This window comes from Carex rostrata, chromosome 23 (genome assembly GCF_964058835.1).
Source record: "Carex rostrata chromosome 23, lpCarRost1.2, whole genome shotgun sequence".
Classification (NCBI taxonomy): domain Eukaryota; kingdom Viridiplantae; phylum Streptophyta; class Magnoliopsida; order Poales; family Cyperaceae; genus Carex; species Carex rostrata.
The window spans coordinates 7,304,472-7,376,560 of record NC_135940.1 but is presented as its reverse complement, the minus strand read 5'-3'; the positions used below and the strand labels follow the sequence as shown (position 1 = coordinate 7,376,560).

General features: G+C 34.6%; 4 protein-coding genes and 1 pseudogene across 6 annotated transcripts; 3 read left to right on the top strand and 2 right to left on the bottom strand.

Moving 5' to 3' along the window:
• The first annotated feature begins 4,639 nt into the window (after window positions 1–4,639).
• On the top strand, window positions 4,640–6,742 carry LOC144575149 (putative prolyl 4-hydroxylase 7; annotated as a pseudogene).
• Window positions 6,743–28,363: 21,621 nt separating this feature from the next.
• LOC144575084 (putative prolyl 4-hydroxylase 7) lies at window positions 28,364–32,640 on the top strand. The gene is made up of 7 exons (XM_078325205.1): window positions 28,364–28,725; window positions 30,309–30,366; window positions 30,458–30,562; window positions 30,661–30,718; window positions 31,056–31,231; window positions 31,938–31,998; window positions 32,121–32,640. Exons 1-7 carry the CDS (start codon window positions 28,583–28,585, stop codon window positions 32,402–32,404), a joined length of 885 nt encoding a protein of 294 aa, XP_078181331.1. The 5' UTR covers window positions 28,364–28,582; the 3' UTR covers window positions 32,405–32,640.
• Window positions 32,641–33,531: 891 nt separating this feature from the next.
• LOC144575122 (hydroxyproline O-galactosyltransferase GALT6-like) lies at window positions 33,532–38,657 on the bottom strand. Its single transcript, XM_078325241.1, has 8 exons — window positions 38,210–38,657; window positions 37,328–37,783; window positions 35,978–36,213; window positions 35,314–35,601; window positions 35,037–35,165; window positions 34,770–34,943; window positions 34,551–34,658; window positions 33,532–34,104 (listed from the first exon to the last, which is right to left on the bottom strand). Exons 1-8 carry the CDS (start codon window positions 38,541–38,543, stop codon window positions 33,898–33,900), a joined length of 1,932 nt encoding a protein of 643 aa, XP_078181367.1. The 5' UTR covers window positions 38,544–38,657; the 3' UTR covers window positions 33,532–33,897.
• Window positions 38,658–51,511: 12,854 nt separating this feature from the next.
• On the bottom strand, window positions 51,512–57,276 carry LOC144574672 (ras-related protein RAB1BV-like). Its single transcript, XM_078324684.1, has 8 exons — window positions 57,085–57,276; window positions 55,867–55,939; window positions 55,268–55,368; window positions 53,742–53,807; window positions 53,257–53,354; window positions 53,075–53,137; window positions 52,603–52,704; window positions 51,512–51,896 (listed from the first exon to the last, which is right to left on the bottom strand). Exons 1-8 carry the CDS (start codon window positions 57,155–57,157, stop codon window positions 51,819–51,821), a joined length of 654 nt encoding a protein of 217 aa, XP_078180810.1. The 5' UTR covers window positions 57,158–57,276; the 3' UTR covers window positions 51,512–51,818.
• A 7,914-nt stretch (window positions 57,277–65,190) lies between these two features.
• Window positions 65,191–69,475, top strand: LOC144574922 (uncharacterized). 3 transcript variants are annotated; one of them, XM_078325029.1, is made up of 6 exons: window positions 65,191–65,755; window positions 66,753–66,862; window positions 67,150–67,288; window positions 67,965–68,081; window positions 68,571–68,655; window positions 69,087–69,475. In XM_078325029.1, exons 2-6 carry the CDS (start codon window positions 66,789–66,791, stop codon window positions 69,239–69,241), a joined length of 570 nt encoding a protein of 189 aa, XP_078181155.1. In that variant the 5' UTR covers window positions 65,191–65,755; window positions 66,753–66,788; the 3' UTR covers window positions 69,242–69,475. The 3 variants fall into 3 exon arrangements, with proteins under 3 accessions (XP_078181155.1, XP_078181154.1, XP_078181156.1); XM_078325028.1 differs by having other exon boundaries at window positions 65,192–65,755; window positions 66,627–66,862; XM_078325030.1 differs by lacking the exon at window positions 65,191–65,755 and adding an exon at window positions 66,238–66,256.
• The last annotated feature ends 2,614 nt before the right edge of the window (window positions 69,476–72,089 follow it).

Here is a 72,089-nt window from a genome sequence, read left to right as displayed (position 1 = left end):
ATTAATTTCTTCTCTACCTTCTTCACATTTTGAACTTGCCTTGCAACAATGCAGCACCGTTTGCTGTTTCTCAGAAAAAAAATGAATAAACAATTGTGCATTTTAAGCTGTTAAAATGCATTTTGACTTGAGGAAAATCATATAAATGTTGTCTATATAATGTCTTAACTGAAATTGATAAGTGTGCATGTATTGGCACGATTGTTAAGTATGCATTTTAAGATGTGTAAAAAAAAAATCACGAAGGATGTTTATCGGCCCTGTAAATCTTGACATTAGCTAGCTAGTGTTAGGAACATTTCAATTTTAATTTCTAAAAAAGAGAATATGATATTTGACATGACAAATACATAATTTTTTATCATGTAGTTAGAATTAGTGTTGTAAATAATGCGGCCATTTTTATTAATATCCCTAAAAAAAATAGAAATTTTAAAAATAACCTTGTCCCTCATTTTTTTTAAAAAATGCCCTGACCGCCTGGGCTCAGGGCGGCCCAAAAACCATGTGAGGCGCCAGCCCCTGGGGCGGCCCATAAGCCAAGTGAGGCGCCACACAGCCGGGCGCCCCATATTTAATCTGATTTAAACCCTTCGTTTTCTGCCTCTGTCACTTCCCGATTTGAGAATTTCGCTCGAGGCGAGAAACTGAGTGAATAGGTATGTTTTTAATTATAATAATCAAGCTTCTAAATAGCGTTTATAGCGGTGTAGCGGGGAGACAAAAAAAAAAGCTTTAGCGAATAGCGGAGCTATAGCGAAAGCTATTATAAATAGCGTTTTTTTATTTCAAAAATTATATTTTATATTTCTACTAATAGTAAAAAGAGTGATGCTTCTATGGACATAAGGGCCTATTTGTAAAATGAATATATTTTTATTTTCAAAGTTCAAACAGCCGATCCGAACCGTTCATCTTGTTCTCCATATTAATATATCTTTGGAGACCAAATTTTACATTTTTCTGAATTTATTTACTATTTATTAAGATGGGTATAAAAATTATCAAATTCAGACCATTGAATTTTGTACCCATCTTAATAAATAGTAAAAAAAATCAAAAAAATGTAAAATTTGGTCTCCAAGCACATATTAATATGGAGAACAAGATGAACGGTTCGGATCGACTGTTTGAACTTTAAAAATAAAAATATGTTCATTTTACAAATAGGTCCTTATGTCCATAGAAGGCTTTGCCTAGTAAAAATGTCTCATCAAGAAAAAAAATATCAAATTAATTAAGAAGTTCTAATATTATTCATATTAAACCAATACAAAGTTCAAATTGTCATTCAAAATATCCCTAATTCAAAAACTATCGATATATTTTATATTCAAAATATACCACTACCATATATTAATGCATGATACAAAATTTAATTGATATAGCGGTATAGCCCGCACATGTTCCATTGTATTGATATAGCTTAATAAAGTAAAAAAAAAAACCAATCTAGATATTAAGGCCCATTAAAATTGCAAAATCATGTTTTCAGAATTTTTTTTTGCAAAATCATAACCCATGTAGCATAGCGGACCGCTATTACCGCTATTGCCGCTACGCGCTACGCGCTATAGCGGACCGCTATTACCGCTATAGCGGTCGTAGCTTGATTAGCGCAGTTTTTGCCCGTAGCTTAGCTTTCTGGGTCCAAAACCGCTATAGCTAGCTATTTAGAAGCTTGATAATAATTAGTCATTACTGTAGTTAATTTTGACTGTTGTAGTTACTGTAGCGTATTGTACATTTACTGTAGCGTACCGTACATTTACTGTAGCGCACTGTACATTTACTGTATATGACTGTTGTAATTACTGTATCGTACTGTAGCAAAATTGTAATTTTTTTAATTTTTTTTTAAATTATTTTTCAGTTAGTCATTTATTACTGTATCCATTATTATGTCATGTAATACTTGTAATTTTTTTTTTAAAATGTAGTTTGTTAAAGAAGAGATGTTAGTTGCACTGTATGTCGGCGGCAAGCTAGAAAGAGATGAAGATGGCGTGCATTACACGAAAGAAGTCGCATTTGGCTTCGAGATTAATGAAAATACTACATTTGAGGAACTGAAGCAGCTAATATACGAAAAGACATCTGTAAACCCCAACAGGTATGAAATAGAATTGGCTACACGGATTGACAACTCACGCGGGGGGGGGGGGGGGGTAGACCTTACTTTGTTAAGTTTCCAATAACAGATGCCAATTTGTGGAGAGTTGTGTATACTCAATTTGTAGCTTGTGGGGTCCCGGTAATGGACATATATTCGAAGAGGGTTCCCCGAACGAGGGCCGGACCTTCAGGTTATGACAATTCGGGTTATGACAACCAGGGGTACCACCAGCACTCCCCTTATGACAACCAAGGGTACCACCAGCACTCCCCTTATGACCACCAGGAGTACCACCAGCAATCCCCTTATGACAACCAGGGATATCACCAGCAGTCCCCTTATGACAGCCAGAGGTACCACAGCCCCGGTTATGACAACCAGGGGTACCACAACTCCCCAGAAAATACTGAAGAGTTGCAATTGTTCATAAAGAGGACGGCGAGAACTGGGGATTCTTTATGCAGTTTTTAAGAAGACGGGTGATTGGGGAAGGGAAGTTTTTCTGCGTGATATCAGACCAGCACAAAGGAATAAAATATGTTTTTGATCGTGAAGATTACGGTTGGTCAACCCGTACTGGCCAGTGTGTGCACAGGTTGTGCATGCAACACGTTGCGGAGAACCTTTCCAAGGCAACCGGGGGTGACAAGTGGGTTACTGATACATTTAGATGGAATTGCAGAAAGAAAAAACCGAGAAGGGTGGTAGAGATGACTAGCAGTTTTGCAAAGGTACATGTATTTCAATTGTTTACATATACTATTGTACTTTAAGAAAATGATTTTTTAGTACAATTGTTTACTTACATTATTCTATTTCCTTATTTTTTTTGTAGTACATGCCAAAGGCAAATCTCTACCTAATGAAGGTGGGCAAAAATAATCCCCGAGATGTCAACGAAGATCCAGCATACGAGAAAATATATCAATCCCGTGATGGAGGTTGGCGTTGGGGAATTATGACAACCAATGGGTCCGAGTCGCTGAATGCAGTATTCAAGCAGAGCCGGATGTTGCCTGTGGCTGCAATTGTAGAGGACACATTCTACAAGTTAAATGCCTGGTTTCAGGAACGGCGTGCTAAGGCTGCAGAATTAATAAGGATGAACCAGTCATTTTCAACAAGGGTGGAGGAGAAACTAAGACGACACAGGGACAAAGGTGCAACTATGACCGTTATCCCGATGGGTAATGATGGAACAGAATTCGAAGTGAAAAATCCAAATGAGTACGTTCCTACTAGCCATAAACCAGATGGGACTATGGCGTTTGTCAAGAGGGCTTGCAAGTACGTGGTTAAATTCGGAGATGCCAGGGCGGTAACCTGTACATGCCAGGGACCCCAACTAAGTCACATACCCTGCAGTCACGTGATGGCGGTATGCCGAGTGAGGAACTACTGCGAGGATCACTATGTTGCTGACATGTACCGTACCGATTACCTTGCTTCCACTTGGGGTGGATCTTTCCATTCTTATCCCGATCAGCACGAGTGGCCTGCATATGTCGGTGATAGAATACTCCCTTCAGAAGGATGGATAAGAAAGGGGAGGAGGAGACACAAGCGTATTGTAATGACCATGGACGAGATGGGTGGTAGGCGACCGTCGGGAAATCGGGCTCGCCGTTCTGTTTCTGACAGGCGCACGGCAGGTATGTAGCATTGTACGAAATTCATTTATGATTTTATTATATTACTAACTGAATTGTATTCTTATTTTCAGATGCCATAAATGCGCACAACGAAAGAGAAAATGCTAGAGTTGTTGCTGAAGCAACTGGTAGAACACAACCCCCCCTTCTCCGAGCCAATCATCTAGTTGCCAAGCCTCTACAAGTAATGCCGCACCTGCAGCTCATACCAGTACAACTAGTCGTTTGTTAGGTTTATTGAGACGTCGTGGTAGGGGCAGATAAACTTGCTATTTTGCTTGAGTGAACTTTTTTGTTTATTGTAATATATTTCTGACTGTAGTACTTTTACTATGGGACTGCTGTATTACATTGGCGCGCATTATGTTGAATATAAGCTTTAATGGTGCAGAATTTTAATAAAAACATCGATTTTCAAACCATCTTAATAAATAGTAAAAAAATTCCAAAAAATGTAAAATTTGGTCTCCAAGCATATTTTATAATAGATTGAACATCTAACGGTTTAGATTTGTTGTTTGATACACACTAAAATATAACCCCGGAAGCACCTCGGCCGAAATGCTTCCGGTAGCCATACACATAATATTTTATTTTTTGACATGCACATATAGATAAACCCTAAACTTTTTTCACAAAATTATTCAAATCAAAATACTAAGATTTCTCTAAAAAAAAAAAAAAACACACACACACACATGAGGCGCCCTGGGGGCTGGCGCCTCACTTGTGCTATGGGCCGCCCCAGGGGCTGGCGCCCCATGGGGAATTTTGGGCCGCCCTGGGCTCAGGCGGTCAGGCCATTTTAAAAAAAAAATGGGGAAGAGGGGCATTTTTAAAATTTTGATTTTTTTTAGGGATATTAATAAAAATGGCCGTAAATAATGGTATGCGGTCGTTGGACGGACAGAGTACCACCAAGTGATTAATCGAAAATAATCGACCAACTAGTTAAAAAAAATCTATGATAATTTAGTCACCACTAACAACTAATTGACCGATTATTCGGCCTAAACGGATGTTTTTTATAACACTGGTCAGAACTCTCTAAGACTCCTTTTTTTAACCAAAATATCGATCTGTCTGGTTCCTAGGTTTGTATAATTTTTTTTTATTGAAGTCTCGTGTCACAATTGTACCTCCCCCGGTTCACACTCATGCAAGGACCAATTAAGCATGAATTATGAATCAATTACTTTTGCAAATCCTGCCAAACACGATTTGTATATACTATTACACAGCATGAATTTGTGTTACACCTTATTTTACAAGTTTGCAATAATGTATCTTCTATGGTGCTTTTTTTTTTGAGACAGACAAAGAGTAAGCTTGAGAAATCAACTGTGGTTGATACAGATTCTGGAAATAGCGTGAAGAGTGCGGTGCGTACTAGCTCCGGTATGTTCTTGAATAAACACCAGGTAATATAATTTTGAGGTTTTGAACTTCTATTATGGTTCTATTCATATTACATTAATTTAATCTTGATAATTTTGGATTACATACAATTTCATCAGTGAATTCTTCTCACTTCTTTTTTTCCAAGGATCATATTATAGCTAGGATCGAGCAAAAGATAGCAGGTTTTTGCTCGCGGGTTGGACATTCCTTCCACAAGGTAACCGAGTTCCTTTTATTTATTATAATATTTTAAGAAGATTTCATGATTACTAATAATAATCTCCATTTTCTATTATTAAGCACGTTGGGTGTTCGATCCGCCAACAGCTACGATTGAACGATGAAACTTCAGATTTAATCTCAGTCCTCCAATTACATAATTTGTCTTCTTTTGATTAAATGCATATGTTTTATGTATAGTAGTCTAAATTTAGTTGAACACATACTCACCACATGTGTTGCCACACAATACGTTACAATTAAAATTGAATAGACTCAGAAATTTAACGATATATTTCTCCGTTTCCTTATTACTTTGTTTCTATATTTCTCCTCTTCAATTGAGTAGACTTCATCTTCCATTTTCTTATTTCTTTGTTTCCTTTCTATATGGATCACAATGGGATCAATTTTTTTTTTATTTCATTCTTTCTCTTTCTTTGTTTCTATACATATTATTGTAGAATATTAATCCAATATAGAATATATCAATGTGTGTGTGTGTATGTATTCTAGATTGGAAACAAAGAAGAAGAATAATATAAATTGGAACATGTGTGTATATATATATTTCTCTTATAATGTGTGTGTGTGTGTGTATATTCTATATATACACACGAATACACGATAACACTTTTTATTAATGTTTTTTGATATCATATTATATGTCAATATTGAATTGTTGTACGATATTTGATATTAGATTCGAATTGAGCTATTATTTGATATCATTGGTACTTAATAAAGAATAATCACATCATCAAATTATTATTAGAGATCATGATTCAAGTTAATTAAAAATACATAATCATATAAATTCTTTATTAACATGTTTCTTAATTTTTGGATGATTATTATTTTCATTGATATATTTTTTTATAATTTTTTTTCTTATAATATGTCACCGTTGCAACGGACGGGCTCGATACTAGTAACTAGTTAGTTGTTAATAATGAAAATTCCTCTAGTCATAATTTACCGGTAGTTTTAAAAATAATGAACTTTTTTGGTAGAAAATGGTGAAAACATTCAAGTACTACGGTATGAGGTCACTCAAAACTCAAAAGTACGAGCCACATTTAGATTATTTCTATGATGAGAAAGACCAGTTGCGTTGTGATCACCGGTACACAACTGTTCTCATGTACCTGTCTGATGTGGAGGACAACAGTGAAACTATATTCCCTAATGCAGAGGTGCAAATATAATTCATGAATTGTTCTCCTTGATAAAACATAATTTTATGTTTTATACAGAGGATTAGTTTTTTTTTTACTTATTTTAGGGATGGAAATCTCAGTCTAAAGACAAAACTTTTTCCGAATGTGCAAAGAATGACCTAGCAGCTACTTAATAGCAAAATAGTATACTTTGTTTTTTTTTCTTTGAACTGAGAATGAAAATCATGCTTTAATGATGAACAAAATCAGTTTGATAAGAACTTACTATCATACTGATAAGGTATATATTAAAAAAGAAGAAGAAGTTGATCTTAACTAAAAACACAAATGAAGTTTGGAAATAATAGTTTCTCTTTTTAGTTGGTCATATCTGATATTTCAATTTAATTTGGCAGAATAGTATAATTTTACTTTTGAGGATGAACAAAATCAGTCTGATAATAACTTACTGAGTTACTTTCATAGTGATCAGGTATATATTAAAATAAACTATTAATTGATCTTAACTAAAAACACAAATGAAGTTTGGAAACATAATTTCCCCTTTTAGTTGGTCTTATCTTATATTTCATTGTTACAGTGAAGCTAATCTTAAACCTGATGCCGTGCCGGATCCACTGAGCCTTCATGCGAGTTGTACGGTGATCAAAGGCAAGAAATGGATAGTGACAAAATGGATGCATCTCGGGTCCTTCGACACTATCCCTTCAGCTCCAAGTTCAGCAGAGATAGAACCAGAAAGCGTGGTTGCATCAGGTAATACCACACTCTAATTGAAGGTGTTTGGAGCACTCTAGTAATGTATCAGATGACAAGATAATAGGGCATTTACAACCTTAATACAACACTCCAATTGAAGGTGTTTGGAGCACTCTAGTAGTGTCTCTATATGGCAATATAATAGGGCATTTACAACCCTAATACAATACTCCAATTGAAAGTGTTTAGAGAACTCTAGTAGTGTCTCTAGATGACAAGATAATAGGGCATTTACAACCCTAATACAACACTCCAACCGAAGGTGTTTGGAGCACTCTAGTAGTGTCCCTATATGACAAGATAAAATGACATTTACAACCTTAAAACAACACTCCAATTGAAGGTGTTGGAGCACTCTAGTAGTGTTCTCTGTATGGCAAGATAATAATGCATTTACAACCCTAATACAACACTCCAATTTGAAGGTGTTTGGAGCACTCGAGTAGTGTCTCCAGATGGCAAGATCATAGGGCATTTATAACCCTAAAACAACACTCCAACTGAAGGTATTTGGAGCACTTGAGTAGTGTCTCCAGATGGCAAGATAATAGGGCATTTACAACCCTAATACAACACTTCAATTGAAGGTGTTTGGACCAGTATAGTAGTGTCTTTAGATGACAACATAATAGGGCAATTACAAGCCTAATACAACACTCCAATTGAAGGTGTTTGGAGCACTCTAGTAGTGTCTCCAGATGACAAGAAAATAAAGCATTTATAACCCTAATACAACACTCCAATTGAAGGTGTTTGGAGCAATCGAGTAGTGTCTCCAGATGGCAAGATAATAGGGCATTTACAACCCTAATACAACACTTAAATTGAAGGTGTTTGGAGCACTCTAATATCATTGTAACGGAATAAATAAATTCACAGAATTGCTGCGCCGGAATAAATCGATATCAATCGGCATAGAACGGTAGACAAGATAGAGACTTCCGTTATGGAGACCGTTATAATGGTCCTCTACCATTGCAATCCAAACTAGTTCAAATTACACCGTTGTAATGATCCCTGTACCGTTGCAACGGTCAACACCAAATACTTCATTTTTATCAGCTCTATATAAACACAAGCTATACCAAGGTTTGGATTGACACTCTAGCCGCCCTAAACTTTAATATTTCGTATTTTCAGATCTAGAGAAAGCCATTGTTGCTTGTGTGCTTAAACTTCAATACTCACAATCAATCTCAAGCTTATTCAATCAATTCAAGAACTCATAGAGTGATCCTGCGTGATCAAATCAATTACTACTTTGAGCCTTGTACTTACCTAGCAATCCTTGAGTCCTCGCGAATCAGATTGTCTTCTTTTGAGCCTTGAGTGCTCATGTTCGGGCCGTGTGACTTCCCAGATATTGTAAGGGCTCACCGATTCCACCTTGTAATCCTTTCTCATTGGGTAACGAAAGGTGCCCCATCTCGAAGGTCGCGAGCCCCGGAGACGTAGGTGTTAGTGCTGAACTCTGTAAATAACTCTCGTATCACGTGTCTCTAAATTCTACTATTTACTTTATTTATTTTATATTTTAGTTTAGAACAAAGTTATTCTAAGTTTCCGCCAAGAATAACTTTATGACACATTAGAACTTTATAGCTGATAGGGGAAATCAATGCTAATAATATTTATAACCCTAATGCCTACTCTACTGTCGATTCACAAGAGTATAAATCTATCGTATAGTATAGATTGGGGTGTCGATTGGCATGAATGGTGTATTAAGAGATCTAAGATGTAAATTAAGTTCTAGGTTATCGGTTCCTTTAGGTTGGTTGATTGTTGGGTGCTCGGTTGTAATGTTGTATTACAACAGAGAAGTAGTAGTAGATTAAGTGTTTAGAAGATATGCTTCTAGAGAATCAGACATTTTATCATTGAAACTCGTTTAATCTAGGTTCTAGTTGTCATAACAATTGCGCATGGTCTGTCACCAATCGCATGGTACTGCTAATACCTATCAATTGTAAAGTTACTCAGTAGCATGCGGCTCTGTCACCATCCACACACGACTGGGTAAACCGTACAAGGACTGGTTTCTACTCCAATCGGAATCACACACGGTTTGGCCTTAACCGCACACGTCCTGCACTGGTATCAGTTGCAATCTGAGAGCTGCTAATCATATTCTAGTGTTGATCTCCGTCAGTCTCACAACACCCTAACTGAGTAAGTACTTCTCAGGTACTTAGTGCAATTGCATTAAGATTAATGATAACTCCTAATTACTAATATTTCACAATACCAATAATCAAGATTACTCAACTATTAGTCATAGAATGCGACGTTCGTCTGCTAAACCATATCCTAATAGGTTCCTTACTATAGTTTGAATACAAGTGGTCAACCGGTCAGTCTATTCTACTTGTATCGAAGATACTTATATTCTTAGAATATTGGTTAACCTCCCAATTAAGGGTACGAATGGATTGTACACTCCATACATAAGGCATAAATCTAAGTAACAATTCAGATCATAAAGCAAAGATAATATAAATGAACAACTAGATTAAACTCATAAGAATTCAAGATTACATGTCTTCACCCTAGAAAATGGTTGCTTAGCCGCTCATGGCAGGTTCAACAACAAAAGAGACAAAGTACATAAAGAATTTGAGTCCTAGTGTCCATGTGCTTATATAGGCCTTGACTGGGAAGTTAGATCTGTAACTGCTGTTCTGGCAGTTTCTACGTGTGGATGCATGAGTCGGATGCGGTTTGGCTGTGAATCGCACGAACGGCATAAATGTATGCGGTAGCACTTTTGGGTCGCATGCGGATGAAGAGATCTGTGCAGCTGAGGTTGAATGTCATAATTGCATCGTTTTATGGTTGTTTTTGCTCCAATATCATTGAAAATATGTAGTTATCTAAAATCAAGTGAAATAACAAAAAGTAATATGTTTCTCTAAAAAACAAGCAATTGCAACTCGATAAATCGCAATAATTTAGGCTAAGTAATAAGAAAAAGAACGACTTATTTCACCACTGTCAATAGCTTAGATTAAAAATTTAAAAGACCTTATTCACCCCCCTCTAAGTGCCTTTGGGACCAACAAATACAACACTCCAATTGATGGTGTTTCGAACACTCTAGTAGTGTCTCTATATGGCAAGATAATAGGGCATTTACAACTCTAATACAACACTCCAATTGAAGGAGTTTGGAGCACTCGAGTAGTGTCTCCAGATGGCAAGATCATAATGCATTTACAAGTCTAATACAACACATCAATTGAAGGTGTTTGGAGCACTCTAGTAGTGTCTCTAGATGACAAGATAACAGGACATTTACAACCCTAATACGACACTCCAATTAAAGGTGTTTGGAGCACTCTAGTAGTGTCTCTATATGGCAAGATAATTGGGCATTTACAACCCTAATATGACACTCTAATTGAAGGTGTTTGGAGCACTCCAGTAGTGTCTCTAGATGGCATGATAATAAGGCATTTACAACCCTAAAACAACACTACAATTGATGGTGTTTCGAGCACTCTTGTAGTGTCTCTAAATGGTAAGATAATAGGGCATTTACTACCCAAATATGGTATTCTTCAGCATTGATAGTAGGTGCCGTATAACCAAGGTGGATTTGCTCAGCCTTAGGTGCTGTAAAGTCTTTCAAGGGGCGGTTGGCATCAGCCGCTTCATTGTTTTCTCTTTCAACAGCAGCTGCCTGTAAACGTCGAAGTTCAGCTGCCATCTGATCCCGTTCTCGCTGAATATTTTCAAAACGAATTTCTTCGGCTCCGGTCGACATGTCTAACCGGCGTGGACTTAAGTGCAAGAAAGGTCCCCTTGCTGGGTGTTTGTTCCTTCTCTCGTAGAAGAGACGGGTTGACCCTCACCTAGAAAACCACTCAACCAAATCTGTGACGTGCGGGGTTGGAGGTTCCTCTGCCAGATTTCAACCTAAAAATGAGAGAGAAAGAAAGCAAAAGGGAATTAAACAATTACTAACTAAATTACTTAGGTCTGAATTAATATTCACCGTTGTCCCCGGCAACGGCGCCAAAAAACTTGATGTGTTGTTTGCAATACAAGTAATAAATCCTAAATTGCGCTCAATCCGGTTGCAAGTATACAACCTTATCGAGTAGTACTTAGGGATCGTCTCCACAGGGACAAGTTGGAATATCAAATCTAACCTAACAATTTAATTTAGTAAAAGAAAATAAAAAAGTTTTTGTTTGTTCAAAAGGTTGGTTTGATTGCGATTAAACTGAATTAAACTAAAATCTTAAAGCGAAATATGGTTTTTAACAAGTATGAGAAATTAGGGTTCCTTAGGGTTCCTATCCACTAGTGTTATGATTAATTGGTTTGTTAAATTTGTTCTTATATTTATGAAGGCACAGTTGGATGTTGTAGGTACAAAGTGATATCTCTATATTAATACCATCTTTAAATTAGAATAAACGTCACCTCTCGGTACTTAGCTACGCTAATCTAAAGTCATTAAGTTCTTTACTGTCCCAATTGATCTAGAAAGCTATCTTTCACCTCTCGGTACTTGGCATAATTTTCTAAACTATTAGGTGAAGCCCGTATAAGACAAGCGTCACCTCTCGGTACTTAGCCTATCAAATACTCAATTCTTTATGGTCTGGACTTAATATTCAATTTCTCAATTGCTAATACCAAATCCTAAGATTTCATGCGATTTCGATTAAGTCTTCACACTCAAATAAAATAAAGAATTGGTCATAACAAAGAACAAGAAGATATGAGATAAAACCAACTAAATCATAACAAAAGTTTCAAGTACAACCCTAATTAACCCTAGAAAGACTTTTAGCCGTTCATGGCTAAAGCACAAATGGAATAAACAAGTAAAGGAGTTCCAAAGGAAAGAAAATAATAAAACCGATCGATGAAAATGATGTTCTCTTCTTCATTCTTCTCTCCTGCCTTTCTATTTGTAAAAACTAGAATTCTCTCTCTCAAAACCGTCCTTAATCTATTATACAGGTCTCCTTTTATATGGCCCAGCGAAGCCCAGAAATAAATCCCTAAAAATAGCAAATTCAGGCTCTGGAACCGCCTTATTGCGGGCCGCAAGATACCCATTGCGGGTCGCAATGAGTGCAGGCAGTTAACCCTTTGTCGTGCAGAAACTGTAAACTCATTGCGGGCCGCAATCAAACCTATTGCGGACCGCAAATGAGAGTCCAGGAAAACCATCTGAAAGCTGGAAATTTGCTGGGTTGATTTCGGGCCGCAATGAAATCATTTCGGACCGCAATGAAAGTGAAACTGCTCCAACTTCGTGCTGACTTGCTACAAATCACCCGTTTTGCTCTGTTAAGCTCCAAACATTTGATTACCTGCAAGATAAACATAACTAGGGCAGTAACTTGAACTTTTGGACATTTCTAACCTAATCAAACCTAATTGCAACAAAACTTGGCTTAATTTTCATAACAAACCATAAGTTTCAATAGATACAATTTCGGCTTATCAAAATACAACACTCTAATTGAAGATGTTTGGAGCACCCTAGTAGTGTCTCCATGTGACAAGATAATAGGGCATTTACAACCCTTATACAACACTCAAATTGTAGTTGTTTGGAGCACTCTAGCAGTGTCTCTATCTGACAAGATAATAGGGCATTTACAACCCTAATACAACACTCAAATTGAAGTTGTTTGGAGCACTCTAACAGTGTCTCCATCTGACAAGATAATAGGGCATTTACAACCCTAATACAACAGTCAAATTGAAGGTGTTTGGAGGACCCTAGTAGTGTCTCTATATGGTAAGATAAAACGGCATTTACGACTCTAATACAACACTCCTACGAAAGGACTTAGGAGCGGTATAGTATTGTCTCTATTTGGCAAGATAATATGGTATTTACATGCCTATTACAACACTCTAGTGGTAGGTGTTTGGAGAACTCTGGCAGTGTCTCCAAATGGCAAGATAACAGACCATTTAGAACCCTAATATAACACTCCAATTGAAGGTATTTGGAGCACTCTATTAGTGTCTCCATATGGCAGGATAATAGGGCATTTACAACCCTCATACCACACTCAAATTGAAGATGTTTGGAGCACTCTAGTAATGTCTCCATCTGACAAGATAATATGGCATTTACAACCGTAAAACAACACTCAAATTGAAGGTGTTTTCCGCACTCTATTATTGTCTTCTTATGGCTAGATAATAGGGCATTTACAACCCAAATACAACACTCAAATTGAAGGTGTTTGGAGCACTCTAGTAGTGTCTCCATATGGTAAGATAATAGGGCATTCACAACCCTAAAACAACAATCAAATTGAAGGTATTTTGAGCACTCTAGTAGTGTCTTCAAATAATAAGATAATAAGGTATTTACAAGCCTAATACAACACTCCAACTGAAGGTGTTTAGAGCACTCTAGTAGCGTCCCTATATAACAAAATAAAATGGCATTTACAACCCTAATAAAAGACTCCAATTGAAAGTGTTTCGAGTACTTTTGTAGTGTCTTCATATGGAAATATAATAGGACATTTACAACCCTAATACAACACTCCAACTGAAGGAGTTTGGAGCATTGTAATAGTGTCTCTATATGGCAAGATAATTGGGCATTTACAACCCTAATACAACAGTCCAATTGAAATTGTTTCGAGCACCCTTGTAGTGTCTCTAGATGGAATGATAATAGGGCATTTACAAGCCCAATACAACTCTCAAATTGAAGGTGTTTGGAGCACTCTGGCAGTGTCTCCAAATGGCAAGATAACAGGACATTTACAACCCCAATATAACACTCCAATTGAAGGTGTTTGGAGCACTCTATGAGTGTCTCCATATGACAAGATAACAGGGCATTTACCACCCTAATACAACAATCAAATTGAAGATGTTTGGAGCACTCTAGTAGTGTCTCCATCTGACAAAATAATAGGGCATTTACAACCGTAATACAACACTCAAATTGAAAGTCTTTTGCGCACTCTAGTATTGTCTTCTTATGGCAAGATAATAGGGCATTTACAATCCAAATACAACACTCCAATTGAAGGTGTTTGGAGCACTCTAGTAGTGTCTCCAAATGGTAAGATAATAAGGCATTTACAACCCTAAAACAACACTCAAATTGAAGATGTTTGGACCACTGTAGTAGTGTCTCCATCTGACAAGATAATAGGGCATTTACAACCATAATACAACACTCAAATTGAAGGTGTTTTGCGCACTCTAGTATTGTCTTCTTATGGCAAGATAATAGGGCATTTACAACCCAAATACAACACTCCAATGGAAGGTGTTTGGAGCACTCTAGTAGTGTCTTCAAATGGCAAGATAATAAGGTATTTACAAGTCTAATACACCACTCCAACCGAAGGTGTTTGGAGCACTCTAGTAGCGTCCCTATATGACAAAATAAAATGGCATTTGGAACCCTAATACAAGACTCCAATTGAAGGTTTTTCGGGTATCTTGTAGTGTCTTCATATGGCAAGAAAATATGGCATTTACAACCCTAATACAACACTCAAATTGAAGGTGTTTGGAGCACTCTAGTACTGTCTCCATATGACAAGATAATAGGGCATTTACAACCCTAATACAACTCTCAAATTGAAGGTGTTTGCAGCACGCTAGTAGTGTCTCCATATGGCCAGGTAATACGGCATTTACAACCATAATACAACACTGCAACTGAAGGAGTTTGGAGCACTGTAATAGTGTATCTATATGGCAAGATAATTGGGCATTTACAACCCTAATACGGCACTCTAATTGAAGGTGTTTGGAGCACTCCAGTAGTGTCTCTAGATGGCATGATAACAAGGCATTTACAACCCTAATACAACAGTCCAATTGAAGTTGTTTCGAGCACTCTTGTAGTGTCTCTATATGGCGAGATAATAGGGCATTTACAAGCCTAATGCAACACTCAAATTGAAAGTGTTTGGAGCACTCTGACAGTGTCTCCAAATGGAAAGATAACAGGACATTTACAACCCCAATATAACACTCCAATTGAAGGTGTTTGGAGCACTCTATGGGTGTCTCCAAATGGCAAGATAATAGGGTATTTACCACCCTCATACAACATTCAAATTGAAGATGTTTCGAGCACTCTAGTAGTGTCTCCATCTGACAAAATAATAGGGCATTTCCAACCGTAATAGAACACTCAAATTGAAGGTCTTTTGCGCACTCTAGTATTGTCTTCTTATGGCAAGATAATAAGGCACTTACAAGCGTAATACAACACTCAAATTGAAGGTGTTTGGAGCACTCTAGTAGTGTCTCCATATGGCACGATAATAGCGCATTTACAACACTAATACAGCACTCAATATGACAAGAAAATAGGGCATTTACAACCCTAATACGACACTCCAATTGAAGTTGTTTGGAGCACTCTAGTAGTGTATCTATATGGCAAGATCATTGGGCATTGACAACCCTAATACGACACTCCAACCGAAGGTGTTTGGAGCACTCTAGTAGCGTCCCTATATGACAAAATAAAATGGCATTTAGAACCCTAATACAAGACTCCAATTGAAGGTGTTTCGAGTATCTTGAGTGTCTTCATATGGCAAGAAAATAGGGCTTTTACAACCCTAATACAACACTCAAATTGAACGTGTTTGGAGCACTCTAGTAGTGTCTCCATATGGCAAGATAATAGGGCATTTACAACATTAATACAACACTCAAATTGAAGGTGTTTGGAGCACGCTAGTAGTGCCTCCGTATGGCAAGATAATACAGCATTTACAACCATAATACTACACTCCAACAGAAGGAGTTCCGAGCACTCTAGTAGTGTCTCTATATGGCAAGATAATTGGACATTTACAACCCTAATACGACAATCTAATTGAACGTGTTTGGAGCACTCCAGTAGTCTCTCTAGATGGCATGATAATAAGGCATTTACAACCCTAAAACAACACTGCAATTGAAGGTGTTTTGAGCGCCCTTGTAGTGTCTCTTGATGGCACGATAATAGGGTATTTACAAGCCTAATACAATACTCAAATTGAAGATGTTTGGAGCACTCTAGCAGTGTCTCAATCTGACAAGATAATAGGGCATTTACAACCATAATACAACACTCAAATTGAAGGTGTTTTGTGCACTCTAGTATTGTCTTCTTATGGCAAGATAATAGGGCATTTACAACCCAAATACAACACTCCAATTGAAGGTGTTTGGAGCACTCTAGTAGTGTCTTCAAATGGCTAGATAATAAGGTATTTGCAAGCCTAATACAAGACTCGAACTGAAGGTGTTTGGAGCACTCTAGTAGCGTCCCTATATGACAGAATAAAATGGCATTTGGAACCCTAATACAAGACTCCAATTGAAGGTGTTCGGGTGTCTTGTAGTGTCTTCATATGGCAAGAAAATTGGGCATTTACAACCCTTATACAACACTCAAATTGAAGGTGTTTTGAGCACTCTAGTAGTGTCTCCATATGGAAAGATAATAGGGCATTAACAATCCTAGTACAACACTTAAATTGAAGGTGTTTAGAGTACTCTAGTGGCGTCTCCATGTGGTTAGATAATAGGACATTTACAAACCTAATACAACACTCAAAATGAAGGTGATTGGAGCACTGTAATAGTGTCTCTATATGGCAAGATAATTGGGCATTTACAACCCTAATACGACACTCTAATTGAAGGTGTTTGGAGCACTCCAGTAATGTCTCTAGATGGCATGATAACAAGGCATTTACAACCCTAATACAACAGTCCAATTAAAGTTGTTTCGAACGCTCTTGTAGTGTCTCTATATGGCTAGATAATAGGGCATTTACAAGCCTAATGCAACACTCAAATTGAAAGTGTTTGGAGCACTCTGACAGTGTCTCCAAATGGAAAGATAACAGGACATTTACAACCCCAATATAACACTCCAATTGAAGGTGTTTGGAGCACTCTATGGGTGTCTCCATATGGAAAGATAATAGGGTATTTACCACCCTCATACAACATTCAAATTGAAGATGTTTCGAGCACTCTAGTAGTGTCTCCATCTGACAAAATAATAGGGCGTTTATAACCGTAATACAACACTCAAATTGAAGGTCTTTTGGGCACTCTAGTATTTTCTTCTTATGGCAAGATAATAGGGCATTTACAAGCGTAATACAACACTAAAATTAAAGGTGCTTGGAGCACTCTAGTAGTGTCTTTATATGGCAAGAATATAGGGCATTTACAACCCTAATACGACACTCCAATTGAAGGTGTTTGGAGCACTCTAGTAGTGTATCTATACGGCAAGATCAATGGGCATTTACAACCCTAATACAACACTCCAACCGAAGAAGGTGTTTGGATCACTCTAGTAGCGTCCTTATATGACAAAATAAAATGGCATTTAGAACCGTAATACAAGACTCCAATTGAAGGTGTTTCGAGTATCTTGTAGTTTCTTCACATGGCAAGAAAATAGGGCATTTACAACCCTAATACAACACTCAAATAGAATGTGTTTGGAGCACTCTAGTAGTGTCTCCATTTGGCAAGATAATAGGGCATTTACAACATTAATACAACACTCAAATTGAAGGTGTTTAGAGCACGCTAGTAGTGCCCCCATATGGCATGATAATACGGCATTTACAACCATAATACTACACTCCAACAGAAGGAGTTTCGAGCACTCTAGTAGTGTCTCTATATGACAAGATAATTGGACATTTACAACCCTAATACGACAATCTAATTGAACGTGTTTGGAGCACTCTAGTAGTCTTTCTAGATGACTTGTTAATAAGGCATTTACAACCCTAAAACAACACTGCAATTGAAGGTGTTTTGAGCGCTCTTGTAGTGTCTCTTGATGGCACGATAATAGGGCATTTACAAGCCTAATACAACACTCAAATTGAAGATGTTTGGAGCACTCTAGTAATGTTTCCAAATGGAAAGATAACAGGACCTTTAACCCGAATATAACACCCCAATTGAAGGTGTTTGGAGCATTCTGTTAGTGTCTCCATATGGCAAGATAATCGGGCATTTACAACCCTAATACGACACTCAAATTGTAGATGTTTGGAGCACTCTAGTAGTGTCTCCATCTGACAAGATAATTGGGCATTTACATCCGTAATACAACACTGAAATTGAAGGTGTTTTGATCACTCTAGTAGTGTCTTCATATGGCAAGATAATAGAGCATTTACAACCCTAATACAACACTCCAATTGATGGTGTTTGGAGCACTCTACAAATGTCTCTAGATGTCAAGATAATAGGGCATTTACAACCCTAATACAACACTCAAATCAATGGTGTTTCGTGCACTCCATATGGCAAGATAATGGTGGCATTTACAAGCCTAATAGAACACTCAAATTGAAGAGGTTTGGAGCACTCTAGTAGCATCCGTATGTAACAAAATAAAATGGCATTTACAACCCAAATACAAGAGTCCAATTGAAGGTGTTTCGAGCACTCTTGTAGTGTCTTCATATGGCAGGATAATAGAGCATTTACAAACAACACTCACATTGAAGGTGTTTAGAGCACTCTAGTAGTGTGTCCATATGGCAAGATAATAGGGCATTTACAACCCTAATACAATAATCAAATTGAAGGTGTTTGGAGCACGTTAGTAGTGTCACCATATGCCAAGATAATACGGCATTTACCACCGTAATACGACACTCTAATTGAAGGTGTTTGGGGCACTCGAGTAGTGTCTCCAGATGGCTTGATAATAGGGCATTTACAACCCTAACGCAAAACTGCAACTGAAGCTGTTTCGAGCACTCTTGCATTGTCTCTAGATGGCAATATAATAGGGCATTTACAAGCCAAATACAAAACTCAAATTGAAGATGTTTGGAGCACTCTTGATGTGTCTCCAAATGTCAAGATAACAGGACATTTACAACCCCAATATAACACTCCAATTTAAGGTGTTTGGATCACTCGATTAGTGTTCCCATACGGCAAGATAATAGGGCATTTACAACCCTAACACAAAACACAAATTGAAGATGTTTAGAGCACTCTAGTAGTGTCTCCATCTGACAAGATAATTGGGCACTTACAACCCTAATACCGCACTCAAATTGAAGGTATTTGAAGCACTCTAGTCTCCATATGGAAAGATAATCGGGCATTTACAAGCCTAATACAACACTCAAATTGAAGGGGTTTGGAGCACTCTAGTAGTGTCTCCATATGGCAAGATAATAGAGCATTTACAACCCTAATACAACACTGCAACCGATGGTGTTTGGAGAACTCTAGTAGCGTCCCTAAATAACAAAATAAAATGGCATTTACAATCCTAATACAAGACTTCCAATTGAAGGTGTTTCGGGCACTTTTGTAGTGTCTTCAAATGGCAAGAAAATATGGCATTTACAACCCTAATACAACACTCCAACGAAAGGAGTTAGGTGCGGTATAGTATTGTCTTTATATGGCAAGATAATAGGGTAATTAAAGGCCTAAAACAATACTACAGTTGTAGGTGTTTGGAGCACTCTGGCAGTGTCTTCAAATGGCAAGATAACAGGACATTTACAACCCTAATATAACACTCTAATTGAAGGTGTTTGGAGCACTCTATTAGTGTCTTCATATGGCAAGATAATAGGGCATTTACAACCCTAACACAACACTAAAATTGAAGATATTTGGTGCACTCGAGTAGTGTCTCAATCTGACAAGATAATAGGGCATTTACAACTGTAATACAACACTCAAATTAAAGGTGTTTTGCGCACTCTAGTATTGTCTTCTTATGGCAAGATAATAGGGCATTTACAACCCAAATACAACACTCCAACCGAAGGTGTTTGGAGCACTCTCCATATGGCAAGATAATACGACATTTACAACCCTAATACAACACTCCAACTCTAGGAGTTTGGAGTACTCTAGTAGTGTATCTATATGGCAAGATAATTGGGTATTTACAACCCTAATACGACCCTCCAATTGAAGGTGTTTGGAGCACTCCAGTAGTGTCTCTAGATGGCAAGATATTAGGGCATTTACAAGCCTAATACAACACTCAAAATAAAGATGTTTGGTGCACTGTAGTAGTGTCTCCATCTGATAAGATAATAGGGCATTTAAATTGATGGTGTTTCGAGCAGTCTAGTAGTTTCTCCATATGGCAAGATAATAGGGCATTTACAATCCTAATACAACACTCCAATTGAAGGTGCTTAGTACACTCCAGTAGTGTCTCCATATGGCAAGATAATAGAGCATTTACAAGCCTAATACAACACTAAAATTGAAGGTGTTTGGAACACTCTAGTAGTGTCTCCATATGGCAAGATAATAGGGCATTTACAAGACTAATACAACACTCAAATTGAAGGTGTTTGTAGCACGCTAACAGTGTCTCTATATGGCAAGAGAATAGGGCATTAACAACCGTAATACAACACATGAACTGAAGGTTTGTTTAGCACTCTAGTAGTGTCTCTATATGACAAGATAAAAGAGCATTTGAGTGTGTTTGGTGCACGCTAGCAAATTTGTATATTTACAAGACTAATACAACAATCAAATTGAAGGTGTTTGGAGCACTCTACTGGTGTCCATCTAACAAGATAATAGGGCATTTACAACCCTAATACAACACTCAAATTGAAGGTGTTTTGAGCACTCTAGTAGTGTCTTCATATGGCAAGAGAATAGTGTGTTCACAACCCTAATACAACACTCCAATAGAAGGAGTTTTGAGCACTCTCGAGTGTCTCTAGAAGGCAAGATATTAGGGCATTTACAAGCCTAATACAACACTCAAATTGAAGGTGTTTGGAGCACTCTAGCAGTGTCTCTATCTGAGAAGATAAGAGGGCTTTTACAACCGTAATACAACACTCAAATTGAAAGTGTTTTGAGCTCTCTTGTAGTGTCTTCATATGGCAAGGTAAATGTGCATTTACAACCCTAATTCAAATATCTAATTGAAGGTGTTTTGTGCACTCTAGTAGTGTCTCTAGATGACAAGATAATAGGGTATTTACAAGTCTAATACAACACTCAAATTGACGGTGTTTGGAGCACTCTAGTAGTGTCTCCATATGACAAGATAGTAGGGCATTTACAAGACTAATACAACACTCAAATTGAAGGTGTTTGGAGCACTCTAGTAGTGTCTCCATATGACAAGATAATATGGCGTTTACAACCCAAATACAACACTCAAATTGAAGATATTTGAAGCACACTAATAGTGTCTCCATATGGTAAGATAATAGGGTATTAACAACCCTAATACAACACTCCAACTGAATGTGTTTGGAGCACACTAGTAGTGTCCATATATGGCAAAATAATAGGGCATTTACAACCCTAATACAACACTCCAATTGAAGATGTTTGGAGGACTGTAGTAGTGTCCTTATATGGCAAGATAAAATGACATTTACGACCCTAATACAAGACTTCAATTGAAGGTGCTTGGAACACTCTAGTAATGCCTATATGGCAAGATAATAGGGCATTTACAAGCCTAATACAACACTTGACCTGAAGGTGTTTGAAGCACTTTAGTAGTGTATATGACAAGATAAAAGGGCATTTACAACCCTAATACAAGGCTCCAATTGAATGTATTTGGAGCACTATTGTAGTATCTCTATATGGCAAAATAATTGGGCATTTACAACCCTAATACAACACTCCGACACTCCAATTGAAGGTGTTGGGGGCACTCTAGTAGTGTCTCCAGATGTCATGATAATTGGACATTTACAACCCTAACACAACACTGTATGGCAAAATAATAGTGCATTTACAACCCTAATACAACACTCCAATTAAAGATGTTTGGAGCACTCTAGTAGTGTCTCCAAATAGCAAGTTAACTGGACATTTACAACCCTAATACAACACTCCAACTGAAGGAGTTTGGAGCGGTATAGTATTGTCTCTATATGGCAAGATAATAGGGCATTTACAAGCCTAATACAACACTCCAATTGAATGTGTTTGGAGGACTGTGGTAGTGTCCTTATATGACAAGACAAAAAGGCATTTACGACCCTAATACAAGACTTCAATTGAAGGTGTTTGGAACATTATAGTAGTGCCTCTATAAGGCAAGATAATAGGGCATTTACAAGCATAATACAACACTCGACCTGAAGGTGTTTGAAGCACTCTAGTAGTGTCTCTGTATGACAAGATAAAATGGCATTTACAACCATAATACAAGGCTCCAATTGAATGTGTTTGAAGCACTCTATTAGTGTCTCCATATGGCAAGATAATAGGGCATTTACAACCCTAATACAACACTCAAATTGAAGATGTTTGGAGCACTCTAGTAGTGTGTTCATCTAGCAAGATAATTGGGCATTTACAACCGTAATACAGCACTAAAATTGAAGGCGTTTTGAGCACTCTAGTAGTGTCTTCATATGGCAAGATAATAGGGCATTGACAACCCTAATACAACACTCCAATTAATGGTGTTTGCAGCATTCTAGTAGTGTTTCTAAATGGCAAGATAATAGGGCACTTACAACCCAAATACAACACTCAAATTGAAGGTGTTTGAAGCACTCTAGTAGTGTCTCCATATGGAAAGATAATAGGGCATTAACAATCCTAGTACAACACTTAAATTGAAGGTGTTTAGAGTACTCTAGTGGCGTCTCCATGTGGTTAGATAATAGGACATTTACAAGCCTAATACAACACTCAAAATGAAGGTGATTGGAGCACTATTGTAGTGTCTCCATATGGCAAGATAATAAGGCATTTACAACCCTAATACAACATTTCAACTGAAGGAGTTTGGAGTGGTATAGTATTCTCTATATGGCAAGATAATAGGGTATTTACAAGCCTAATACAACACTCCAGTTGTAGGTGGAGCACGCTGGTAGTCTCTCCAAATGGCAAGACAACATGACATTTACAACCCTAAGACAACACTCTAATTAAAGATGTTTGGAGCACCCTAGTAGTGTCTCCATGTGACAAGATAATAGGGCATTTACAACCCTTATACAACACTCAATTTGTAGTTGTTTGGAGCACTCTAGCAGTGTCTCTATCTGACAAGATAATAGGGCATTTACAACCCTAATACAACACTCAAATTGAAGGTGTTTGGAGCACTCTAGTTGTGTCTTCATATGGCAATATAATATTGCATTTACAACCCTAATATAACACTCAAATTGAAGGTGTTTGGAGCACGCTAGTAGTCTCCATATGAGAACATAAGAGGGTTGTTGTCACCCTAATAAAACACTCCAATTAAAGGTGTTTGGAGCACTCTAATAGTGTCTCCATATGGCAAGATAATGGGGCATTTATAACCCTATTATAACACTCCAATTGATGGTGTTTGGTGCACTCGAGTAGTGTCTCCAGATGGCAAGATAATAGGACATTTACATCGCTAATACAACACTCCAATTGAAGGTGTTTGGAGTACTCTAGTAGTGTCTCCATATGGCAAGACAATAGGGCATTTACAACCCTAATACAACACTCCAACTGAAGGTGTTTGGAGCACTCTAGTAATGTCTCCAGATTGCAAAATAATAAGGCATTTAGAACTCTAAAACAACACTCCAATTGAAGGTGTTTGGAGCACTCTTGCAGTGTCTCTAGATGGCATGATAATAGGGCATTTACAACCCTTATACAACTGTCAAATTGAAGTTCTTTGGAGCACTCTAGTAGTGTCTCCATATGGCAAGATAATAGGGCATTTACAACTCTAATACAACACTCCAATTGAAGATGTTTGGAGCACTCTAGTGGTGTCCCTATATGGCAAGATAAAAGGGCATTTACAACTCTAATACAACACTCCAATTGAAGATGTTTGGAGCACTCTAGTGGTGTCCCTATATGGCAAGATAAAAGGGCATTTACAACCCTAATACAAGACTCATATTGAAGGTGTTTGGAGCACTCTAGTAGTGTCTCTCTCTATGGAAAGATAATAGACATTTACAACCCTAATACAACACTCCAATTGAAGGTTTTTTGAGCACTCTAGTAGTGTCTCCAGATGGCAAGATAATAGGGCATTTATAACTCTAATACAACACTCCAATTGAAGGTGTTTGGAGCACTCTAGTAGTGTCTCCATATGGCACGATAATAGGACATTTACAACCCTAATTCAACACTCCAATTAAAGGTGTTTGGGGCACTCTAGTAGTGTCTTTAGATGGCAAGATAGTAGGGCATTTACATTTCTAATACAACACTCCTATAGAAGGTGTTTGGAGCACTCTAGTAGTGTCTCGATATGACTAGATAATATTGCATTTACAGCCCTAGTACAACACTCTAATTGGTGGTGTTTGGAGCACTCTAGTAGTGTCTCCAGATAGCAAGATATTCATATACACATTGGACATGTTTCAGATTTTGCTTATCATATGAAGGATCTTTTTGTGATGGCATTGATTAATTTTCTTTGTGAATTATAATTTGTGAAAATGTTATTGATCTTGCCACTAGAGGAGCCACATAAACTAATCTCCTTTTGAATTGCTTTTAAGAGTTCTTAGTATGCACATATTTTCACTGTAAAATTGTTTATGATTGTCAGTATATGAAATCAACAAAGCCTCTATTTTGACTTGGATATCTGTTTTATAGGACTCTGTCTATAGTTATACTTTGATCGTTCCATATGATGTTTTCATTTTCAAAAGTGGTTAAAGTTCGATTGTAATAAACGTTGCTTTTTTACCACCAATTTAAAAGAAATGATAAGACTAGGCCTAAACTTCTAATTGTATAAAGCCACAGTCCTGTACAATTTTGTGTGGTTAACTTATTTTAAGACAGTGACCGCTGTAATGATAAATTTGTGATTCGGTAAATAATTGGATAAATTTATAATTTATAATTTGAGTATAATACGAATATAATTCAGAACTAATTCATTATTTCAAAGAGTAAATATATATATCAAGATAGTTTGTCATATCTCATACTGTGGAAACAGAGATATGACAGACCCGAAATTCTATAGTGCCGCATTGTGCTTTAGATTTACTTTCAGTTGAGTCAAATTCAATCTGGTGTCTACTTAGATTATAGGATTCCTCTTTAATATCCGTGCCATATTAAAAAAGGGAGTACTATTTTCAGCCAACTTTTTATATTATTGAGCGGTGAGAGAAATTTTTCTCATCAAATACCTATTTTACTCTTTACTCTCCTTCTACATTAACTATCTCAATTAATACAAACTTAAGAAAGAAAACAATTGATAAAAGAAAGAACTTTCTGTAAAAGAAAAAATCTACTCCAATCTCGCATCTCTCTCCTTCTCCTATCTCCATATTTTTTTTTCTCCTTCATGTTCCCTTTGTCCCTTAGGCTGTACGCCACAACAACGAGTGGAACTATCATTAATGGAAAGAGAAGGGAAGAGAACGATGCTATTTCACCTTGTCTCCACCCCGATTTGGAAGTAAAAGATTTCGTCAAAATTTCACATAGCATTCCCCTCCGCACTGTAGCGTTCCCCTCCGCTCCCTCTCCATTTCACCTCTTCTGGAGCAAGGTGAACCCACGAGCCTCCGCCCGTGTTTCTCCCTTCCTCTCCCCTCGGTTCCACTCATCTGGAGCACACCCTTAATCATTCAACCAACATGTATAATAAAAATAAAAATGAATCAAATGTGCTAGAACGCCCTAGTAATGAATAGGTCTTGAGCATCCATTTTTTTTATCATCTTCAGAAAAAAAAATCAAAATCCATTTTTTTAGGTAATTGTATTTTTATCGGAATCAATTTGAAACTACTGGCCTATGTCATTTCAAAATGAATGTAGTAATACTTTATTATTTTTTGTTTTTTACATCCCACATACTTAGCTCCTGTTTCTTATTTACTCTTTTTTTTATGTTTTTTTTTAGTTTTTATTTTATGTAAGTAAAAAATTGAAACATATTTTTTTTTAGAAAATTCTTTATTTTATTAATTGTTTACTTTTGTTACCTTTGTATTAATTAAGATAGATAATAATAAGAGAGATCTTAATATTTTAATTTAAATAATTTTGTGAAGAAAAAGTTTTCTTGTTTAGAGTGTATGTCAAAAAATAAGACATTTGATATATTTGTGAAGTGATGTCGTGACTCTTTATAACTTTGATTTGGTTTGTTAGTTGGATATCACAAGTTTAAATATAACACTAATTAAGGACTTAGCCTCTGACAGCTTGTTGATCTTCTTATCTTTATTTCTGGTACTAAAACAGTAGTTTAGAGCTACTAAAATATATTAAAATCTCAAATTTGATTTATGTCCATGCACAATACACCCTAGACTAACATCTGGTATGGTACCAAGTCCAAACTCAGCAACCAAGCACTAAGAAAAGGCCACTGGTATAGTGCAATGCATTAAAAACATTAAATTTGACCTCTTCTGGTAAATCAACAAGTCTGGACTGATATAAAGACCAAAATGCAAAAGTGATGATATCAGCATGTAGAGCATTCAAAAATACACAAAATTGACACAAATTTAAATTTATTTGGATTTTTCTACAATTAGTTATGAATTTCTAAAATCTGGCTTCTGAAAAAAATTTAAACAGCCATAACTTTGGCTAGGAAAGTCGGATTTGCACGTATTACCACTTTTCGGAAAGGGGGGGACGAGACGGATCGAAATATTGCCCGGAGCCCACTATCGGGCATCTGAAGCATCAGAATTTCAAGAAAATGTCGTTTAGTACCTCAAAAATTCAGTTTAAGTTTTCGTTGAACAGTAGGCATATAACGATCGGTATTTTGTTTAGTCAATAGTCTAAGGGATTATTCAAGAATGATCCATATAATTATTTTAAAATGCATTTACTATTTATTGTGTTCGTTTGCCTATCTCCGAGCAAATGGTATATGTAATAATCAAATAATCCAATTATTCTCTAAAAAAATGGTATATGTTGATAATAAGCGAATGGTATATATTGACAAGAATCAAGGCCAAGTCCTTAGTGTTATCATTAGACTTGTGATATCCAACTAACAAATAAAATCAAACTTATAAAGAGTTACGACATCACTTAATAAATATATCAAATATCTTATTTTTTTTGGCATACACTCTACAGAAGAAAAATTTTTATTCACAAAATTATTTAAATCAAAATATTAAGATCTCTCTAAAAAAAAAAATAGAGGACCGCCCGGACCCCAGGCGGTTAGGTCCCTAGTGGACCGCCCCTGGCCCAGGCGGTCGGGGCATTTAAAAAAAAAAAAAAAACCAAACACGAGGGCATTTTTAAAAAAATATTTTTTTTTTAGTATTAATAAAAATGGCCAAAAATAGCGCTCTCCGTTAAAAGAAAACGGTATGAATCCACTCTCTAAGGAGAAGTATTAAGATTCAAGAGGATACGATTCGGAGATATGACTATACCAGCACCTTTTCATTTTTCTTCTTTTTTGCGAGAAAAATATGAACCGCTTGTACGGAAAAGAAAAGTCTATGACTAAGATGATTGGCCATTTTTATTAATATCCTAGAAAAAAAAGTTAATTTTAAAAATGCCCCTACTCCTGCAGGAGGCGGTCTGGTGGGTTTTTGGGCCTCCTGTGGGTCTGGCGGTTGGAGCAGTTTTGAAAAAAAACAAATGGCAGGGGTATTTTTAAAATTAACTTTTTTTTTGTAGGTATTAATAAAAATGGCCGTAAGATGATGTATTTGATAGAAAACATTTTTTTTTTCTTTTTCTGTGAGGAATACGGCAAGAGAGCGAATGAGCGATAAGGGATGTTAATTACTTATTCTGATTACCGCTGTTAATAAATTGCGTACAACGAATCCTACGGCCTACTGGCAAGTTCGGGGAAAAAGAAAATGCATACAACGGTACATCTCAAAATTGAAAAGTCAAAAACCACTCTTCCACCAAACAAACAGCGTAGATGATATATTACCAGTGCTGTTTTGCCTTCCAGCAGAGCATAAGTGATATATTTTTCCCTTTCGACTTTACTGTCTGTGCGCTGCATGAAACTACAATAAAGTTGTTAATATTTTTACCCAACAACGCGACTTGCTCTCACTCTGTGTCTCTGCCTGAAAAAACACCGGGCAAGAGAGGAAAGAAAAGGAAAAACAATTAGAGTCCATGGAAAATGATCCTATGGGCATGGCAATCTCTCTCTCTCTCTCTCTTCCTCTTCCCTTTTATACTCCTATTAAAACCCTTCGAATTCAACCATTTTAGAATGTCGATGTTATTACTTCTTCTTCCCATTTGCCTCCTTCGTTATCGCAAAAAATGGAGTTCCGCTGGGTCTTTCTTGTCTTCTCTCTCCTCTCCATCACTGCCATCCCTTCTTTTTGGTTCTTCCCTCGCCAAACGGTTCAGGCGCCGAGTTCTTTTAACCCTGGTCATATTGTCACTCTCTCATGGAAACCCAGGTAATTTTTTTTTTTTTTCTGATATATATATATATATAGAGAAGGATTCAAATGTCTCTATTTTTTGTGCCTCCACCGTGCCTCCATTTTTAAAAACTTTAATAACTCAAAATTTAAAACTTAAAAATTAAAATAAAAAAATTAGATTTGATCTATCTTATTTTCACTATGTGCTCATAAGAAATTATCACATTTCAATTTTGTTTTTATGTGAATCAATGAGTTCAAAAATCAACGTCTAGAAATCATCCAAATTAGTACGTTTTTTACAAACTCTTGATAACAATCAAAATAAAATTAAAATGTCATAATTTTTTACACGTTCATAGATAAAATGATGTAGATCATATCCAACGGTTTTATTTTGACTTTTAAGTTTTAAATTTTGAATTATTAAAGTTTTTAAAAATAGAGGCACAAAAAATGGAGGCATTTGAACCCTCCTCATATATATATAATTTTTTGAGTGAGACCATGGTACAGAAATAAATCTGCTGTGATTTCTAAAGGGATTGCAGGACCATGTTATTTCAAATCCATCCATTTATCTGTCTAGAGATTCGTGCTTAAAAAATAAGTGTTGTTGAAATTTGTGCATTCCAAAAAGTGAAATGTTAGATTTGGAATCACATGGTCCTGCAATCCCTTTAGAATCACAGCAGATTTATTTCTGGTACGGTGCTATGCATAGTACAGATTAGTCTGTACTACGGATCGAAATTAAGATTTCCATATGAAAATGTGCATACAGACTAAATTTTATATTGTTTAGAATTTGTTTACTATTTAGATATGTAAAAAAATCATTACTTTTGGAGTGAGTCTATGGTACTATGCATATTACGATTTGTTACCGTGTTACGGCTCTATATTCGAGTTTTCAAATCCTAACGGTCGATCTAAACCGTTCATCTTGTTCTCCATATTAATATGTGTTTGGAGACCAAATTTTACATTTTTTGAAATTTTTTTACTATTTTTTTAGATTTATTGAAAATCACTGTTTTTGGATGGTCCAGAATTTTCAGATCAAGTGATTTTCTAAATATCTAAAAAAATAGTAAAAAATTTTCAAAAAATATAAAATTTGGTCTCCAAACACATATTAATATGGAGAACAAGATGAATGGTTCGAATCGACCGTTAGAATTTGAAAAATCAAATATAGAGCCGTAGCACAGTAACAACCCGTGATATGCATAGTACCATAGACTCACTCTTACTTTTGAATGGTCTAGAAATTTTAGATCAACTCTACTCTTTTTTCCTCGCATATTATCGTTTCTAGTGTACTCGATGTAGTAGAGAAGCAACAAGCTGTGATTTTCTACCTATAAAATAAAATAGTAAAAAGTTTCTAAAAAAATATAAAACTTGATCTACAAGTACATTTTCTTATGAAGATCATGTTGAATGATTCAGATTAATTGTTTACTTAGAGGGTTTAATTTTTGAAGTATTGTCTGCTTATGGTTGAAGGAGTATGCTCATTAATTCCCAGTATCAGATTAACAATAACAAAATTGTCTACTACTGGGATAAGTTTTTTCTCTCTAAAATATATGGTTCTTTTGGTTATTCAGGATTTTCTTGTACAAGGGCTTCCTTTCTAATGAGGAGTGTGATCACATTATAAAATTGGTAAGTTCATTTGTTTTGGAATTTCTAATTGATAAAAGGGACGAAGATATGTTATTATTTGATTGATTTGTGGTTTCTCTTTTTGATACAGTCAAAAAATAAGCTTGGGAAATCGATGGTGGTAGATAGTGAGTCTGGAAACAGCGTGATGAGTGAAGTACGAACAAGCTCTGGCATGTTTTTGGATAAGCGTCAGGTACTTCTAAATTCTTGTTATTCTCTTTTTAGATCACAAATTAGCTTTTTGAATCCAACACCATTAAATATCTAAGTCCTAGTTTTGGACTTTTGAAGGATGAAGTTATTGCTAGAATTGAGAAGAGGATTGCAACTTGGACTTTGCTTCCAGAAGGTATAGTTATTATCTCCAAAAGCCAATAATACATTGATCTGTCACTTGTAACTATGTATGTATCACTCAGGTATTACACCTGGTTCTAAATGTTTCTTTCCAAATGAAATTAACTTTTATGTCAAGGACTTTTCAGTCTTGTGTTTCTGTTCCCGTAACAATAAGCACCTGTATCAGTTTGATACCATTTCTGCCCAATCTGTACCAGGTAAATACTATCAAAAGACAAGGGAGCATCAGTATCAGTAGTAGTTACCTAGGATGTACCGTTTGTCTATTAAACTTTTTTGGACTCATATAAGCCTTGTCTAACGTTTTGAAAAATTTTGTTGAACAGAGAATGCTGAGAACATCCAGGTTTTGCGCTATGAGATAACTGAGAAGTATGATGCACATTTTGACTATTTCAGTGACAAGCACAATCAAGCACGCGGTGGCCATCGGTATGCCACTCTTCTCATGTACCTATCAGATGTAGAGATGGGTGGCGAAACTGTGTTTCCTGATGCTGAGGTACGTGTTTTGTTTGGTTGCTATTTATTTCTACTTTAGTTTCAATGAATGTCACTTATACTGTGTATATTTAGGATTACAGTATTGCCCAGTTTTTTTATCAGTAGCATAATATAATAATAAAATTAAACCCATACCATCTTTTTCAGCAAATTTCATTTAATACGAAACTATCACGAAAACTGAATAATTCAGCGGTTGAAATCTATGTATCATTTTTGAAAAAAAAAACAGGTCTCTCATAACCCAGATTTCAACCGCTGAATAATTCAGCGGTCCTGGTACTAAACGAAACTTGCTGAGATTGATGGTATGAGTTTAATTTGTTTTTATTTTTTATGCTACCGATAATTAGTTGCATTGATTTATGTAGTAATTGTCTTAGCAAGAGCTAAAATGCTTCTCTTCTAAAATGATACCATCTCCACTGGGGTTGTTATAGGATGATTAATCGATAAGAACAAATGATCAAATTAGAAAACCAAAATATTCCAAATTTCGCCTTCATCAGTATTAGTATACAGTATGGTGATGGGGACATATAATTGTACCAGTAAGAGAGGCAATGCTGTTAGACACTTGCATCTTATGAAAAGCCTGATTAATGATGCCATAATTTATCCGTTTAATCACAAAGAAATCATTGCTATTGGAACTAGCATGACTGTAATATATTAAGATAACAGTGATATATTTCTTCTTTTAGGGATGGGAGTCTCAGCCTAAGGACAACACGTTCTCTGATTGTGCAAAAGGAGGTCTTGCAGGTACCTAATAAAATCACATCATATCTGTTGTAAATAAGACTCTTGACATTCACATTTATGCTCAATAGAATGTTCATAGATGTCTCCTTCTTTCCAAACATTAAGTATTAACTTCCATGCAGTGAAACCAGTTAAAGGTGATGCTGTGCTTTTCTATAGCCTCCATCCAAATGGCGTACCAGATCCCAAGAGTCTCCATGCCAGCTGTCCTGTGTTAAAAGGTGAAAAATGGTCGGCTCCAAAATGGATTCGCGTCGGGTCTTTTGATAGTTTGGGAAACAGTTCTCATGAGACACATGTAGAGACTAGTACTAAAACATACCCAGAAAGCATTGGTGCTACTAAGGTATGTACCAGTGAACGCGAGAATTGTGAAGAGCTGATTGCATCAGATAAAGAATCATAAATTGGCACAATTACATGGTACAGAAAGACGAGGTACAATAAAAGTGAACGACAACGCTAAATATTCCTTTATATATGATTATTGCCAGATATTATTTTCTTTATTATTTTTTCTTTTCTTTTTTCGGCTTTTTCTACATATGCTAGGGTTGTATAAATGATAGAGTTGATGAGATAGTTTGAGGTAGTGCAATTGTATACTGTGTTAATTGAAAGCATGTGCTAAATATTGACGCAGAATGTCTTAGTGTATTCCATAATATTGCGGCAATGATATATGCTTGAAGTAAATTTGTAGATAACTCAATTCTTTCAAGAGCATAATTAAGTATGAGGTTTGTATAATAGTTTCGTTAAACTGTAAATTGCGTACAAATTTGAATAGGGTTCACACTTATAATGAAAACAAACATAGAAGCAATAACAAGAAAACTTAAGTTTTTATTCTTGTTATGCAATAGTTCGAAATAAGAAACAAAAAAATGGTGCAAAACTACACAATTTTCTTATTCCAAAATGATGAATAAATAATGAAAGTTAGCCCTCCTAAATTACTGCTTAGGGAAAATATCTGTTGTCTTGGAGATAAAGAGTTTTCTCGGATCAAATTTCTTTTTCATTGACACAAACTTGCCCCATTTTTTGCCAAATCTGACTGATTTGCTTAATGACTATTGCTGAGAGTAAGCCGACTATTTCTATTCCCAAAGGTATTGGTATTGGCAACGGAAGCTGTATCCACAACGGTGCCGACATAATAAAAAACAACTATATATATATATACTATATATACTATCTCTGTCTAGTCTACCCCTCCCATTTTCTCTTTCATTTTTGTTTTGTTTTATTTTATTTATGTATTTGTCTTGAGTGAGGCTATGGTACTTTGCAATGAACAACATACCAGTCAGTGTTATGGATTTATATTACTATTTTCAAAGTCCAAATAATCTGAACCACTCAATGTGATCATCATATGAAATGTACTTTCCAATCAAATTTGAAATATTTTAGAATTTTTTACTACTTTTTAGATAGTTAGAAAATCATTCCAAAGTAAAAATATAAATCCATAGTACGGATCTATATGCCCATTGCAAAGTACCACAGACTCGTTTGTCTTTTGTGTTGTGGTTCCACTTCACTCCATTCTAACAAGAAAAATACTCCGCTTAGTTACAGTGTTAGTTTTATAATAACATATAATCAGCAGTTCAGCACAGATAAACTTTAGATTATATTTTCTATATACAACAATGAGTTCTATAGAAACCAAAAAACAAAATCATACTTTCTGATGTAAAGTGAATCTGCTGTGGAACGACCCTGTCCTACCACTATTTCTAAACTCTAACTAATGAATAACAAATGAATTATTAAGATGGCATCGACACATTGATATACTGTACCTAACATACAGCACACGGTCGTGTGCTCTTCGTCCCAAAATGTGAATACCAATGAACCAATCAATCGATCGATGGATTTTCCGTGTCATCTCATATTGCAGCACTGAGGATTTCCATCTTGTAACTTCTCCCACATGCAAATCATCTGACGTGGTGACTGGTAGTGTGCGGTATAGTATTCGTCTATGCAACCGAATTGACAAAATCTGAAGCTATGAATATATTGTACCGGTTTTGTAATACCAAATTTCTCCACCCACATGCCCATACTAACGTCTTCCATCTTGAATAACTGCACAACACATCACAAACATTAAATTTCCAATACCACATCACAATTTAGTAGTATAATGGAATTAAACTCAATTAATAAAATAGCATAATAATCGATTAGGCTGTTACCAGGGTGGATCTACATGGAATTAAACTCAATTGACCCGTCTATTTTCAAAAATTATGTGCTTATACATGATTTTATATATAGTTTAGAGTAAAATACTTTGGGTGCCGTAAAATTGACTCTCATACTCATCCTGAAAATTTTTATCTGATGGACTCCCAATATATGTTTGATTCTACTTCGCCCATCAAATACCAAACCCCAGCCGATAAAATAATAAGGAATTAAAGCATACGACTAGGTATTTGTGCAAACCAGGAAGATGAGATGAATATCTATCTGACACGTAGTACAATGACATGACAAAAATTATTACTCTGGAAATAGTAAATTCTTACCCTGAGCTTGTTAGTTTCAAACTCTGATATAACAAAACGTGCAATATCAGCCGATACGACATAACCCGGCCCATTAGCATAGGGTGGATAATCTTCCTCGGGCCATTCCTGAAACCAAAGTGGAAAAAAATAAGAAGTTATAACATAATTTTAATAAGAAATGATGTAGTACATAATCTTCATATTGCATTGGATGTAAATGAAAAAAATAATCATTACCTCATATGTCACAGCCCATTTTCCATTTCGTAGAGGCTTGTGGTAATAATTAATATTTCCCATATACAGACTTCTACCTTCTGGTATTTTTCTCACTTCACCCATCACTGACTCGATTCTGACAAAGTTGTCGTCGTCACATTTCATGACATACTTAGCAGAAACAACTCGAACCTACAAAAATGAATTAGATGAGTATAAACAAAAATACATAAATTTATTTTAAAAAATTTACCCTAATATGGAACACACAAGAGTTATATTTACCCCGTATTCACATATTGCAATGGTCTTTAAGACCACAAGGTCATAGCTGTCTAAAAATGGAACTATGACTATGTCACCGAAGAACTCGGCCTCCTTTTTAAGCTCCATGTTCACCTCATTTCTTCCGTTCTGCGCAAAATGAACTTAGCAAGTTAGAAATTTAAAGAATGTAATATTCTTAGTTTAGTATGATTATCTTTAAAGTAATGAGCAATTTACACCATAGAAAATGAACTAATCATAGAACTAATAGAATGAAATAGATATAAATTGTTACCAGTGCCACAAAGAAGCGCGCCACAGTGTTCTTTGATTTTCTTACAGAAGACATCCATGATTTCCTGATGGCCATGCGCTCTGCGAAATGGTTCCCGGCCGAGAGAATCCCGATGAAAAACTCAACTGGTTCATCAGGCAAATCCGGTGCCTTCCACTGAGGCGACATATCGAGGTTATTTTGTGGATCAAAACTCGGTTGTGAATTGGGAAGAGATGCAGCGTATATAGATTCAACATCTATGTCTCCGCCAAGTGAGAGCCCGGTTGCATCTTCAAGTGCAAACCCCTGAATATGAAAAGCACATTTGTAATTAAGCCTTGATTTAATCCGGATAAGTGCGAATTGACTAATTGCTGTGCAATTTTTCCCAAATTTTCTCAATAACCTTGGGAAATTTACTTTGCTTATATTTTATGTTAAATATGCAATGTTCCACTTCAACCCAATTGTATTTGTAAAACATAAGCTCCACAATTAAACCTTACTTCCTAGCCAGTTCCGAAACTTCTACACCAACTAAATGTCAGATCAATGATCAATTTGCCCTCAATTTTGCAAGGAAACACCAAACAAAACAAGGAAAAACAAACAGTAAAATAATGTTTAAATTACAGTCAGACTGGTGGCTACATATAAATTGATGCCAAGTAATGATACTTACAGTACGGTACGGGAAAGAAGTCACATGGCGGCCGTCTACATTGATATGATAGCCTTCGAGACCGGCTGTTAAAGTGAGAACAAATAATTTTTTCTCTACAAGTGGGTATGGCCACTCAACCTTAATTTTATCGGTTCTTCTCTTAATTATCCTTTTTAACCACCAAGCACTTTTCGGCTCGTTCGACAGGTAGTCTTCACCGCTAACCCATTTTTCACATTTTAATTGCCCGTCAACTGTAAAAGGTAAACAAAGTAACATGCATTAATTCAAGTTCGTAATAAGAAATGAAATTTGTTATTATTTTGTTCTTATTTATATTTTCTTAAGGATCTGTTTTTTTTTATTATTTTGAGATAATTCAACAATTCACGTTTAATCAAGAGAATATGAGAAATTATTGTGTACTTAATATTATACCAGCTATATCACAAGTCATAATCATGAAAGTGGGTTCATACTTCAGAGTGCAAACTGAAAAGGGCAAATAAAATAAGGGGCAAAATTGACCAGAGTTTGGTAAGGCATATTCTCTTTAGAAAGGCAAAAGAGGCCTTTTCTTTTGTGTTACTTTTTGCAAATGCAATCCAGAGAAGCAGGCAAGCAGCTTACTAAAGTGAAGTACAATAATATTCTTAAAATATTTGTGAATTGCCCCTATCAATAAAGCTTCTCAATAAGTTTAATTAAAAACTAATAATCCACTTAACAGACACATTACTGGTCACACCTCAGAGGATCCAATTCCAACTCAGAGAACCATTTGCAATACATTAAAAATGTTAAAAAAGAAGAACACATTACACTATGGTCCCAGGGGTGTCAACGGGTAAGGAACTGGTTGGGTGTAAGCATTTTTATATCCTTACCCGTTAATTTAACCAAAAAAAACTTTACCTTTACCCGTATCCGATAAGCTAACAATAAAAAATCTTAGTCATACCCATCTTATCGAATACGGTACGGGTTAAACGGATTAGGTGTCATTGAATTGATATATATATATATATATATGGACCATGAATAAAACTCCATCACATCATGCATCATCTCCATATAAATATTATACCTATATATATAATTTCATTTTTTTTTTTAATAGTTACCGTATAGGGTAACGGGTAGGAAATAATCTTTATCCATACCCTTACCCGTTATGTTAACGAAAAATAACTCTACCTTTACCCGTACCCAATAAGCTAACGAAAAAAACTTACCCAACCCTGTCTTATCATATACAATACGGGTTGGATAAATGGTAAAATATACAACCAAGCCAACATTTGAGTTCAATTTAACAGAAAAAGGAAATGTGAGAAAACAAAAACAAAAAAAAAAGTTGTAATTTACCAGTATCTTCACCAGCAGTTGATCCCCAGCCTTCGCAACGAAGAGGCACACCCCATTGCATTCTATAACAGGTGTTCTGTTCAATTACAGGCCTCCCCGTGAAATCTCCTTTTAACCGAGGGTTAAAGTGCAAAATCCTTGGGGGCTCTTCACCATCTACCATTTTCATCCCCAAAAGCTCCATTCTGAATTGTGAAACCAATGCTGCATTCTCCCCCTTCCTCAATTCTTTTATCTTTGGATCATGCTCTTCATGTGCAGCTCTTGGTCTTGCAATAAGTGTTATGTGGGATCCGAGCGTCATACCGCATGGGAGCTCCATGAGGTTCTTTTGCTCTCTTAACTGGACCCCGGTGCTGGATATTGAAGCGGGGCATTTTTCCAGAGGTTCGTTTGTCTGTGGCAATGGCGAGGCCGATGATGGAGATGATTTTAATTCATATAACAACTTGGAACCTGAGAAAAAATGCCCAAAAAAAAAAAGATATTAAATTAAAATATATAATGATGAGGGTTTAAAATTGTTCTTGGTACTTTTATTTAAAAATTATTTGTGAAATAAATAAATAAACCTTAAATCTGGAAATATGCTAATTCCGTGCACACAGGAGAAATTGTTTTTATAATCCTGGTAAACATTGAAATCCACCATGTGCATGCTCAATAAAGAATGAATAAAATTGCCAAACACCCTCCAAAATTAGAAGCAAACTATGATATGACCCACTTTTTTCTCTTATCATGCAAGGAAAAAAGGAAGAATACTAAGAAATAAAATACACGAAAATTCTTTGATTTTTTTGCATTACTACAATAATTTTGGGATTTTGCAGGGGTATAATGAAATTTTTCATAAAAAGCAAACAAAAAAAAAAGAAGTACCAAGTTGCCAGGCATCAAGTGCAGATTTTTCCAGACCAGAGGAGACATGTCCAGTTCGATTAAACTGGAGAGAAGAGACCGTGAGTGTGGTCTGGCTCTGATGTGGCAGGTGGAGGCGGCGTGGGAGCTTGTGAGGCCGAACAGGGGAGGCAACTGATTGTGTATCCTTTTGTGTAGCGAGTAGTAGTGGCCTTATAACTGTGTTTCCTGTTGTGGTGGTTCCGACCGATATAGGCTGGATCCGGTGAGAGAGAAAGGGGAACTCATAGAACAAGAGAAAGGCCAAGTAGAAGAAGCAGAGAAAGATAAGAATTTGAGTTGATCCTTTCTTCATTGTTTTCTAGAATCTTGTGTAATGGACAGAGAACTATATGGAATCTCTCTTCTATCGCCTACAGAGAAGAGAAAAAAAAAAGTGCGGCGAAGTAGAGAGGAAAAAGAGAGATGGAAGTTGAGAAAATGGAAGTGAGAAATATAGAAGGAAAAGAAAGAGCCGTTTGTGGCGGGACCGGTTCTTCTACAATCTACTCGGTAGAATTATTTATTGAAATGAAAGGAATAGATAAGCTCCAACAGGGGCATTTTTGTATCACACTGCAGCACATCTAGAAGAACTCTCTGGCTAATATTTATTTATTTATTTTGTTTTGTTTCCACTTTCCAGTCACGCGTGCAGCTCAAAAGCGAATCTGTATTGTAGAGGATCACCCTCACTTTACGGTTTGAGATTCGGGTCGCAATAGGGGGCAATATTTTTGAACTTTGAGATTTGTGCCAAGTTAAAAGAACGGTCCGGATCCACCAATTAGGAAATCATTGTAAAAGATTCCCTTGTGCGGTACCCTACTGGATCCGAATTCCTCAAAAGCAGGGTTTTATGGAAATGCCAACAAAGCAAGAATTCCATTCATATAAGAACTCAAAAACTAGTGCTGTAATTCTAATGTCTTCCCATTTTATTTCTGAGAATCTTGAGATTGTTGGTATGTTTGTGAGATTTTTAGAGCATGCATATTCCAATTATAGTATAATTGATGATTATTCGAATATAAATAACTTTAACAATTGTTTTTAAAATTATATCTATTTTTTAACTTGTAAGATCCATTTCGGCGATTTTTATTAATATCCCTAAAACAAATCAAAATTTTAAAAATGCCTCTGCTCCCAATTTTTTTTTAAAAATGCCCTGACCGCCTGGGCTTCGGGCGGCCCAAAAAAGCCTCTGAGGCGCCGGCCCAAATGGCGGCCCACAACACCAGTGAGGCGCCCCCCTATCTGGCGCCCCACTGCCCAACTATAACCCCACCATCTGAGCCGCCCCTCCTCTCTCTCCCCCATTGTTTCTGCCGAAAAAAAGAGGAAAAAAAGAGAAAAAAAGAGAAGAAAGAAGAAGAAAGAAGCCGTTCCGAGCCGACCCCTCTCTGCCTCGCGCCTCGATTCGCTTCTCTCTCGATCGAACAAGTGAGTTTTCTTTTTTTCGATTTGATTAGGGTTTAGGGTTTCGGTTAAATGTGATTAAATGATGTAATGTGATTCGGTTTTGTTTGATTCGATGTTTAGGGTGAAATGTTAGTAATTAGTTGAATTGATTGAATTGGTCGAATTGGTTCGATTGGATGCTTGAATTAGATGATTGATTGCTCGATTGCTTGAATTAGATGGTTGAATTGCTTGATTGCTTGAATTAGATGGTTGAATTGCTTGATTGCTTGAATTGGATGCTTGAATTGCTTGAATTGGTGCAATTGCTCGAATTTAGGATTATGATTTATGGTAAAATTGCTTGAATGACATATGGTTGAATTTAGGGTTTGTAGTTGTGAATTGTGATTTTTTTTTTTAAATTTAGGGTTTATAGTTAAATTTAGGGTTTATGGTTGTCAATTGTGAATTACTTACAAATTTAGGGTTTACACTTCAATTTAGGGTTTATGATTTAAAAATATGCATATTTATTTTTTGAAAATTATTTTTGTGATAGTTTATAAAAAACATGTATATATGAATATAAAAGATTTGAAGTAAAACTAATTATTTTGAAGTATATCAATATTTGTTTAAAAATGATATATATATATTTTTTATTGTAAGTAAATTGCATCTATATCTCATTTTTTTTATAGTAAGTAAATTGCATGCATTTGTTTACCAAAAAAAAATGCATGTACATGCAAAATTAATTTTGTAAACAAATTGCATATACACCCAAAAAATAAACCCAGAATTGTATATGCATTTTTTTTTGTAAAGTTTATTTATTTTCAACAAAATTAATTTTTGTAAAAAAAAAATGCGTATGCATGCAATTTACTTACATGCAAAGTGTAAATTAATTGTATATACATGCAAATGCATATGCATGCAATAAAATTAATTGTATATTTTTGAACATCATATAAATGCAATTTATTTACATACAATTATTTTTGGATTATATACATGCAATTCTTATTAAAAAAGTAAACCCAGAATTGTATATGCTTCTTATTAAAAAAAATTTATATAAATTGTATGTTTTGATTAATATTTTTTGGCAAATGTAGTATGCCTAGAGTTAGACGGTGGGGAGTACGAGCTGATGGTATCAGCGCAGATGGTATCAGCTGATGGAATATCGATTGGTTTCCGTATCGTGCATGGTATCAGCGCAGATGGCTGAGCCCGCGACATTAGAGCAGACACATCTATGGTATTATCGGGGACCGGTCGTCTGTTTCTGGATCGTGGAGTACCATTACCCCGATCGGGTATCCCGGCAGTTTGGCTTGGATGCTTTCATCCCGGAGCACCCGTTGATGGGCAAGGATGCTACCGACAAGTTCCACAAGTAAGTACCATCTACTTAATTAATTTTTAACTTTAATATATCCACTGTTTCTCTACTTTCTAATTAATTGCACTTGCAGAACGGCGCACACTAAGGCTAAAGTCGACTGGAGCCAGCATTTCGTCATGCAGTACAACTGGGCTCGACATCCGGAGCAGCACTTATGGAGCCCGCCAGATACTACATCGTTGGGTGCTGGTCCCGGGGATCTGAGATATGCCGTATGGTACCAGAGATGGGGCATGCCGTCAGTCTACCTGACAGGCCATTATGGCGAGACCCTACGACGTAGGCTGATGGATTCATCCAGCAATTATATGCCCTGGGGTCCGATCAATGCTCGCGCGGTAAGTAAAACTGAAACATACTTTAATTTTAAAGTGCAAATCCAGATTACTTACTGTAGGCATAATCATGTTGTGTGCAGCTGTTGACCGCTATGAGAGGAGTTGGACACAGCTTGGCGTGCATGGCGAAGGATGCTTGGCAATATATAGGATGCCAGATGCTCGAGCACACTGCACCAATCGTGGAGACAGGCAGTTTTGAAGGCCGCCTCGTTGGCATGCTGCACGATGCTGGGGAGAACATCAATTGGCGGGAGATACAGTCTGCACCGCGAAATCCAGATTATCAACGAGTCCCTGTCTACGGCGATGAGATGCCGCAAGCTCCTGCAGGTAATTACAAGTTAATATTTAAAGTACGACACACACAGTATTCTTATTTCCGTTGAATTGTTCGTTCTAACTCAGTTAACTTCCAATTATGCAGCTGATGACTCAGGTTGGGCGTTCCACGACTGGGTGCTGAATACCCAAGGATGGGATGCTTATAAAAATAAATACGGAGTTGCAGTAGAGCTTGGCACGGTCAATCGCCAATTATACCATTATTTGTTGCAGAGTTCTTTGTATGTAGCAAAACTAACATTATTTTAATCTAGGATAGAGCACCTCGTTGGAATGCCGATCCCATATTTAGCATAAATGAGCTGGACCCGGCAGATACAGATGCAGAGGCGTATGGCTCCCACAGACCACGATATGGAGTGGAGATGGAGCATGACTTTGAGGCTGGTGGGAGTTCATCTCAGACTGCAGATGGCTTTGTCTCTGCATTATTTGGCGCACCGCCTCCTTCCACGTATTCTGCAAGCTGGGAGCAAGATCCATGGGAGCTGCGTACACAGCCCGCCAATGCAGAGTCAGCTGCTGGATTTGATCCACGGGCAGCCAGGACAGGTACGCAGCACATGTATACGGAGGACGAGGATGAGGATATGGGGGACGATGAGGAGGATTTGGGAGAGGATGCACTCCGAGATGTGAGTCCGCAGAGGCGCGTGCAGCCGCACAGGCATGGCAAGGGCGTAGCGGCTCCTAGGTTGTCTCTATCCGGAAGGAGACGAAGATGATGATTGTAGAGTTTTTGTTTATTGTGATATATTTCTGACTGTAGTATTTTGACTATGGGACTGCTGTATTATGTTGACATTACGTTTTTTTATTTTATGTTAATGTTGGTATTATGTTGTTTGCACTTTGCATTTCATTATTATAACACAGTTCAACAATACAATTAAAGTTCAACAATACAATTAAAGTTCAACAATACAATTAAAGTTCAACAATACAATTAAAGTTCAACAATATAATTAAAAGCTTAACAGTATACTTCAAGTAATTACATTCAAACTAAGAAATTATATTCAAGTAATTACAATTTCTTCACTATTTGCGACCCACACTCCCAGCAGACCGCCTGTGACAGGGGCGGTTTGCTAGGGTCCTGACCGCCTGGGCCACGGGCGGTCCACTAGGGATGCCTATTTATTCGTTTTTTCTCTCTCTCTTCTCACGCCAACATCAGTCTACCTTCCACCTCAAAGGCAGAAAGAAGGGAGAAAGCGCTCCAGGCGATTTCGGACGATTTCGGGCGATTTTCTGGGCGACTACAGCTACAGGTAATTTAAATATTTTTTAAATTATTCTTTAAATATTTTTGGTAATTATTTTTTAAATATTTCTTTTAATTATTTTTAAAATATTTATTTCAATTATTTTTTATATATTTTCTAATTATTTTCTAATTAGCCGTTGATTACTGTACAGTTAGTATTTAATTACGCACATAATTAGCCTTCCTAATCAATTGCTGTCACTTCAAACCCTAGTTATAATGGCACCCAAAGTTGGAAAAAATAGAGGAAGAACTGAAACCGAACGCGAAGCAAAAAGAGCACTCATTAATAATTTTTGGACGGCTGAAGCCTACGCGATGAGGAATTTGGAAAGATTGTTTTCACCCAAAAATAAAGAAGCATTTCTGAGCACTCTTGATCCATCAATTAGAAAAATGCTGATGGAAGGCTGGGTGGACAGGGTCCCTCCACCTGGATGGGGACAGTGCTGCTTATGTGAGCTGAACGGAGATATGGTGGATATGTTCTTCTGTTATAAATGTGGCAAAGCTGTTCATCCCAATTGCATGGACCCGCATGCAGATCTGCTGAACGACGCTCGTCTCACTACGTGGGAGTGTCCTGCGTGCGTCCGTCGGGCTGAGGAAAAAAAGGGAGCAAGCTCCTCGTCTCGTAAGGCTTAGACCCCAATTGTATGTTGTTGTAGTATTTTATGTTTTAACTGTAACGGTTTGTATAATTGATATTTGAACTGGTTGTTGCTGTATGAATTTTATGTTACCTTATTCTATGGACTCGACGGTACTGTATTATTTAGTAATGTATTTGAATTTTAAATTCCTGGATTTATTATGAATTTTAATACGTTTTTCTTCACAAAATTCTTCAAATCAAAATTATCAGATCTATATAAAAAAAAAAAAAAAAAAACCATGGGGTGCCAGATGGGGGGGCGCCTCACTGGTGTTGTGGGCCGCCATTTGGGCCGGCGCCTCACAGGCTTTTTTGGGCCGCCCGAAGCCCAGGCGGTCAGGGCATTTTTAAAAAAAAATTGGGAGCAGGGGCATTTTTAAAATTTTGATTTGTTTTAGGGATATTAATAAAAATCGCCGGATCCATTTAGTATTTTTGATATAATTCTTTGACATACTCATAATAGTCTTAGAAATTAATTGCAATCTTTAATGTGTGAATATTAATAAGATTGTTACATGAGCAAGCCTTTTAAATTAATGTTGATTTATATTCTTGTAATAAATGATATAATTATCATATCACCATTTAAAGTTAATTTATTGTTGAAATGCACATGCTCTTACTTTTATTTTTTTTAGTTAAGCTAAATAAACACAATTAACCGATCTTCAAAATTTATAGAAACTAGACATATTTTGGCGGACTATACATTGTTGTTGTTTATTTTGATAATATCCATTTAAGCAAATTTGATGATATTGAACTTTAAAAACATTAACATCATAAATTTACACATAATAAAACTTTTTTAATTGGAGATTTATAGAACTTTGCATAGTCTTTTGAATTTAATTAAGTAGTGAAGGTGTTATTATTTTAAAATAGAATGTGAAAAATAATGTTTTTGTTACTTATTGTTCTTTTTTCCATGGACTATGAATTTGTGAATGTCTTGTATTTATGTATAATTTATTTCTTAATTATATGTTTAGTGATTTTCCAATAATTATTTAGATATAAATTTTCTACAATATATTTTAAAATATAATTACTCGGGGGGCAAAATTAAGAAGGGACCGGAGAGCTTCTTATAGTTTTAAAAAAATTATAAATTTCGCCCATAATTTCTACTATTTTTAATAAATTATGTAATTAGTTCATCTATTAATAAAGTTTTTTTCCAATTAAAGTAACAAATATATCTCATTATAAATATATTTTATCAAATATTAGCTTTTTACTAAATTCATCTTTAACTATAATAATACTTGATTCTAAACGTCATGCTTCGGTCTCTAGATTCAGCAAAATTTTGTCTATATATTTAATTAGAGGAGGGATCTAATTACACTTTTTTGGTGACACCGAATTACATTCTCGATTTTCAAAGTTTTTAAAGTTCAAATAGTCAATCCAAACTGTTCAACATAATGGATATATTAAAATGTGTTTGCAGATCAAATTTTATGTTTTTTTTTAATTTTTTACTATTTATGAAGTATTTAACAAAATCGCTATATTTAGACCATTGAATTTTTATACCCATCTTAATAAATAGTAAAAATATTAAAAAAATATAAAATTTGACAATTTGAATCTTATAAACGAAGATATAAAATATGAGATATGAAAGACATGAGGCATTAGAACCCTCCTCTTTTAACATATTCATCATGTTATACGGTTTGAATCGATTATTTGAACTTTAAAAATATATAGTATAATTCAGTGTCACTTAAAAAAGATATAATTAGATCCCTCCTCATTTAATTATAATCCTTTTCCTTAAATAAATAAAAAATCTGGCTTTTATTTGTTGAATGTGATATCCTCTGAGATTTTAATTACAGGAACAACAACTTGACTCGAGCCTGGAGTCGGAAGGGGACAAAGGAGAGGTCGACGATAGGAATCCTCTGTCGACCCAAAACAGCAAATACAAAAACATCCAATCAAATCTGGTATCAATGCTACGTGGCGGTCTATCCATTAATTCCTAGAAAAGACTTGGGATTTACTTCCACACGAAGGAAGTCTCATGTGAAGTCGCACTGGTCTTCTGGAAAATCGGCGAACGCGTCTAAGGGAAGCCAATCTGCTACTTTTTCTCAAGAAAAGGAGGACCCTTCTATTATCCAATCCGAACCGTTCAACATCGATCAAACGGCTTCAATTTTTTTTAACATGGCACGAATCTCAAAGCACAAATAAATCAGATGTAATTAAAACCGTTTGATCGATTTTAAACGGTTCGGATTAGAGAATAGGAGGGTCCTCCTTTTCTCAAGAAAAGGAGCAGATTTCATTCCAGTCTAAGAAGGAATAAAAATAAACTTGTTTCTTAAACGGTGTCAATGTTCTGTTATTAATTTGTGTTTGATTTTTCTACATTTTTTGCATGAATGAATTGAATGATGGATCTGTGTTGAAATTGACTCGAGAAGTAGACCTGCCACGTTTACCGACACGGCGGCGTGTCAGTTGATTCCAATATTCCACGAGTTTGAATTTTAAAATCTCCCATGTTAAATAAATTTATCATTGAAAAGAAAATATCTGCGTATCTGGACGCGTGCAATGCTGAAAAGGAAATGAACTAATAATATCTGTATATCTGGCCTCTGTTCAAAGTAGGAGATTATATTTATCTTTTATTAATGAGACTTGCGTAACACTAAATTTATAATATTTTCTATTTTAGTAAGCAACATTAGATAAAGCTAGGCATTGTAATTTTTAGGAACTCAGTAACAACCAAATTATATATAAAAATTGTACATTATCTTTATTCTATTTATAATTATCAAATGTTTAAATAGCGTTTATCGTGTCATAGCGGACTGATTAAAAAAAAATAGCGCCATAGCTTTTATGGTCTGAAAACGCTATAGCGCGCTATTTATAACCTTGATAATTATTGAATAAAAGCTGTGGTGCTATAGCTTTATATTTTATTTTTATGTTCAGTCTCATAGACGAATCTAAAAATTGTAAATAAAAAACACATTTTCAGAATCTTTTACAGTAATTTTCTTCCTTTTTTAAAAAATAGCGAAATTTTTTTTAAAAAAAATTGAAATATAGTTTACTATAAAATTGTAGAAGCAATACATCAATAAAAAGGACCTAGGTGACAGGTTATTTGCGACATTTCAAGTTACCTGAATTTTCCAATGAAGGTAAAGGCATCAGTTTTTCGGATACTTCAACAATGTTTCCAAAAAATTAAAAATTAAAAGAAGACAAGTAATTGATTACAGGAATTAAATAATACGCGTACTTGTTTTCTAAATTGTCACTGTAGCGTTTAGTTTATTATCTAAATTCCTAATTATCGTTGAATTGATAACTTAAATGATGTATTTAGTCAACATGTGGATAGCTTATTGACGAGTAAACAAGACCAAGATTAATTGAAGGATAATAAATTAATAATCAAAGTTCCTTTTTTTAATGCATATCTCCTGCGGTACCGCAAAAGATATAATGAAGTCTCGTAGTTAAAATATAAAAGGTTTATTTTAAGTTCGTGCAAATTTATATTGAACGGTCCAGATCTACTCTGATAGGGTCAGATATCTGATTTTGGGAATGAATCCAATGAGACCAATTAGGTCAGAGTAGGTCCCATTGTAGGTATGCTTCTAATAATACAAAAGTTACAAGTGCCAAGTAGAAACAATCTGTCGTTTGAAATGCAAAATAATATATATTTTGGATATAAAATTTCACAAGCGAATATGAACCTTTTAACAGATTTCCATGTGCTGTCCTTTTTATCTTGACCGTTTAAAATTAGGTAAAGGTTTGTTCAACATACTCAACTTCAAATCCACCGCCAACCTAAGTGCATTTTAGGCTGACACCATGTAATATTTGATTAAACAAAAGGAACCATATCACCTGTCATATTCCAATCAGAGCTTCTAAATTGAAGTTTAGCTTAATTGAAATTGATAAAAACAAAATGAGAATAAATTCTCACAGGCATTGAATAGTCCAAGAACTATTCAAAAGTAATAATTTCCTAATTATTTTAGAAAATATTAAAAATATTTTAAAAAGTAAAATTCATTTTTCAGGTATATTTTCATATAAAAATTGGTTAAGATAGATTGTTTAAATTTAAAAAAAATAAAGATAAAAAGTACAATTTTGTCTCATTTTGAAATATTTATTATTATTTTTCTCTTTTGCTTTGCTCAAACAAACATTCATGCATTTGAAATCACCAAGCAATAGCTGTTTGTTTTGGGTCCTTGTCCCATTGGAATTTGTATATTTTTTCTGCATGGCAACAAAATCTTGGGGAAATTAGCGATGTCAATGACCATCAAAAAAAGAAATTAGCGATGTCAATTGTTGTATTGGTTGGTCGCCAGATGCCAACCTGACAGTCAGGCAGAGAATGGATTATAATTTATAACCACCGTTCGCCTGGAATAAAAACACTGTTGTAGGTCCATGTAAAGAATATTTTCTTGGAATTATATTATCATTAATATAATGAGAAACGACGAGGTACCTACCTACATACTCCATAAATGCATCTAATTACCTCAATGTTAGTTACAGTGACCGGGGGACAAATCGGCGTTAAAATTTATATGCGAATTTTAAAGTTATCAATGTGAATTTTAATGCAGAGCTCGACCGAATTTTCCCTAATTTCTAGTTACATAATGGTATTAAGGATATCTTGAATTGATAAAGTAATTTTCTTTTCGAGAAAAAAAAATACTAAGTACCTTTACAACAAAATTATATATTAAGATTTGTACACACTTGATCCACATAAATTTTAAAATTAATGCGAATCGGATAGCTCTGACTGAATATCTGATTAAATTTGTCCATCGGACTATCACGATTTCTAATTAGAGTAGAACTAGGGTGCTATTAAGCTCACCAAAGTTTTGGTGAGCTCAACTCTAAAACTCATAAAATCGATTTCAAATGACGAATCCGAACCGTTGAAATCTGCCTACCTTACGTGTGATGCATCTACATATGAAATTTTTAAACATTCGAATTAATTTAGTATAAAGTCAAGCGGTCAAAATTAGAAGGTTAATAAATTAATTTTAGTGCATTCATTTTTGAACTTTTTTTGACCGCTTGACTTTATACTAAATTAATTCGAATGTTTAAAAATTTCGCATGTATATGCATCACACATAAGGTAGGCGGATTTCAACGGTTCGGATTCGTCATTTAAAATTAATTTTATGAGTTTTAGAATTAAGCTCACCAAAACTTTGATGAGCTTAAGAGCACCCTAGTTCTACTCTTCTAATTATATATATTAATATTATTGGGTATGAGTGATATCTTGATTGGCGAAGCACTCAACACTTTTACAACTGAATTATATTTTTCCCTACGTGACTCTGTCTTTTATTCAAACCCAACTTTGTCTGCCACTCAATGTTTACTTTTATCCAACTATTAGAATTTATAATTTAGAGCCACTTCTGTCTTATAAAATATAAATTTTACTTGGGAAATGATTATCCTCGTTGACTACTGTGAGCCAAACAATTTTTTGTGCAAGTTTTCAACAACGTATCATTTACAAGAATACACCAGTTTGTAATTTCAAGCCAATGGGAAATGTATTTTTATCGTCAGATTTACATTCTGAACCAAGCAGTTTTATTTATTTATTTATTTTTAGTTGACTGTCAAGACTTTGAACGCTATCAAAATAAATTTGTAAATGATCAAACCTTTTGAAGTGCAAAAAAGATATTCATTTTTTCACTATGAACTTTATATAAATTTGAATTCATACATGGCTGACATTTGTTAGAATATACTAGTATCGTGTCTGTGTATTCCAATATGACATGTTATAAGAGAACAAAAAAATAAATTCTAATCCAAAATGACATATTTTTATAAAAAAAATATATACTAATGAAAAAAATAATTATTCAACAATATCCATGAATGATATTATTATAGGTTGAAAAAAAAAATGAAGACCTGACCAATCATCCAAATTTTTTTTAAATGACACTTAAAAAATGAAAAGAAATAGAGATATCGGCGAATACGTGTCTAAATAAATTTAAACTTGTACACGTTAAAAATATAAAAAAAGATGCATAGAATAAAAATAAGACAGACTATTTGATAGAAGGGCTGATATTCATTTCATCTTTTAATAAGAGAAGAGATTTGAATGTTTGTTACTAGTTAGCTATAAAATTTGAACCCGTGTGTACAATTCATGCTTGTGAATATTTTTGCACAAAAAAAATGTCAATGAAGTATATTTGAAACGATCGATATCAAAGGAAAAAAATTAAGTAAAAAAGAAAAGTTGTGCAATTCAATGTGCATATGGAAGTCGTTAGATGTTGAAGGTGATTTTGTGACCTCCCCACCCCATCTTGAAGAGAGGGCAAAACGAAAAGGACAAACATGAAATTTGAAGTTCAGTTGTGTAATAAAAAGAAAATTTGGGATGTAGTGAAAGAAACTCCAATGAAATTTACTCTGATCACTTGCTTAAAAGTTATGATATGCCTAAAATCAAAACATAAAAAGTTTCTCATGTTTCTAGCTAAAGTCTTCATCAGCACTCTAAATAAAACAAGAAAATAACACCTACCCAATGATTTTGTACCTATCTAAAAAAATAGTAAAAAAATTCCTAAAAATATAAAATTTGGTCTCCAAAAATATTTTAGTATAAAGGTTAGGTTGAGCGGTTCGGATCGACTGTTTGAACTTTGAAAATGACGAAGAGAGATAGAGACATGATGGAAGCCCAAAAACATAGAGACATTTGAACCGTTCTCTTCTTGTAATATAAATAATATGCACCTTATTAACAAATATATGTAAGGGATGCATTTGCTGGGACCGATAACATTTTAAAAGAAAGAGAAGGCCCAAAAAGAAAACCCAAAACATATATTGAGTGAGGCTATGGACCTATGGTACTTTCAATACGCGCAATAGGCCATGCTTTAAATGGACTTGGCTACGGTGCTATGGGTTGCATAGAGGCCTCCAGTGCTATGGCTCAATATTCGACTTTTCAAAATTCAAACAGTCGATCTGAACCGTTCATCTTGTTCTCCATATTAATATGTGTTTGGAAATCAAATTTCACATTTTTTGGAAATTGTTTACTATTTTTTTAGATTTATTGAAAATCGCTGTTTTTCAGACAAATCTGGACCATAAAAAACAGCAATATTCAATAAATCTAAAAAAATAGTAAAAAATTTCCAAAAAATATAAAATTTGGGCTCCAAACACATATTAATATGGAGAACAAGATGAACGGTTGGGATCGACCATTAGGATTTTGAAAAGTTAAATATTGAGCCGTAACATGGGAGGCCTCTATGCAACCCATAGCATATTAGCCAAATCCGCTTTAAATTTATATCTGAGTGAGCTATGGTACTTTCACTACGCACAATAGTCCATGCTTTAAATTTATATTTTCGTTTTTTATCCTAACAGTTGAACATGGCCTTCATATGAAAATGCATTTCAAAACAAATTTTACATTTTTTTAGAATTTTTATACTATTATTTTAGATAGGTAGATTACTCAATCTAAAAATTATGAACCAGCCAGAAGTAGTGATTTTTTTACCTAACACAATTATAAAATAAAATAAAATTTGTTAGGCAAGTTCATTTACATATAAAGATCATATTAAACAATTCGGATTAACTATTTGAACTTTGAAAACAAAGATATGAACACATAACACCAACCAATCCGTGCATTGCAATGTACTGTAATCTCACTCAAACATATATTTACTTGAACAATGATATCAATTTCATCTGGAACTTGTATAGCTTTCATCCATTCATCATATGTTAAAGAAACTAAACTAAGAATATGAATTGCATGGTACAAATTTTACCAGTAGAAGCTATTAACACTCAACCTAACATACTTGTTTAAATCCAGATACATTTTAGGATGCTTTAGCACAAAAAACTAGGCAAGCATGAGAAAAGTAAACTGAGGAATGAAGTAAAAAGAAATGCTATATTAGCAAGTCATTGACAGTCAACAATTAACATAACATGGTTGTAACTAGCACTAAATTCGACATGATCAGCGAACAACGAGACTATTACTTTTTCTTTTAAGTAAAGTTGACTTGAGACTTGCTGGTTTAGAAGTTGCAGCAAGACGACTTGGCAACAGATTCACCTGTGGTGTGTGAGTCGGTCTTGCTAATTCTTAGAGTGGGCTGAATGAAAGCATCAAGTATTAAAAAAACATATTATATGCAATTTCTGAAATTTTTAAGAGTGAGGCCATGGTTACTATTGTGCGTATTGGTCCGAACTAAGGATTAATATTTTTGTTTTCAAAGTTCAAATAGTCGATCTGAACCGTTTAACATGATTTCCATATACATTTTCAACATAGATTTACAATGTGTAGAATTTTTTTAATAGTTTTTTAAACAGGTAGAAAATCACTACTTTTGAATGGTCAAGATCTTTAGATCAAGTAATTTTCTACCTATCTAAAAAATAGTAAAAAAATTCTTAAAAATATAAAATCTGATGTACAATTAATATGCAGGTCATGTTGATTGGTTCAGAACGATTGTTTAGACTTTGAAAATGGAGATATTGATCTATAATATGGACTTATATGCGCTTTGCATAGTACCATAGCCTCACTCTATTTTTAATTTACTAGAAGCTAACAATTTTGACCAGTTCAAATATATTTTTTTCACTGAAACAGAACACAAAGCAACTATAAAAAGGTTTATTGTGACTCTAATACTGACTAGTTTAGGTTCAGTAACATCCGGTAAGTTACCAATAATACTTTCGAGGATCCTTGGACCTTGGAAGCAACAAAAGAAACATTTGACAACTTACTGGTATAAATATAAGACGTGGTACCAAAATTTGAAGTGTAAATTGTAAAAGTAGTACCTCAGCAGTTTTAGGGTTTTCAGATTCACTAGTTATTCTCTGCTTGATGTCTCTGGCAATGTTAAAGAACACCTGCTCAACATTGAGGTTTGTTTTTGCACTCTACATTGCATATGGACAAAACTGAAAGCATTAATTTCATATATTATATATTTTAATCTCAACAGATTTTCTCTGATCAAATTCTTCAAATTCTATCCACAATGATTTGTACAGGAAAAACATCAATGTTTGGCTAATTGGAACTAAATCTAGGAAAATTCGGTATTAGTTGCAACTTACAAACATGAGGAAAATAAAATAAAAGACATGCTACTTTATTGAAAAAAATGTGTTTACTTCAGAAAAATAAACCATTCAAAAAGGAATAAGATTGAATAATCAACTCAACTTTCGTTAGACTTTGATTAATTATAAATTGAATATTTGGAGTTTTTGAACTGAATCAATTTTGAGTTACTAAGCAACTTACAGTTTCGAAAAATTTGATGCCGTATTCGTCAGCCAACTGCTGACCCCTTGATGTTGGCACAGCCTGGAAACGATACAAATGGTAATTCAGTAATAAAGAAAGGAGAAGAAAATATTAAAAAGAGCAGGTGGCATTTCGATGATATTTCATAGATTTAGTTTTATTGTATTTAACAAAAATACCCTCTTGCTCTCGTCCATGTCCGCCTTGTTGCCTATCAGAATCTTGTTCACATTGTTAGAAGCATGCTGTTCTATGTTCTTGATCCAATTTCTAATATCTGATCTTTCCATTAAGGGAAAATGTTTTCTTTTTTCGGGTATTAATATTTCGAACCCTATTTATTTGTTCCTAGAGCATTTCTTATTTATTCAGTAGAAATATTTAGAAAATGTCCAGTAACTGGTACTATTTCAACTGTTCGAAAAATTTGAGCACAAAACCCCTCCTACCAATTCCAGTAATTTCAAGGTTTTTGAGGGGTATACATGAAATTCCCCCAACTTAAAAGGAAAATGAAATGGAAAAAATGTGATTGTCTAAAAAGTGTTTCTTCTGCTTTCAAAAGGTTAGAAGGAATGTTTTGTTTCTGCAGATATGTGAAATTTCCAGTATTTGCAGGGTGACATTAGACCCTATAACAAGAATACTAAATACATGAGGATACTGTTAAAAGATGACTCATCAGTAACATCATACACCAACAAAATGCCCATGGCTCCTCTATAATAAGCTGCATAGTAAAAAAGAAAAAGCAATGAATCTGGGAACTAAACAAAAATACATACAAACAAAAATTGTGATCACTTGGAAAGGATTTTGAGGAAAAATTTATTGCAACTACAAATTATTACTACAATTATACCATTGTTTTTTTCCCTTTTTGTGGGTATATGTAAGGGTGTAAACGGATCCGGTAATATCCATCCGGATCCGCTCCGAATTAGGATGCGACTTGGATACCGATAAACAGATTCGGATAATTCATCGATCCGAATTCGGATATTTATCTAATATGAAGAACAGAACCGAATTCGAATATGTATGAATTTGATAATTGGTAAACGGATTGGATATCCGGGTTTTATCCTCAAGGAATGGAGGGGGTAACATCCATCCGAATCTGTTTTCTTTTTCAAATTCCATCATATCCGGACCCACATATATCGGCCAAGTTGTTTTCAATTTCAACAGTGGGACTGATGCTCCGGTTGATCCGAGTTGCTGCCTTTCTTTTTACAAACTTTTCACTCCTTTCTTCACTTCTCCATTCCCTGCTCTTTTCATCTTCTCCATTTCTTTAACTATTTTTTTATTTTACTTCTTATTTATTTCCTAATTTCTTTTTCTTAATTTTATTAATTAGTATTTGTATCTTAAAGTTCGTATGACTCGATTATCCGACAATTATCCGTTTTGTATCCGTATTTGAATCCCTATTCGTGGGTTATACGCTCCGTATTCGTATAGATTTGATTTTAAATTTTGACATTGGTTTATTATCCGTATTTGTATCTGTATCCGTATGTGTATCCGTATGTGTATCCGTATGCGTATGCGTATCCATATCTGTATCCGTATCCGCTCATTGAAAGACGGATACGAATTTGCATTATCTGCTCCGAATTCTCTATGTCAATTCTAATAGTTTAAATTTAAAATTAACTGAGGACTACAGACTTCACATAAGAACTCTAACAGTATGTTTCGACAAAAAGTCACAAAAAAGTCTCCGAGCAAGGTAATGGTACCAACCTGCACTGGGGCAGTATTGTTGTTATACAGGGACTGAACTTATCAGCAAGACATGAATTTGTTAATTTCTTTCTTTCGGCACCCAGCAACCCTATTTTTAGAATTCAGGATGAGACTGTTTATTGCTTGATTAAAGAAAAATATAGTGCAGTTTGTGAAATAAAACAAGAACTATATAATATGCTCCACAAGCCATTGCCTACGACCCAAAGAGAATAAGTAAAGAACTAGAATTACTCTATCAACTATCTAAATGATGGACTGCCATAAAAAGAATATAGAGGACATAATTTTGCTGATTTGTTTATGATGTATTTCATGTTCTGAGGGTAATATGTTTTTATGTTTCTTTGTTTATGAAGCTTCTTGTGAAACTTCTTTTGTCTTGGAAGGGCACATCTGAGATATATCTTCTTAAAATAAGAAGAAGAAAAAAACCTGTTGTGATAGTTCGGAAACGCTCTTGACCAGCAGTATCCCAAATCTGGAGCTTCACTCGCTTCCCATCAAGCTCAATAGTCCTAATTTTAAAGTCAATCCTGCAAACAAAAATAATAATATCAATAAATAAAATATAATAAAATAACTCAAGTTGGTTCAAAAAATTAAGAGGAAAGTTCTGGGAGGTCCCCTAACATAGCCTTAAATTACAGAACAGTCAGCAAATGTTGAGTGGTCCCCTCAAGTAAATGAATTTTCATATTTTTCCCAACAAGTCACTACATTTCTTGGAATTAAATGAGACAAATCAGATTTGAGCAACAATTCATGATTTGAAATAAGTTTAAGAGCTCAAGTTAATTTCAGAGATGTACACATAAAAATGATTAGTATAATGATTAAAAGAAGCAAAGGAACATACTAAAATGAATTAAAAAACTATGGTAATTAGACTACGAATAACCATGCAAATTATAATGAGATTTAACTGGAACTTGTCCACTTTTACCAGATCAAAATGGTACCAGATTGGTGCAATATCAATAGATATATATATATAAAAAAAAAAAACAGGAAATCAAGTGAATCTTGTGTACCCAATAGTGGTAATAAAACTAGTAGTGAAAGTATCGTCAGAGAAGCGCAACAGTAAGCAACTCTTTCCAACACCTGCATAGAAAAGCAAAAGGATTTGAAGTGAATTGTGCAGGACGTGATTGTAATCTTGCACTGGAGCAATTCATGTATATCTTTGAACAACTGCAAAGTATCAATGTATCACATATGCCGCTATATAACAACAAATATCAAAGGATGCTCCCCCAAAAGCAAAAATAGGTTGAATAAAGAATAAAAGAAGAGCAAAACTAGGGTGTGACATGCTCACCAAGAGGGGTTGGTGAGCACACCTCCAAAAACCTATCGGATTAGCTTCGAACTACAAATCCAAACGTTGAAATCCATGTACTTCTTGAGTGCTGCATGTGCATGCTAAAATTTTAAAGTTTCGAATTCATATAGTACACGGTCAAGCGGTCAAAAAAATGATGAAAAATGAATACATAAAACAATTTAAAAAATAACTTCTAAAATGTTTATTTTTTTGACCGCTTGACCATGTGCTAAATGGATTCGAAATTTTAAAATTGTTGCATGTACATGCATCACTCACGAAGTAGATGAGTTTCAACGGTTTGGATTCGTTGTTCGAAGTTAATCCGATAGTATTTTGGAGGAGTGCACCAACTCCTCTTGGCGAGCACATCACACCCTAGTTTTGCTCATAAAAGAAATTAACTGCATAGCACTATGAAAACAAATCATTTCACTCATTCTAACATTTTTTCAAACTAACCCTTCTTCCTCATTGTTTCTTTTAGCCCAAGGAAGATAGAATAAGACATTTTGTTTTCGAGGATAGGCTTCTTTACTACAATATATAACTGCATGGGATAAAAATTCCAATCATCTTTGAGACCAACTAGCATAGAAAAATTTTGAGATACCTTATGAACCAATCTGTACTGCAACAGAGCTTGGCAGTATTATTCTGTTACTCCTTTACCCTAATTTCAGAATTTAAATTTGTATTACGTATGCCAATTTGAGGCTTTAAACCAAACTCAGTTGGGTAGAAAATAACTAGACAAATTCAACAATTTGAGAATGAGGCCAGGCTCCAGAGACTAGAAATCATGTGGAAAACTCCATAAGTTTCGTCAAACCCAGCAATACACAGCATCCCAAGTCTCCTCACCCATTAGAGAGGTATCAAATCGAGTACAAATTAGTTCAAACGGGGGCGGGGGGCTAACCGCTGTCGCCGATCAAGAGGAGCTTAATGAGGTAGTCGTAATCGGCGCGACCACGCGCTTGAGGAGCTGCCATCTGTCTTCCTCCTCTCCTTTCTCTGTATCCTCTTCTCTGATTCTCTCGTTGTTCTCAGTTCCTCACTCTTTTGAGCGGCCAGAATAGGAGAATTCAACGACACGTAAGAAATAGGTTTTCCGTTTGGTAACAGAATCCTTGGGTTTATATCTGGACCGTCCAATCCGGCCCGAGGTGGAATTCACAGGATCCCTTTAATATTCGTGCTAAAGCAGATCAAACGGTCCAGATCTAAACACAAATTTTCTGTTACCTCAGGTATATGAATTCAGTTTTCTATGGGCGAATTACAAATGATGAGGGTTCCAATGTCTCATCTTTTTCATTACTCATCATACCTCATAATTTATATCTTGATTTTTAAAGTCCAAATTATCGATCCAAACCATTTAACATAATATTTATACTAAAATATGTATGGAGATGAAATTTTATATTTTTTTAGAATTTTTTTAGAATTTTTTTACTATTTTTTAAGATAGGTACAAAATCATTGTTTTTGGACCATTCAAAAAACAGTAATTTTCTACTCTCTTTAAAAATAGTAAACAAATTTCAAAAATTATAAAATTTCATACCTAACCATATTTTAGTATATATATAATGTTGAATTATTCGGATCGACAATTTAAACTTTAAAAATAAAAATATAAAATATGATGAGGTATAAAAAACATGAAGCAGTGAAAACCTCATTACAAATTTACAAGCAGATTTTCGGGAACAGTTACAAACTTACAAAGTTACAATAAACAAAGAGACGCCGCCATCAATGCAAAATTTAAAAGTGGAAACTTATGACTTCTTTTAAAATCATTGGACTTACGTAATTAATTAAGAGTGAGATTATAGACCATAGTACTAGGGGTGAGTAAATCGCTCATAACTCGTGAGCCGCTCATAACTCGCTCATTAAAAGCTCGTCTAAACTCGCTCATTTATCTGCTCATTTAAACTCGCTCATTAACAACTCGCTCATTTACTTAATGAGCGAGCATGAGCATGTCCCAACTCGCTCATAACTCGCTCATTAAGAATTTGCCACATCTAATTCCTGCCATATTTAATCCTATGTAATTATGTGTAACATCAAGCTTGCCTTATTAAGATTGATAGATAGTGAACATAGTTTCATATTTAATCTTGTGTAATATAGTGAGCACAATGTAACATTTAATCATGTGTAATATACTAATATTCATAGTTTCATATTCATTTTTTTTTGTAAATCGGCAGAACCAAAACCTCCGCCTAAAGTCCAAAACAAGTAATAGTCATAACAACTCGCTCATTTAAATGAATTATGACAATTTATTGGATTTTGTTATGATGACTTTTAACAAATTTTGTTATGCGTGAGCACATTATATAATTATGTTATGAGTCATAAGTCATAACTCGTGAGCCGCTCATAACTCGCTCATTAAAAAGCTCGCTCATTTACAACTCGCTCATTTATCCGCTCATTTAAACTCGCTCATTAACAACTCGCTCATTTACTTAATGAGCGAGCATGAGCATACCCTAACTCGCTCATGCTCGCTCATTAATCACCCCTACATAGTACTATGCATGTTATGATTTGGTTCGTAATACGAATTAATATTTTTATTTATAAAATTCTAATGGTTGATTTGAACCGTTCAAAATAATTTTCATATAAATATGTACTTATTGACTTCATTTTAATTTTTTTTTATAATATTTTACGAGTAGAACTAGGGTATTCTTAAGTTCACCAAGTCTTTTGGTGAACTCAAGTTTAAAATTCATTGAATTGACCTCAAATAACGAATCCGAACCATTGAAACCCACCTACCTTACGAGTGATGCGTCTACATGTAAATTTTTAATTTTGAAATTAATTTTACACAAAGTCATGTCGTAAAAAAAAATTAAAAAAATGAATGCATTAAAATTAATTTATTAACACTCTAATTTTGACCGCTTGACTTTGTATTAAATTAATTTGAATGTTTAAAATTTTCACACGTAGACCTATCACTAGTAAGGTAGGCGGATTTCAACGGTTCGGATTCGTCATTTGAAGCCGATTTAATGGATTTTAGATTGAGTTCACCCAGAGGCTCGGTGAACTTAAGAACACCCTAGTTCTACTCATTTTTTACTACCTTTTAAGATAGATAGAAAATCACTGTTTTTGGATGGTTCATAATTTTCAGATCAAATGATTGTCTGCCTATCTTAAAAAATAGTATTTTTTAAAATATAAAATTCGATCTACAAGTACATATTTATATGAGGATTATATTAAACGGTTCAAATTGATCATTACAATTTTGAAAACGGAAATATTAATTTGTATTATCAACCACCTGAGATATGCATAGTACTATAGTGTTTACCAAATGGGTCGGGTCAAGTCCTGTCGGTCCGAACTCACCCGGGTAGGGGTGTTCAAACGGTTCGGTTTATTTGGTTTTAAACCGAACCGAGAAAATTCGGTTTAAATGGTTCGGTTTTTCGATTTAAATGGATCAGTTCGGTTCGTTTTTTCATGTAATTCAGTTTATCTTGTTCGGTTCGATTCTTAAAATTTTGAAATCGGTTGAACCGAACCGACTGGTTCTCTTTAATAAGACTGCATATTCTTTTCCCATCTCCCAACTCTCTTTTTTTCCCTGTCTCCCGACTCCTCTTTTTTTTTCTTTCTCCCTCCCCTTCTTTCTTCTTCAAACCTAATGTCTGCTCCACTATTCTCTTCTCTCTTCAACGGAAAACTCTTCTGGCAGCGTAGAGATCGTCGGATGACTTCGCTTGTTTCCACAAAGTTGTTCTCGTCTGGAAATATCTCCGCCTATTCTCTGATTTCGACTAAGAAGTTGATTTTGAGGGCTCGTCGTTCTAATTAATACCAAAATTGAGCTATAGAGCTCATTCTTCTCCTAATCCTCATGATCTGTACTAGATCTGATTCAAATTTGCTGTTGATTTTCTTGCTTGAGTCATTTAATTTGGGAGTGGCTCAAATTAATTTCCTTTTGAGGTTTTTTGCCGCATTTCTTAGTTGTATACTTTGAATTACTATCAAATGCCTTGTAAAGCAAAATTTTCTAATTATAAGGTTTTTGGTTGGTGTATTGAGTTTTGATTTTTGAGAAAATTCGGTTCAACCGATCAAACCGAAGTTTAAATCGGTTTAAATGGTACGGTTTTAATTCGGTTTGCTATTTTAGTTTGGTCGGTTCGGTTGGATTTTCAAATTTCGGTTTTAAGTTCGGTTTGGTTATTTTAGTTCGGTTTAAACCGAACCGACCGTTTGAACAACCCTACGCCCGGGCCACGGTTCTCATGGTCCTCGGGACCAGCGGGTCTACAGGTTAGCTAGGGTCGGATCCGGGGTCCCATTTGGGGAGTTGGACCAAACTCGTGCTAGACCCTTGGTCCAAAATTAGCACCGGTCGGGTGCGGATCGGGTCCGGGTCATTTTTTTTTTAAAACAGTGGACTATTTCTAGCCGAAACAGGTCTGTTTCTGTTTAGTCCGGTCTGATCCAGGTTTGGTCGGGTTCGAGTTTAGGTGGGTCTCGGGTTGGTCCGGATCGGGGCTAGTCGGGTTGGGGGTTTAAACAGATCAGGTTTTCGAGGGTCTAGTTTAAAAAACCGGTCCAAACCCTTTCTAGACCCGACCCTAGGATTAGTCCGGACCGGTCCGAGAATCTAGTTAGAGTCGAACCGGTTCAGAGGCGGTCCACGAATTGGCTAGGTCGGGTTTTTTCAATTCACTATAGTACTATATACTCACTCATTAATTAATTAGTTGTTGAACACTTAGCGTTCACATTTAAACAAAGCGCTTGCAAAATGTTTGCAGTTTTAGTGCTTTCTACCGCGCGGCCATTCCGCATTTTAATTTATCTGTTAGTTATGACTAATGACATTTGATTCTCCTTTTGCCTTGATATTTAGTGTCAATTAACAACAAATTAATTTATTAAATGCCAACTTTATACAAATTTCGCTTTGCAAAATTAATTCTTTAAATACTCTGTATAACTATCATGACACATTAAATGTTGTGTAAGACGATTGTCTCCTTGTTAAGGATAAGCTATTGTAATATGATAATTATCAATTGAGTGTAAAGAGATAAGTTTTGATTAGCTCATCATCTTTATTTTATATAATCACTGTTTTTGGATGGTTCAAAATTTCCAGATCTAAGTGATTTTCTACGTATCTTAAAAAGTAGTAAAAGAAATTAAGAAAATTTGGTCTACAGGTGCATATTTATATGGAAATCATGTTGAAGGGTTCGAATCGACTGTTAGAATTTTGAAAATGAAAATATTGATCTGTATTATGGACCAATCTATGCTATGCATTGTACCATAGACTCACTCTTTTTAAAACATTAAAGTATAAGATCTTGAGTAGAACTATGGTGTTCCTAAGTTCACTAAGTTTTTTTGTGAACTCAATTCTAATATCTATCGAATTGACTTCAAATGACAAATCTGAACAGTTGAAACCCTAAATCTTATGAGTGATGCATCTGCATACAATTCTTTTAAATTTTCGACTTAGTTTTGTATATAGTCAAATGGTAAAAAAACGTTCAAAAAATAAATGCATTAAAATTGATTTATGAACATTGTAATTTTGACCGCTTGACTCTATACAAAATTAATTTGGAAATTTTTTTTTTTTTTTTATATAGATGTATCACTAGTAAGATAGATGAATTTCAGCAGTTCAAATTCGTAATTTAAAATCAATCCGATAATTTTTAAAATTGAGTTCACAAAATATATTGATGAACTTAAGAACACCCTATCTCCTCTAAGATCTTACAGACATACACTATATAAAAGAGATTTCGCTTATTCAGGGTGTAAATAAAAAATGCAATTCTTTTTATGAAGTGTAGAATAAACTTACACATCACCTACTATCGATATTTATTCCATATAAATTTTATAGATGTAGGCTTTTGGAAGTACTAGGACTATTTTTTAGACTTCATTTTGAAAATAATAATTTATAGAATAATTATAACAAGCCCCTCACCCCTGTCCCCCCATTTATTCCCGCACTCTCTCACTTCCTTAACTGTCATATCCCCTCACTTATTTGGCTAAAAATTTTCATTTATCCCCGCATTAAATTAGAGTCATTTAATACCAATCCCCGCATTAATTATGCTTTCCTCTAATAACAATTCCCGCATTAATTATTCCTTTAAAAATAATTTCCACATTAATTATACTGTTATCTAATAACAATCCCCGTTAATAAATGTTTATTTGTTATTTCTGAGAAGTATTTATCCATGTAACATAAAGTATTTATCATTATGTATGAGAGTATTTATTATTGATGTTTACTGTAAGTTGCAATTATGTTTGAGAAATATTTATCTATGTAACATAAAATATTTATCCTTATACATGAGAGTATTTATCATTATGTTTAAGAGTATTTATCATTATGTTTAAGAGTATTTATCACTGATGTTTTACTGTAAGTGCAATTATATTTGAGAAATATTTATCTATGTAACATAAAATATTTATCCTTGCAACATAGAGTATTTATCATTATGTCTTAGAGTATTTATCATTGATGTTTTTACTGAAAATTAAAATTATGTCTGAGAAGTATTTATCTATGTAACATAAAATATTTATCATTATGTATGAGAAGTATTTATCATTGAGTGAGGGGATTGTTTATTTAATGGTCCCCAATTGTGCGGGGACAATCCAAAAAAAAAAGGAAATTTTGTGCGGGGATAACTGACAAGTATTTATGAGGGGATTGTTTATTTAATGGTCCCCAGTTGTACGGGGACAATTAAAAAAAAAAAAAATTTTGTGTGGGGACAATTAATGGATTGATTTATTCAGTCATAAATAGAGATCATTGCATAGAGATTAATACTTTGCAAATTCAGGATAAATACTTTGATGCTTCAAGTTAAATACTAACATTTTTTGCGCAGTATTAATGATTAAGCGGTCCCCCCATGACTTTTTTGGCAGTTAGTGCGGGGTTTTTTGCGGGGATAGACCTGCGGGGATTGTTATCAGCATCCTAATTTATATTGGGGAAAATAAATTGAATTAATGCCACCAAATACAGTGCAGCCTCAAAAGATATGTAAATTTTTTTTATAGATGATCACATAATAATAACTGATTTTGTATATTAAATTAGGTATATCTCACACGTTGATTTTTATGTAATATTAAAAAATTTAATAACTTTCGGCAAAATGATTAAATTTGACAAAACTAATGACCGATCTAATAATTAAAAGTTGATGACTTAGCATGTCTAAGAGATCTTAAAACTCAACCACCTTTATGAAGTATCAACTAGGCAATGATTAGTAAATATTTTTTTTGAAAAATAAATTTTGGAGAGATATTACGAAGGTAAATTTTGAATTTTCTGCTAATGGGATATGAGAGCACAACTGTGATAATTAAATACTTTGTAAGATTTTACGTGGGTACGAATGAATCAAATAAAGTTAGGATTAATTGTTTACAGAACCACTATTTTTTTTTTTTGAAAGATTCGATTTTCTCGTCAAAATATAAAAAATATTATATTTCATCATTAAAACTAGATATAAGTGTCGGTATATCGATCCAAACTTCTAAAATTTTCAATTTTCTCATTAATATAGCACATGTTTCTATCAAAACTACTATTCTTTCTTCTATCTCCCTTTCTTCATTTAATATGTATATTAAAATTGATTGAGATGTCACTCTTTCTAAATCAAAAACCGGCGTTTCATTCTTTTAGTGGCATCATATTAATTAGTAGTAATGATTTTATGTGAAATTTCTATTATTGCATTGGTCTTTTATTCGTGTCAAAAGCAGATCAAACAGTCCTGATCTGCACTCAAAATTTATGTTACATCCGTTTCTCCCGAATCCGTATGGTCCTTGATAAACTCCGTACCGAAATTTTTATTAATAGAAAAATAAATAAATAAATTTCGACAATGAAGAAAGAATTTAAAAAAATTCAATATCTAACGAAAACGTGATTGTTTGTAGCGTCCTCTGAACGTTATAGATCAAAACGTTCAAATTAGTGAAATCACATTAACCATTAATTAACGAAACCGCAACCTCTCAACGTTTTGATCTATCACGTCCAGACATTTTGAAAAAAAAAAAAAATTATCTGAACGTTGATTTGTAACCAGTTGAACTTGCTCATCATTTATGTTTTCTGAAACAATAATCTTGGCAGGATAATTATCTCACTAGTCATGTCAAAGATTCAACCAAAGAATCATCAATCATATATCTATCTTTTTTTCTAAACTAAATTCAAACACCAATTCCCCGTAAACCGAGAAGAACAAAGCTGCTCTAGCAGGCTGTGCAGTCCCTGATTCCTAAATGATCTCAGATGAAATCGGTGCCCTGATTTACAAACTAACGTCCAGATATATATATATTTTTTTCAAAATTTCTGAACGTGATGTCCAGTCGTTAATTAGTGGCTAATTTGATTTTGTTAATCTGAACATTTTGGTCTATAACATCCTTTAAAGTTACGTTTTTTTTAAATGTCGAATTTATTTTCCTATTAATAAAAATTTCGGCAACACCGTATCCTCCCAATTCAAGCAAATTACAAACGGACGGTCCAGATTAATCTCAGGTGGGCTAAAGTCGATCCGGTGCCTACAGAAACTATAGGGTCCGTTTTGAGATGCGTGATATATTAAAAAACTAATCTGGACCGTCCGTTTGTAATTTGACTCGTAGTCTGGTATCTGGGATGATCCGAATTCGTTTTTCCCGATCTCTCTTGACAGTCTGATCGGAAGAAAAATTAATGAGAATAGACTTCACTTCAATAGAAAAGAAATTATTGGAATAGATTTGAAATTGAATTTTGTTGATCGAAAGGTTTAGACTGCAAAAAGAACTTCAATATTTGGCTGTCCAAAATAAGTCTAAAAGTTCACTTAATTTACAAAATATGCCATCAAATAAAAGCCTCTTCTTCTCCCCATAACCAAAATCAAAAAATCTTAAGCAAAATCCGGACTCATCACGATCCTTCGAACAGGAGGAAGAAACAACAAAAACCTAAATTTTAAGCGAAAGCCAAGGTGTGAAACCCACAGTTCCACCACGACTCGGCCAGCTCTGCACTTCATTTCTCCCTCCTCTTTTTATACCTCTTCAACCATGTCTTTTTTAGCAAATCTGAAACTCACAGCGACATGGCAGCAGCGTAAAAGCAGACAATGACGAGGGCATATGTGTAATTTCACTCAACGAAATCGTTTCTTGTCAAATACCTTCAACTTTGCTGTGATTTTGTTGGAGGAATTTTCCCCGCTCAAATCCCGCCAAATCGTGTCATCTCCCTTCGATACTTTTGTTCCGATCAAGCGACGAGGAAGAATTCCATTTCTATTTCTCGCTTTAGCGTAAAACTTCTCATTCCGATCAGAGTGTCAGTTCTCTCGGCTTATCTTCGCCGCTCCGCCGACAGAGCTCCGACGAGCCCCTCCTCGGCGCCGTATCCTCTCTCCTCCTTCCTTCCTATTTCCCCTTACCCCGCCCCAGCGGTATCGTCTATCATAGTGAAGGTACTTGATTCATTGTAACTAATATTTCTCATCCAAATCAGGTTTCCGTGATCTATCAATTGAGGCATTAATTGATTCTCTGAGATTTTTCATTTTATTTACCAAAGTAAGTAGAAGAGTAAGGTAGCACATCAGTGATTTTCTTTGATTTGCAGCAATTCTATTGTTCCTTTCCAAATTTCTGTTAAGCAAAAGTAAAATTAATTAATTAATTAAATGAGGTGAATAGGATTAGGACCATGTACATATACTTTTCTTTTAATATAATTGTTAGAGGCATTAAGCCATCTAACCTTCAAAAAGAAAAAAAAAGGAAAACTAATTCCTTAGTGTATATTTAGCTTGTCATTGTAATCTGTTAACTTGACATATGTTATTCATTACATTTTACATGACTGGTGCCATTCGACATGAGATATTGGTAACAGCTTAGGTATGATGACTTTTCATATAGCTGTTGACGGGGATGCTTGTCGTGTACATTCTTTCTCAAACTATTTGGTTCACATTATCTCAAATTAATGAAGTGTGTGCTTAAATTTTGATAGTTCCCAGATGCCATGTTTAGATTGTATATTTGTACTTTGAATATGATAATGCCAATTTGTTTTCTTGGTGGATATGGATAATGTCTGTTGCATTTATCGTCTTGCTTACTCATTTTTAAATCTATGTTTTTCTTGAATTATTGAGCCTACCTTTTTTTTTTTTTTTATGAAATATTTGTTAGTAAATAGTATAGGGAACTCTTGATAGGACTCTTTGCAAAGGACAATATTTGTTTTTTGTTTTTTGTTTCCATCGACGTTAAAATAGACTGAAGAAACTATACAAGACCCTCAACTTTATTATTTATTTTCAATATTGCCAGATGAACAGACGGGTCCACCGCAATACAGTAACAGCTTAGGAAGCTGACACACAAAAACCAAATGAGATCAACACAAAGTATGTGTTCCTTTCCAGTAAAATAAACTGTTAATACATGCGTGAATAGGGTCGAGGATAGTTGAGACTTGAAGAAAGACAACAAATGGCACATATATTTCTTCTCATTCTACTGGGTCTCCATCTCTTGATCCCAATTTGTCACTCAACTGCTGAGAGGTACTCGTTTATATCCTTTTTTTCGGAGTGAATTTGTTTGGTTTTTGAATTCTGTTCTGAATTTTAATTGTAGATTTTTTTTTTTTCAATGCACCTCTATGTGTGTAACTGCTAATTCCAGTAGTTAATAAATTATTACATGTACTAGTACGGTTCTATTACTTGTACCAGTTATGATTTGTCTGATCAAGCTTATATGTTTTTGCACTGAAACGTATTTCAGAAGGAACATACAACATCTATTATTGCAATTAGGTGATAAATCAAAATAAGGTTTTGTTTTTCAGTCAACAATCGAAGATTTTATCTGTTGGTGAAGAGCTCAAAGGAGAAACTCTTCAATTGAAGTTTGGCCAGAGGCTTTATAAATTGGTAGGCTTGAGAGAGAAAACCTGGTATGAGGTCAAGATATCATATCCAGCTTCGGTATAATCCTATCTTTGTAACTTATTTTCTCTATAGTTGGCAAATCAATTTTTATGAAATTTGTGAAAGATCCCTCAGATATCTCTAAAGAGTAAAAAAGACTGCCACTTGTCCAAAAGTTGCAAGAAAGCCCCTAAATTTTTTGAGGAAATTCAGAAACATACTCCATACCTTTAGTTTACCTATATGCACAAGGCACTTGGAACAAGTTAACTATTATGACAATGACTTATATTTTATTAAATGATGTAGTACTAAGCTAGCTTTAGTTCATTATTGATTGGTACTAAGATATTATACCAATAAGTTAGTAAATAAATGTTAGTTTTTTTATTAAAAAAATTTGGCACTTATATTTCATGCTTGTAGTTAATCATGTAAGCACGCTATGAGTGTTGTGTTAAAGGCCAATAAATTGTAGGGGTTCTTTTTAATTTGTCTAACAACTTTAATTTGCATACAAGATCTCTCGGAATAACTATCTGCATATTTAAAAGTTATTGCTTATTTTACCATAGAAGAACCATATGTCAAGGACACGTAACTATCAATAAATGACTGGTAGAGTAACCAGAGTACCAGAATAGCATGGTATGCAGTGGTACCATACTTAACCAATGTAACTTTTTGTGGATTCCATGTCAGAAGTTTAGTTTTATATTTACTTCTTTTTTAGATACCAGCCACCTTCAGTATAGAGCTGAAAATGGATATGAGCGATCGGCATAGAAACAACAATAGACGATTGCTTAACACAGAAAAATTAATATTCAAGGCTGAGAGTACTGAGCAGGTTAGTGTTTTAAATTACTTTTATTGTTTTATGAGTAGGGTTAGAATGCCCCAATCATGCCTCACATCCTTATCTTCATTTTCAAATTAAAAAAAAAATCAATCTGAGCTGCTCAACATAATCTCCTTATTAAAATATGCTTGGAGACGAAATTTTATATTTTTTTGGATAGGTACAAAAATCACTGTTTTTCAGAAGATTGTGGACCATCCAAAAACAATGATTTTGTACCTATTTAAAAAATAGTACAAATTTTCCAAAAAATATAAAATTTGGTCTCGGAGCACATTTTAATACGGAGATCATGTTAAGCGGTTTGGATCGACTGTATGGACTTTGAAAACGAAGATAAGGATGCGAGGCATGATTGGAGTATGAAAACAATGGGGCATTTTAACCCTACTGTATGTTTTATTATTTTGTCGTATCCTTGTTAGTTTTGTTTGTATTATTGTTATGGTTATGATGTATTTATTGGGATTGTTCTAGGTACATATTCTCGTGACAGTAAATGCTGAGGGTGTGGTTGCACAATCAAATGTACAAGAGAGAGAACTTGTTCTATTTAATATCGGTATGAGAAACTTTCCTCTGTATCTAAAACCTAGCACAAATGCACCCTCATGCAGCAGGAAGTTTCTAGTATTAATGGGTCAATAGAAAGTTTACAAATATTATATATCATTCAGAAAATTGTTTAGACTGTTTTCTGGGCTTATGTTTGGACTTAGCCCTGACCTAATTTATCTTGGCCTGAAATATAGTTTGTGTTATCAGACTCATGATGCTTTTAAAGTTGATTTATCCAAAATTTCAAACTCACCACAGAAAATGTTTAAACAAGCAGATCAGTTGTTACAACATCAGGTGCTTCGAGTTATATTTTAGAAAGATTCTATCTTAGGTGGATGTTAGCAGTATTTTTACCAAACACCAAGTGTTAGACCTGTGCTTTCAAGTATTACAATTAATATTTATTTATCCATTTGTGTTGGGTATGTGCAGTGTGTGATGAGCTGATGCTTGGGGTACCTCGATTTACATGGTGGGTCGGGCTCACTGCTATTCTTTGCTTGTTATTTGCATTTCTCTTCCCGCTTTTCTTTCCACTACGTCGATTCCTTAAATTTGCTCACAATCAAAAGGAAAATAAAGCTTGAAATTGATCTGAATGTATATATATTTTTGTTTTAATTTCACTTTATGTTTTCACCAGCCTCTTGTGATTTTCTCTGTTTCTATTTTTTGAGTTCCAGAAATCTTGGTAGTTGGAATAGTGTTATTAGTATTTTATAGAGTAATCTTTTGTTAGGCTACTGCTGGAAGGTCTCTATGCTAGACTATGGTCCCTAGTTATAGCGGGTACTATGCAATGTTACATGAATTAATTTAAACTGTCTGTTTACATATAGGAAGGCGAATTTTTTATTTTTTTTTTGGTGGAAGGCTTTGAGATTATTGAATTTATGTTGGGGATTTTTTTGGATATTCAAAATTGAAAGATTTGATCGGGAAAAAGGGGGAGTTTTATGCATGTCCTTCAAAAACCTCGGAAGTATCCCTCTAAATTAAAAAACTCACAAGTTTATTCATTTATGCCTTTTCTAATAATATCAATGATTTAAATAGCGTGTTTAAGATTTGATCCTCGGGCCGGCGGCGGAGTCGTGACACGTCACGTAAAGTCATAAAACTGAGTTTGTATTTCTCCGGTACTGCACGTATATGAGGAAATTCTAGCTAAATAATTTATTTTGTGATCCTTAGACGCAAAAGGAGTTTCTGATATTCGTGTCATATTGAAATAAATAGTCGTGATCTATTTCTAGCAGGTTAGGTAAATAACTCCGACATTTTTATTTTTACTCAATTAAAAAATTATTTTAATAATAATAACCAAGGTTTATCAAAAATTTTAAAAATACTCACCCGTAAAATTTTTTCACGGGTTGGAATTTTAATTCCCACCCGTGGAAAAATTCCACGGGCCAAACTTTTTTTTTTTTTTTTTAAAACAGAAATTTGTATTTATTTTTTATTTTTTGTATTGAAATATTAGAAATATTGTATATATTTCTTTGAAAATAGATGGAATACAATATAATTTGATTTATTAGAAAGACTGCAACAAATAACCCGGATCAATATTTTTCAGGTCGGATTTTTCGCGGCTGTAAGAAAAATTAATGTATTTCTTTATGTGTTATTGGAAAAAAATAAAAATGCTTAGATTCCGAGTTATTGATCCCGGTTCAAAAGTCACTTCTATGTAATCTAGAAAATATTATGATCTTTCTAGTACATTTAATTTATTAAAAGTTTTATCTATTTTGAGAATTATTTTTGAATAATAATCATTAAATAAATTAAAGTTTTTGTTTTTTTTTCAAAATAGATATAACTTTTAATAAATTAAATGTACTAGAAAGATCATAATATTTTATAGATTACATAGAAGTGACTTTTGAACCGGGATCAATAACTTGGAATCTAAGCATTTTTATTTTTTTCCAATAACACAAAGAAATATATTAATTTTTCTTACAGCCGCGAAAAATCCGACCTGAAAAATATTGATCCGGGTTATTTGTTGCAGTCTTTCTAATAAATCAAATTATATTGTATTCCATCTATTTTCAAAGAAATATATCCAATATTTCTAATATTTCAATACAAAAAATAAAAAATAAATACAAATTTCTGTTTTTTTTTTTTAAAAAAAAAAAAGTTGGGCCGTGGAATTTTTCCACGGTGGGAATTAAAATTCCAACCCGTGGAAAAATTTCACTGGTTGGGTATTTTTAAAATTTTTTATAAACCTTGGTTATTATTATTAAAATAATTTTTTAATTGAGTAAAAATAAAAATGTCGGTAAATAACTGGATCCCAATATCATAAAATCGCCCCAAATAAATATCAGTAGTGTCTAGTCAAAATCATAGATGCAGTACTGTACCGATATATATAAAGCAATCATAAAGGCTTCTTCCATGTGCAGCAACCAACGTCATGTTTGCTCCGTCGGTTCTCCTTTTAGACATGGTGAATATTTTACATGCATACGTGTTAACGTGTACGCTCTTATCTGAGTTAATTATAAAACGGTTGTTGGATTTGAGATCAGATTAGTAACTTTTGATTGATCTTAGGCATCCAGTCAAGCCTTTTTTAATTATAATTATTACTACTATTATTATTTAGTGTGAGAAGAAAATCAAAGCTCTTTAACTTATTTGTAATGGAGCTATTGATTATAATATTAATATATAATTTAGAAAATAATATTTTAGTCACCAGGCCAGATGTGTTCTCATGACCCTTCTTAAAATTGATAAATAAACATATGAATATAAATTGGTTAATCCTTTTACATATAGAGAAGGTGGAAGGAAAATTAGTTATATATTTTTATCCAATAAATAGTCTTTTTTTTTTTCCCTTCTTTTTTGAGAAAAGTGGCGGTTGGCAACTATTTTTTCTTCCCACAAGGTGCACAGTTAAAGTACAAAAGCCCTCTGTCTCTACTAATCATTTAAATTGATACCAAAGAGCCAAAAAAAAAAAATGATACCAAAGAAGCATTTAAAAAAAAAAAAAAAATGAGAAGCAACTCAGCCATTAAGATGACTTCTATAGAAGGTCGGAGGGATGAAATTAAATGCGCACATTAAGATGACTTCTGTATTTTTTATTCTCATTTCATTTCATAAAATATCATTTATATGGCGTCAGCAACTCAGCCGTCTCCATATTAACATATATAATGAAATTGTATGCATTAAAGAAATCATAATTAATGAATTTGATGCTGCTAACTTTTTTTTTTTGTTTTTTCTCTCATGGCCATGAATACTTTTTGTTTGTTATCTCAATCATCAACACAGTACGTACGATATATGACTGTCACAACAGTTGAGTTTATAATTAGGGGCCCACTAATTAAAGGGATGTAATTACATGAAACATGACTTAGACCCTCATTATATCAACATTGATTAATTGTTGCA

Bases quoted from the DNA above. Each gene is read 5' to 3' on its own strand.
- LOC144575084 (XM_078325205.1), top strand. From the start codon at position 28,583: ATGGAGTTCCGCTGGGTCTTTCTTGTCTTCTCTCTCCTCTCCATCACT. The intron at 30,563-30,660 runs GTACTTCTAAAT...GGACTTTTGAAG, and splicing joins TGTTTTTGGATAAGCGTCAG to GATGAAGTTATTGCTAGAAT. The intron at 31,999-32,120 runs GTACCTAATAAA...ACTTCCATGCAG, and splicing joins TGCAAAAGGAGGTCTTGCAG to TGAAACCAGTTAAAGGTGAT.
- LOC144575122 (XM_078325241.1), bottom strand. From the start codon at position 38,543: ATGAAGAAAGGATCAACTCAAATTCTTATCTTTCTCTGCTTCTTCTAC. The intron at 37,784-38,209 runs GTACTTCTTTTT...ATTTTTTCTCAG, and splicing joins ACTTGATGCCTGGCAACTTG to GTTCCAAGTTGTTATATGAA. The intron at 36,214-37,327 runs GTAAATTACAAC...TACCTTTTACAG, and splicing joins AACTGCTGGTGAAGATACTG to TTGACGGGCAATTAAAATGT.
- LOC144574672 (XM_078324684.1), bottom strand. From the start codon at position 57,157: ATGGCAGCTCCTCAAGCGCGTGGTCGCGCCGATTACGACTACCTCATT. The intron at 55,940-57,084 runs GTTAGCCCCCCG...TTTTCTATGCAG, and splicing joins CCTCTTGATCGGCGACAGCG to GTGTTGGAAAGAGTTGCTTA. The intron at 51,897-52,602 runs GTACTACTTTTA...GCTTTCATTCAG, and splicing joins AAAACCCTAAAACTGCTGAG to CCCACTCTAAGAATTAGCAA.
- LOC144574922 (XM_078325029.1), top strand. From the start codon at position 66,789: ATGGCACATATATTTCTTCTCATTCTACTGGGTCTCCATCTCTTGATC. The intron at 66,863-67,149 runs GTACTCGTTTAT...TTTGTTTTTCAG, and splicing joins TGTCACTCAACTGCTGAGAG to TCAACAATCGAAGATTTTAT. The intron at 68,656-69,086 runs GTATGAGAAACT...GGGTATGTGCAG, and splicing joins ACTTGTTCTATTTAATATCG to TGTGTGATGAGCTGATGCTT.